The following is a 68,780-nucleotide window of genomic DNA, read 5'->3' as shown; positions in this document are numbered from 1 at the left end:
CGACCAGTAGAGACTCCATATATTACTACTGGGCAAGTATTAACAATTATATATTTTATATATTTCATTATATCCCCGGCAACCCTACTATTATGAGATAAAATTTTAAAAAAATGACTTCTTGACTGAAACTTTAAGTGTATGTCTTGAAAACATAAAATAGAATATAAATATTCTAGAAGTCTTCACATTCTAATTATTATGCAACTAAATATAAATTGATACAATTAATCCCCTAAAACCAACAAAAAAAAAATAATAATTTAAAGAAACCGGAAGAAAACTCTTTCAAGCTAAATATATAAGTTTATCATAACGAAATCGTGGCAATGTACCTCGAATTCAAATATAAATAAATCCTAAAAAAATAACCCTTAAGTAAAAAAAATAAGAAAAGTGGTATCCCCCAACAATAAAATTCTAAATAAAACACTTATAAATAAAATACTAGCATATTCAGATATAAAAATTAAAGCAAATCCACCAGCACTATATTCAACATTAAACCCAGAAACAAGTTCAGACTCCCCCTCAGCAAAATCAAAAGGAGTCCGATTAGTTTCAGCTAAGCAAGAACTCAATCAAGCTAACGCCAATGGTAAAGCAATAAAAATAAATCATAAATAATCCTGAAAAACATCAAATAAAAGTAAATTATAACCACCAATTAAAAAAATAAAAGATAGTAAAATTAATACTAATCTAACCTCATAAGAAATAGTTTGAGCAACGGCTCGAAGACCCCCAAGTAATGCATAATTAGAATTAGATGCCCACCCGGCAGACATTACTCTATATACTCCTATTCTCATACAACATAAAAAGAAAAATACCCCCAAATAAAAATTAAATAATAAGGTGTGATATGGAAAAACAACCCAAACAACCAAAGACAAAAATAAACTAAAAACTGGAGATATATAATATGGATAATAATTTCTCAAAGTAGGTAGTGTTTGCTCCTTAGTAAATAATTTAACTGCATCAGCAAAAGGCTGAAAAATACCACAAACCCCAACCCGATTAGGCCCCTTACGAATTTGAATATAACCTAAAACCCTACGCTCAAATAAAGTAAAAAAAGCAACTCTAATTAAAACACACACAACTAAAATAATAAAAGAAATAACCCCAATAAACAAATCTAATATCATCTACTATAAAAAGAAATTTATCTTCATTATTGAATTCTAAATTCAATGCACTTCTCTGCCATAATAGTAATTATTATTAATCAATATTATATATATAATACAAGTATTTGGTCCTTTCGTACTAAAACACTTTTAATATTAAGAGATAGAAACCAACCTGGCTCACGCCGGTTTGAACTCAGATCATATAAGAAATTAAAGGTCGAACAGACCATCAAATTTGAAATGCTACCCCCAAATGATATCTTAATCCAACATCGAGGTCGCAACCCCTCCTGTCGATATGATCTCTCAAGAAAGATTACGCTGTTATCCCTAAGGTAACTTATTCTTTAAATCACTAAAAATGGATCTAAATAACAAAAATTATTGAATATTAAATAAAAAAGAGCTAATTATTATCTTCCCATCACCCCAACAAAATACTATTTAATAATATATATAATTATATCACTAATCAAAACATCATTAAAATAATATAAAGATCTATAGGGTCTTATCGTCCCCTTAAAAAAATAAAGCCTTTTCACTTTAAAGTAAAATTATATATTAATTAACTAAAGACAGTCTATTCCTCGTCCAACCATTCATTCTAGTCCCCAATTAAAAGACTAATGATTATGCTACCTTCGCACGGTCAAAATACCGCGGCCATTAAACAAATGTCATTGGGCAGGTTATACTTCATATAAAAAATCATGAAAAGATGTTTTTGATAAACAGGCGAGAATAAATTTTGCCTAATTCCTTTAATTAATTAAATAAATATACTAATAGAATCATAATTTCAAAATAAAACCAATTAAAACATATAATTAAGTAAGCAAGTAAAACCAAACTAAATTTTTAATAAAATTTCAAATAAATTATAACAAAATTACAAAAATTAGCAATCTCCAAACCAATAAATATAATAGTTTAACATAAAGTTATAACCAATATATTAACCAGAAGCACATCCCCCTAGTCATAACTAAACATTAATATTGTAATACATAGTAGTATAAAAAATATTAAAATGTAAAGCTATATTAAATATAATTCCCTAATAACTAGATATAAGATAAGTCGAATAACATTTTATTACAAATAACAATTTTAACAGAAAAATATAACACTTTTACCTTAAAATTAGTCTACTAGCTCCTTACCCTTCGAGAAAATAGAATATTCAATTAAAATTTAATCCTCCCTGATACAAAAGGTACGATCATTAACATCTCCTATAATAAAAATTAATATTTCATATATTTAATAAATCCCAACACTGTACTAATAACCTATAACAAACTAATTTATATATACTAAATATATAACCAACCCCAATAAAATTACTTTTCATATAAAATCAACTTATAGACTAAATTCAAATAGTAATAAAATTTCTATCAAAATATGTCGAATTGCACGACTAACTACTCAATGTAAATGAATATTCTAACTAACAGAAATATTTTGATATTATTCAAACTAGGCACACCTTCCGGTACGCCTACTATGTTACGACTTATCTCACCTATATAAATGAGAGCGACGGGCGATGTGTGCATGCCCTAGAGCTAATAAACCAAAATGTTATTCTAAAACAAAATTACAATTAAATCCAATTTCAAATATAATTTCAATATATTATCCAAATCAACATAATGTAACCCATCTCCACCCACTAATAAGCTGCACCTTGACCTGAAATATATTTCAACAGAAAAAAAGAATATATATATTTAAATATTCAAATTACGGCGGTATACAAACTGATATTTTACAATAATAGGTCAAATAGAACGCGGAATATCGATTACGGGACAGGTTCCTCTAAATAGAATAAAGCACCGCCAAATTCTTTGAGTTTCAAGATCATAACTAATACTACTCAAACCAAATTTACAATGATAATAATAGGGTATCTAATCCTAGTTTAACATATCATCTTTATAGAATTAATAAAAATAAAGAACAAATTATATTAAAAATTTCACCTAATAAATAAAATATAAACAACCAAAAATCAATTATTACTACAATTAAGCCAACAACTCTCCACTTATGTCCCCACGTCTAACCGCGGCAGCTGGCACGAATTTAGCCGGACAAAATAAATATTAAAATTTAAAATCCTGTAATCTAATTTACATTAAAATTAAACAAAACCACACACTGCGAATTAAATTCAAATACACCACCTCAACCCATAAAAAATTGGGGGAAATTTTCCTCTCTTTAATAAATACATATGTAAAATTTAACTAGGGAATTATAAGCTAGAATAAAACTTTAACTCTAAAATATAAAGAGAGGTTCTTTATTATCATATAATATGTATTATATTAAATTAAATTATAATTAGGAATATCTCACGAAAATTTCCCCCCTATTTTTTTTTAACTCACTTTCCCATACTATATAGAACACAATTTTTTTTCCCTCAAAATTGTGTTCTATATAGATATATTAACTTCTTTTTTCTCTAGACTCAATAAGTATTAAAATGACATGTTAATTAAGTCAATTACTTTAAGTTAGACTACAAAGACTTAAAAAAAATTGGATAAAATTAAAAAGGATTCTGAAGTATTTTATATTATTTAATAAATGGGTTCTACTTATTGATCATAACAATAAAAGTCTAATAAATAGTATTATTAACCCACTATTATAACTTATATATAAATAAGATGTCTGAAAAAGGATTACCATGATAGGGTAAAGTATACATGAAATTTAACATGTTCTTATTAATTTATTTGTAACAAAAATGAATTTTTATAATTGAAAGAATTAAACTTTCTCCAATGGTATCAAACCCCATAGTGCATCATACACCAAAACATAATAAAAAGGTAAGCTAATTAAGCTAGAGGGCTCATACCCCACATATGAAGGTCTATAATTAATCCTTCCCTTTTTAATGCTCACAACCCCCAAGAAAATAATATTCCTATTGACCCTCACAATAGGAACCCTCCTTTCTATTTCTTCCACCTCATGATATGCAGCCTGAATAGGTTTAGAAATTAACTTAATATCTTTTATTCCGTTAATTTCTACACCAAATAATCAACGAAATACAGAAGCATCACTTAAATATTTCCTAATTCAAGCATTAGCATCATCAATAATCTTGGCCGCAGCATTAATTATAGTTAATGCTGTAAACTTCAATATACAAACCCAGCTTTTAACTATAGCTTTATTAATAAAAATAGGAGCTGCTCCATTTCACATTTGAATACCAGAAGTTATAGAAGGAATAACATGAATTAACTGCTTAGTAATAACAACTATTCAAAAAATTGCTCCATCAACATTACTTAGTTATGTAATTGACAATTTAAACATAATCTTAATTTTGACAATTAGAACATCAGCAATTATTGGAGCAATTGGAGGGTTAAATCAAACCTCGTTACGAAAAATTATAGCCTTTTCATCAATTAACCACATATCATGAATTATTCTAAGAATAACATCAGAAGATAGTACCTGGTTAACATATTTACTACTATATATTCTTATAACTACCTCTACCATCATGTTATTTTCAATAAACAAAACATACTACGTCCATCAACTGTTTATGTTAAAACTTCCACCCATTAAAAAAATATCCTTATTCATATCAATACTATCTCTTGGTGGACTACCCCCTTTACTAGGGTTTTTACCAAAATGGATAGTCATTATCCAAACAACCAACTTTAAGCAATTAATTATAATTATAATTATAATTAGTATATCGTTGTTAACCCTATATTATTACTTACGAACCTCACTTACATCAATTTTAATAAATTATAAAATTAACATATGAAATATTATTAACAACAAACCATTAAATTTAAAAGAACAAGTATTATCGGTAGTTACAATTTTTCTTTCAGTATGTGGATTACCTATAATTCAACCAATTTACATATCTCTATAAAATCTTCATAAGGTCTTAAGTTAATTTTAAACTAATGACCTTCAAAGTCATAAATAAAGGGTACTCTTTTAGGCCTTAATACACATATGTATCACCCTGAAATTGCAGTTCAAAATTATTATTCTTAACTATAAAGCCAAAATTTAATGAGAGAGTATTAAACTCATAAATAAATTTACAGTTTATCACCTATAACTTCAGTCATCTCATTCTTGCAACGATGATTATTTTCTACTAACCATAAAGATATTGGTACAATATATTTAATTTTCGGAGTATGATCAGGAATAGTTGGAACATCATTAAGTATCTTAATCCGTATAGAATTAGGCCAGCCAGGAAGTTTAATTGGAGATGATCAAATCTACAATGTGATTGTAACTGCACACGCATTTATTATAATTTTTTTCATAGTAATACCTATTATAATTGGGGGATTTGGAAACTGACTAGTACCTTTAATAATTGGAGCCCCAGATATAGCCTTCCCACGATTAAATAATATAAGATTTTGATTACTACCCCCATCATTAACTCTACTATTATCAGGAAGAATTGTAGAGAGTGGTGCAGGAACTGGTTGAACAGTGTATCCTCCACTATCTGCAGGAATTGCACATGCTGGAGCCTCTGTAGACTTATGAATTTTTTCATTACATTTAGCAGGAGTATCCTCTATTCTAGGGGCAGTAAATTTTATTACAACAGTAATTAATATACGAACTATAGGAATATCCATAGAACGAGTACCATTATTCGTATGATCAGTAGTAATCACTGCAGTTCTGCTATTATTATCACTACCAGTTCTAGCAGGAGCAATTACAATACTATTAACAGATCGAAATTTAAATACCTCATTTTTTGACCCATCTGGTGGTGGAGACCCAATCTTATATCAACACCTATTCTGATTCTTTGGACACCCAGAAGTGTATATTCTAATTCTACCGGGATTTGGAATAATTTCACATATTGTAACTCAAGAAAGAGGTAAAAAAGAAACATTTGGAGTTCTTGGAATAATTTATGCAATAATAGCAATTGGGTTCCTAGGATTTATTGTATGAGCACACCATATATTTACTGTGGGAATAGATGTTGATACCCGAGCATATTTTACTGCAGCTACAATAATTATCGCTGTACCAACAGGAATTAAGGTATTTAGATGAATTGCAACACTACATGGAACACAAATTAATTACTCTCCATCAATATTATGAGCATTAGGATTTATTTTCTTATTTACAATAGGGGGATTAACAGGAGTAGTATTAGCAAATTCATCACTAGACATTGTGCTACACGACACATACTATGTTGTAGCACATTTTCATTATGTATTATCTATAGGAGCAGTATTTGCTATTATAGCAGGACTAGTACATTGATTTCCATTATTTACAGGAGTAATAATAAATCCAGATTGATTAAAAATTCAATTTATCTCAATATTTATTGGAGTCAACTTAACATTCTTCCCACAACATTTTTTAGGATTAAGAGGAATACCACGACGATATTCGGATTATCCAGATGCATATACAATATGAAATATTGTTTCAAGATTAGGGTCAATCCTATCATTTACAGCAGTAATTATTATAATTTTTATTACCTGAGAAGGTATGACAAGCGCCCGACCAACATTATTTAATCTACAACAAGCATCATCAATTGAATGATATCAAATGTCACCTCCCTCTGAACATACATATTCAGAACTTCCAACACTACTTACTAACAACTAATTTTTAAGGTGGCAGAGAAGTGCATTGAATTTAAGCTTCAAATATAAGGGGTATCCCTTACTTAAAAGTGGCAACCTGAAATCAAGTAGGATTACAAGATAGATCCTCCCCATTAATAGAACAAATAATATTTTTCCATGACCACACAATATTAATTTTAATTATAATTACAGTATTAGTAGGGTACTTAATAGCATCATTATTTAATAACAAATTGACAAACCGAATACTTTTAGAAGGACAAACATTAGAAACAATATGAACAATTATACCAGCAATTACCCTAGTTTTTATTGCCCTACCCTCTCTACGTTTATTATATCTATTAGATGAAATCAATCAACCTTCATTAACTCTTAAAACTATTGGGCATCAATGATACTGAAGTTATGAATATTCCGATTTTATAAAGGCAGAATTTGACTCATATATATCCCCAACAAATGAAATATCTATAGACTCATTTCGATTGTTAGATGTAGATAATCGAACAGTATTACCAATTAACATAGATATCCGAGTACTAACTACATCTGCAGATGTATTACACTCATGAGCCATACCATCTATAGGGATTAAAATAGACGCCACCCCAGGACGACTTAACCAGGCAGGAGTAAATATTAGTCGAATTGGCTTATTTTTCGGGCAGTGTTCAGAAATTTGTGGTTCTAACCATAGATTCATACCAATTATTGTTGAAACTACAACTCACAAATCTTTTATTAATTGATTAATAAAAATTATACAAGAATCATTAGATGACTGAAAAGTAAGTAATGGTCTCTTAAACCACAAAATAGTAATATAACAACTACTTCTAATGAAAAAGTTAGTTAACATATAACATAGGAATGTCAAACCTAAATTATCTTTATAGATACTTTTTTATTCCACAAATATACCCATTAAATTGAATTATCCTATTTATAATATTTATATCAATTTATTTTCTATTTATAATCATCAATTATTATAATTATAGTAAATTATTAAATAGTAACAACTTTAAAATAGAAAATAAACCAAAAATTAAATACTGAAAATTATAACAAGATTATTCTCATCATTTGACCCAACATCATCAATTATAAATATATCATTAAATTGAATAAGAACATTCCTGGGATTATTAATAATCCCAGCCCCATTTTGATTAATACAATCACGAACCTCTATATTATATAACATAATAATAATAAAGTTACATGAAGAATTTAAAACATTTTTAGGAATAATTAGTCACCAGGGAAGAACCCTAATATTTATTAGTATATTTTCAATAATCTTATTTAATAATTCAATAGGATTACTACCCTATGTATTTACTAGATCAAGTCATTTAGTATTTACCCTAACCCTGGCCCTACCAATATGATTATCATTTATATTATTTGGGTGAATCAATAACACAAAACACATATTAGCACACCTAGTACCGGAAGGTGTACCAGCACTATTAATACCAATTATAGTAGGTATTGAAATAATTAGAAATCTAATCCGTCCAATAACCCTATCAGTACGACTAGCAGCAAACATAATAGTAGGACATTTAATAATATCAATAATTGGAAATACAGGAACAATATTAGAAATTATTGGACTTTCAATATTAATTTTAGCACAAATTATATTAATTATTATAGAAACAGCCGTAGCATTTATCCAATCTTATGTATTTGCCTTATTAATTGCTATTTATTCTAGAGAATCAAAATAACCAATTAACCAATGTCAGCAAACCAAAATCACCCATATCACCTAGTAGATCAGAGCCCATGACCCGCAACAGGAGCTATTAGAGCAATAATATTAACAACAGGGATAATTAGATGATTTCACCAACAAAATATAATTCTATTATCAATAGGAATAACAGCTATACTTCTTACAATAATTCAATGATGACGAGATATTTCACGAGAAGGAACATATCAAGGATTACATACAAATCAAGTTATAATAGGACTACGATGGGGTATAATTCTATTTATTATTTCAGAAGTATTATTTTTTGTATCCTTCTTTTGAGCATTTTTCCATAGAAGACTATCCCCAACAATTGAGCTAGGGATATTATGACCACCAAGGGGAATTACTCCATTTAACCCAATACAAGTACCTTTATTAAATACAGCAATTTTACTAGCCTCAGGAGTAACAGTAACATGAGCCCATCATGGGCTATTAGAAAAAAACCACTCACATACAACGCAAGCCCTTATATTAACATTAATATTAGGAATATATTTTACTATTCTTCAGGCATATGAATATTACGAATCCCCCTTTACTATCGCTGATGCAGTATATGGGTCCACATTCTTTATAGCAACAGGATTTCATGGATTACATGTTATTATTGGATCAACATTCCTAGGGGTATGCTTAGCTCGACACATCTTATGTCATTTTTCACCAACACATCACTTCGGATTTGAAGCAGCAGCCTGATATTGACATTTCGTAGATGTAGTCTGATTATTCCTTTATATTTCAATTTACTGATGAGGTAGATAATTTACTTAGTATATTTAAAGTACACTTAACTTCCAATTAAATAGATTATAATAAAATAAAGTAAATAATTAACATAATCATAAGTACCTCATTATTAATTATAATAATTACCTCAATTGTAATAATATTATCCACATTACTATCAAAAAAAATAATTACAGACCGAGAAAAAAGATCACCGTTTGAGTGTGGATTTGACCCAAAATCCTCAGCGCGAATTCCATTCTCTATAAAATTCTTTCTAATTGCAGTAATTTTTCTAATTTTTGATGTAGAAATTGTATTACTATTGCCAATAACAGTTATTATTACTAATTCAAAACTAATATATGAATATGTGTTAGACTCCTATTCCTATTAATCTTACTTTTAGGTTTATATCATGAATGAACCCAAGGATCGCTAGAGTGAGCATGCTAGAGTAATAGTTAATAATAATATTTGAGTTGCATTCAAAAGGTATTGAATAATTCAATTTACTTTACTGAGCAAGAAGCAAAAGCAATCAGCTTCGACCTGAATAAATTGGTATATATTACCCTTGCTTATTTAACTGAAGCCAAAAAGAGGCGGCATATTAATGTTAATAATAAAATTAGGGTTATCTCCTCGGTTAAGGGGTATCTTATTAAGTGGGGGCTGCTAACTTCCATCTTTAGTGGTGAAACTCCATTAATACTCTCACACTATTTCTTTAGTATAAAATTACATTATCTTTTCATGATAAAGCTGAACTTTAAATAAGTTCAAGAAGTGTCTACAGAATTATTTTATTCTTCCTAATAACTTCAATATTATGCTTTATTATAAGCTATATAAACACATATAAATTATTAATAAAATTACTATTAAAAATGAAAATATAAAATAAATATTAAAATAATTAGAATGTATTAATTGGATATTTAAAGAACCACTCCTTATATACTTATAGACTCCCTGTCCACCCATAAGTTCACTTCACCCACAGTCAACAGCCTTAATATATAGACCGCCAGTAGTAAATGAACTACCAATTAATCCGCCAGAGGATAAATAGGGTAAAAATTAAGATTTCAAAATTGCAAAGATTCCTTGTTACCAGGCCCGAAACCAACATTTTATTTCCAGGGGGCTCGTTCCTTATCAGCAGCCGCCCTCTAAAGGCGAAAAAATGGGGCAGAAACCCTGATGATGAATTTCTCAGTATATTACAACTTAATATAGCTATGAGATGTTTAATCCAGCTAAGGAAGTAAAATTAATTACCACTATATATGTACTTTTTAAATTAGAAATTTGTAGGATTTTGGGAGGGCTTCAGGACCCCTCCCCCCTAACGTGACTACGTGCCTGCTTGTTACACAGAGAATTCAATATGTGTGATTCATAAACTGTTAATGGTGCACTTTTGGGCACTTTTACACCTGCTTCTCCTGTGATACACCACAAATACATTTCAAAGAAACTAAAACTTCGTGTTTAACAATTAAGCGTGCATTTATACGCTCCCCAAAATTATTGATAACCCTCTCGCAGATGTCTGTCCCGATGCCTCCAATCACCAGTATGATTTCCGCCTTCAGTTCCAAAAGGATTCGTGGTTTGTTGGCGTACACCTATGATTTCGCAAACCACTCATAAGAAGAAATCACAGGTTCCATATCGTAACCACAACAAACGAGTCAAGACAATTGAGGCTACATTAATCGGCATGAAAACAGATACCAACACTGGTAAGAACAGGTCTGCCAACCTCGAAACAAAACAATAGCACTCGATTCAAATTCGGCGTCTTATACGGAACACCCTATATAATTGAACAAAATTAACCTAAAGTTGTTATAAAACGGCAACTAAGAGTAGTTCCTAATTATTAACTATAAGTGCCAGATACGTGGAATCGAATGTCTTTTGACATTTCTCTCTTTACAGCAGCTATGCGGTTTCCCTCCTCGATTGTCTCCAATTCTTGACCATATAAGTCACCACAGTAACGTCATCCTTATGTATAACTGACTTATTACTTACGTACAGAGACTGCCGTAAGATCCCAAACTCGATTACATTTTTTTTTACATAGTGACGTCACAAATATAAACGGGATTCCACAGACATTACAATAGAAACACGCACATCTTCTGTCGCAACCGAGGAAGTCATTTGGGAACTTATCTGCACACAATACTCATTGAAGGAACTTCTGTCCATTTCTTGAATAATAACCAAGCAAAGAGGTATGCACGAAAAGACTAATTCATAGACGCAAGTTTCCTTTTTCAGTCTAGCTTTGGATTCTTGGAAACAACGAGGATATGGCTCAAGGTCTGCTGCATTGTCTGCATATATCAATCCCTATGTGACCGCGATTTTCTTGTTAACGTTTGTTGCCTTTATAATTTCTGCTACTTGGTGTTGATCTGCTTTCACTGCTGCCATCTTGCGGCAAAACTGAAAAAACCTGTAAATTCTCGCGGATTGAAAAGAGGAACATTTGGTATTCGCAATAGATTTACATATATAAGACAGTAATTATCGTACTATATCCTGGATGTTTACGCATATTTCTACTTATGTATGCTGCACACACATCCAAAATCCTGGATCGTAAAATATGTTTCGCTCTTATGAATAAATTCATTTAACTCTTCCTGAAGAATTCCCCTTCCTTTAGCTTACAAACAAATTAACAGAGATCATAATCGGCTGATACTGAATGCTAAGGATAGTTTTAAATGTGTGCATATTTGTAATATCAAATTACGCAGTAGGGATATGCGAATATTGTTGTGGTAATTCAGATATAAATAAATTAAATAAATATAATAAATTTTCATGATAGAAATATATTATAAACCAGAAAGAAAGTAAGAACATATTCTAAGCTATAATGCTATCCAGTATATGAGTTAGTTTTTGTAATGTTTAAGTAGGGTAACCATAATATTTTGACTCAAAAACGGGACATCCCCAGGGAGGTCAGTTTACCCCCCCGCCCCTCCTGAAAAATCGGTTAGGCCTAATTATAAAATTATCGTTATTATTAACGTATTATTATTATTATTTTTAAACTATGGATTACACAAATGATACATCATAAACAATAAATGAAATATATGATCTTCTGTTGTCAAATGGTATTAACACAAACTGAAAAGAAAAATGTAGAGTTGTGTGTCTGATATGTGGGGGTAAGGTTTTCGGGGAGATTCATAAACGGTTGTTGGAAGAATAAAGCGACTTTCAAGAAGATTGGTTCTTCTGCTAAATACTTCAGCGTAGGACTAACATCAAAGGTTGATCAGAAAGAACGAGAAACGGTATGTTAGCCATACCGAGATTATAATAATTAAGACGCATGAACTTTAAATAATTGTTGCGATTCCGTAAAGAAACTGCATGCTTAGTCACTGCTCTACAAATAACGGAACACACACACACACAAAATACAACATAGCATGAAATGTCTCTTTTTTAGCATGAAATGTCTCTTAAATATATACTTGGTTTTCAACACAACTCCTAGACTTTTATAAAACGGGACAAATAGTGGCTTTTAATAATATGAAAAGGGACTGTCCCGGCCAAAACGGGACGTACTGTGGTCAGCCTAAGTCCATTTTACGCAGAAGGATAGGAGGAAGAGAAATAGAAAAGTAGAGAGAAGCAAAGGAAGAAAGAAAGGTAGAGAAATAGAAAGAGAGAGAGGGTGGGAACAAAGAAAGAACGAGGCAAGGAAAAAGACGGAAAGTGGAAGAGGAGAAGCAGAGGAGGAATGAAAGCTAGACAGTTGGAAAGAGAGAGTGTGAGATAGAGAGAGAGAGAGAGAGAGAGAGAGAGAGAGAGAGAGAAATGACTTAGTAGCCAGCCATGACTAACGAAGCTGAGCTCTCACCGAAAATATTTAATTCATACTTGACCTCTCGCCTCAAAATTGTCTGACAATGCCACTGGACCTGCCGTGTGAATCGAAGTTTGAGAAACCAGTTCTTGTTTCACTCCAACCGAAGGAACTACGCCACATTCAAGAGCACGCCCTTGCGACGAGTCTCGTCTAGGCTTAACAGAATGACGCAACCGACATCGGCAATGTCAACATGTTTTTTAAACAATAAAATGTACTTTAATATGTAATTTTTCACTATAATTATTAACTATTATACAATTTAAGTATCCGAATTCCCTCTGTGCGCCAATTATAACTTTTAATTCATGACAAAGCAATACAAAACGTTAAAAATTCTTTCCAAAGGAGAGTTTACTCGTGATGGCATAGCAAGATGAAATTGCATCAGACGAATTGATATATTTCGTGTGGAAATTAGGAAGGTGGTTGAGTTGTTGTTGGAGCTTTGTTGGGATTGTTGGTGCTTAACAGTTTGGTGCATGCACGAATGGCTCCATTGTCACTTTCGTTTAGGTTCAATTGTTCGTTTCCGTGCCAAGTGGTTAATAGTTTTAGGATAATGATGAGCAGAAGTGATTTTTCAGTTCCTGTTAAAACGTGAAATGTGGCCTATGAAATCCATTGTTTTTCTTCATTGTTGGCGTTAGCCCTGTGTCAAAATGTGAAGTTTCTCAGTGAAGCAACGAAATCTTAGCGATGGCGCTTCGATCTTCGTTACCCAGATAATGGAAATGAAGAAAATGGACACAACTCATGGTAAGTGTTTTTTCGTAAATTCTGATTCAGATGGTATTCTAACACACTTGCTATTTGCGCCACAAATTACTACAGTGATATTATGGCGACGTTCAATCGTTCATAACAGCCTGAAAATATAGCTCGATCAGGATTCGAACCCAGTTCTCTGGCATTGCACGCAATTGCTCTACCACAGATGGTGCTGTTCGGCAGGGACTTGGTTTCGAGTCGTAGTAGACCTTGATTTTTCAGATAAATTCTACGAAAGTGTCCATATAGCTGAATGAATAAATTAGTTATAGTTTGCCTACCGTGCTTATCACATAGAACTCCACCTCCCCTCCCTCTTCCCGAACGAGAGAAATCAAATTTTGAAATGTTTTATCGCTTGGTTCCTATAGTCCGTACAGGCAAATTAAATTGTATTGTCTACATTGCCAAGACTCCCATGGTACTTAATATCGTGATAACGATTTCGGTGGCGTCGAGTGGTTGACTAACAATCTAACCACTAAAGGTTTAAGCTTCGAGTCACAGCCTGGACATGACCTTGACGAGTGCACATTCGTCAGTATCATCCAATCGTCATCAACCCACGTTAGCCTCAGACGATAAAAGCAAAGTACGTACAATAAGAATGAAAATTCAAAAACTTGGAATGTTGAATAACTTTATGGCAAGTGGCATGCAGTGGAATTTCGTTAGAGGACAGACCTTAAAAGGGAAAATTATGACTTTTAGTAGTCTTTGCATTATTTTACGTACGTATGATGTTCTTTTCTTTGGGGGGGGGGGGGTTATGCCAAAGCCAAGGGAGGATATAACACCATCAACCCCACTGTTGGGCAAGCCATTAATTATTACATTAACACACGGAAAGGTTAGTGTAACAACGAAAGAGGAAGTAGATTTAAACACGAATATGAGAAAGAAAATAACTTTAAAATCTCCAGTAAGTGTTTTCGGATAAACTGAACACCATTTATTGAATGTAACTATGTAACGAATGATGATGATGATCATCATAAATTATATGAATGAACAAAAATCAGGCATGCTGTTTCTGGCACGTCCTTCGACTTGGTATAGCTATAAGAGACCTAGGTTAATATTCACTTCCACTTAGCATTTGAGCACCATAGAGAGAGAAATTGACAATAACTTTGAGGAAGATTCGAACCACGGATGTCAGAAACATCGTGTTCAAGAATGTGCGGGACCATCCTTCCACAACCACTTGTCTCTTCAGTGACTTCACTGTTTTACATGTTAAATAAATTCAATTAGGAAAGAGGACCTACCCGATGGCTCAGTGGTAACATCGTTGCCTTGTAATCAAGGGCTCCCGGGTTCGTTAGCCGGTGGAGGCACATAGTGGTTCGGATCCCACTTTAAACTGTAGGTCAAGTCCCGATTAGCCTATCTATGCAAAAAGTTAGTAAACGGTTTATTTGTTGCTAGTATGTGTTACGGATTATGTCGGTCACAGGCGGGATTTCATCATTTTTATTGGGAGAGGCAGGCACCTAGCCAAGGGGAGGGCTCGGCGGGCTGAAGCCCACCCGAAATTCTACAAATATATAATTTAAATAGTATATAGTGGTAAATATTTTTACTTCCTTAGCAGGATTAAACAACTTGTATAATAAGTTGTAATATACTTAGAAATTCATCTTCAGGGTTTCTCCCCCCCTTTTCATCTTTAGATGGCGACTGCTCATAAGGGACGAGTCCCCCTCTCCATAAACAAAATTCTGGCTATGGGCCTGGGGAGAAAGCAAGTATATGTACTTTAACACGGTTGATTTGATTTTGGTGTTTTAAGTCCACTTTATGCACAGTAAGGCTACTGGACCACTATGTGCCTCCACTGCGTATCGAACCCGGGATCCATTGATTACAAGGCGACGACGCTACCACTGCACCATTGTGGAGGCTCACTTTCACACTAGAACTACTTTCTTAAGAAAAAACTTTGAAGCGGGGAAGGAGTTTGGTGGGTATTATATTATACCCCCTTCTTTTCGACCTAGCTTTTCTAAAAATAAAACATGAGAGACATGAAAATATATGAATGACAAATAAGGCCCATGATTTCATGTAACTAATGTTTTATCTAATCTTAATAATCATCATCCATTGTCAAGCAACTTTGTCTTATTGCGAAATGCTGCAGTTCGCAAATAGTACTCGCGCCCGGGAATAAATATGCAGAATTTTATCTGTAATAACCCATTTATTAAGGGCAAGTAGAGAAAACAACCCCATTGCCAATACTTAGGATCTCGATTAGGTCATTTTTTCAGTATCTGAACTTTTCAGTACTAGCATCATATTTTTTTTTTTACTTCAATGTGCACTAATTACAATAACGTTGCAAGGATTTTAATTTTTGTTACATAGCATTTTTACAAATTCCTCCAGCTACTGTCGCATGGAGGTTGAACGAAAAGTACAGGGTTCAAAAACGATATACAGTGGTTGACATCTATATTTCATTAAGTTATTCATAGCAGAAAGATACCCATGTAATCTTATGATCGCAATGAAATCTATTATTCTCTTCTTTGTTAAACCTAGATATTTTATATTCTACACCGATATTACAAATGAAATAATATTTTTGGAACAAATCTTCAGATTATTCAATAGAAATTTACAAGTTATAGTCCTTACTTTTACCTTTAAAAGCCATTGGGAAACAAATTTTAAAATCAAACAAAATGATAATATCTTTCTTTAAAATATAATCTGAAGGTTGTGTCATCTATTACTTTTAATAGATAATGAAATTCATTATTTTGAAAATATATAAAATTTATATTAATTTCAGTTCTGTGTTTTCTGATAACATGTTTTGAATTGGATCAAGGGATGAAATACAGGGATAGACTCATGTGAGAGTAAATATAGATTTATTAATGCAAAAACAGCAGCCTATACAGTAGAAAATGCAAATGAAACACTGTAGCCTTTCTGGATCTCATCATTGGTATTCATGCCCATCATCAATATGAGATGCTTGATACGATATATATGAGAAATTAACAACATGAAGAATCATCATTGAAGTCAATATGGTGTCATCATCAAAATCCTATTCGGTCCTGAAAACAAAATAAAATACGTATTTAAGAGACACGAACCTGTACTTCGAAAAATTATACTAAGGAATAGCGAGATAATACACTTTTGCATTATGCAAACTTATGCATATTGATATAATTCCAGTAAATAATTTGTCATAAGTGACTTTGATAGTTTAACATTGTTGAGGCAGTCTGTCATTTTCGTAAACAATAGTTGTTTGATACCAGCATAGAACCCTTATGCTACCCTACCAATGCAAACAATTAGTAGTTTTATTTTATTTTAATAAGTACACCAATCAAATACTGGAGTGGTGCCTTGTTACAAAGAACCATCTTCTGCTTGTTCTCTCGATAATCACTGTTTTATCTAACTTAATACTAAGATGCGAATCATATTAGAGTTTTGGACCGAATATGAGACAATTCATTACAATTATATTTAATAATATTTACCTTAATCATCATCAATTCTTCTCTTTGTTAATGGAACGGAAGAAAGTCGTAATGTTAAAAATTGTAGTAATTATAGAACGTCGACTTTATGTGCAGATTGTTCATAATTTTTTTGAATAGTTTTAGGAAGATTGAAAGATATTTACCTGCAAGTATTTAACGTCCGTAGGGGTAGTAGTTGCCATAGCTGTAAGCATAGGGACTGGCGTAAGAACCGGCAACTGGGTAGTGGGCAGATGAGCCGTAGTACCCGCCGTAGTACTGAGCAGATGCGGCAGCCAAGATGGCGAAAACCAAGAGAATCTGAAAAATAACACATATCAAATGCATTGCGGTAGATAGAAGAGAGATGGATTAGTTTTTAGTATTTTCTATAAAATCTAAATTGAAAAACTTGAGATATTTCTGCCAAAGAGCATTAGATTCACAACAGCTAGGTCATGAGTTGAAATCATCTCACACTTTCGTACCTAGCAAACTACTCTATTGAAAGTTGACCTATCTTAAGTTAGAATCAGTAACCACGGCCTGGTGTTGAACACATGGCCTTTCAATACAAGGCAGCACTTGTTGTTCGAATGACGATAGCTATATATTTCAGGATTGTTTTCTTAAATTAAATCAACCAATCTGCGAGTTTACCTCAATCTTAGGCAATGCAGCTAGGTTTCTTGTGTTAGAGCCTGATTTGTAAATGAAAGTGACTGAATGTGAAACAACAGAGATCGTTTAGTCTTGAGTAGTTGTGCTAACTACTTATGAACAACATGTTCTCTTTGAATTTCTGATCTTCTGGTAAAGTTCATGCTAACAATATTCAATCCAAGAAAAGTGTTTACAATAAATTAACCTTACGGTAAATCCAGAATACAGCATTTTTCTGCAGCACTTCTTGGTACTTCATTGTGTTTCTAGAATTTTGTTTAGGCCTACTTCAGTGACAGTAACAGAACTTAAGAAAGCTTGATGATTTGGCTTGAAACCCAACTCTAATCCAAGTTTTGCAGCAGTTAGGCACTGAAACAGCAATGTTCAATGGTAGAAGATCTCTCTATTCCTGACTTAGAGATACATCTACAGTTGCTGTCCATGAAACAGATTAAGCAGACAGTCTTGGCTAGCTAGAATCACTAATAGAATCATACTTACCAGCTTGAACATGATGGTTTCTAGATGTGATCAAGTCGTCCAACAGCAGTAGACAGATAACAAGATCCAAATTCTACCCTCTTTTATACTCAAAATTGAAAAAAATGCGACCTTGATGATGTACCTGGGTGTGTCAAAAAATTGCCCTTTTCAACTGCTAATGCCTAGGGCGGTTGCCACGTGACTCGTGCACATGTGACGTCAGAGTGCTTGTTGCTAACCGCTCGCCTGCGACTCCTATGCCGGATTCCAAAATGGCGGCAGATCATTCACAAAATATTGAAATATAAATGCTCTTGTCTTATCCTCAACTAAAAACCTTGTTAAATGCAAACAAAATACTATTTTACTTGTTCTTTGAGAACACCTAAAGATATCTTCACACAATAACAGCAGTCCAACTCCAATGGTTATCTTACTACCAGATTAGATGTCAACTATGAATATATTTAGCAAAATTAGTGATAAAATGTCATATATACTAGTCATAACTATTTCTGCTTCATATAATTTGAAATGTTCATAATCCTCAAGACTGATTATTCATATTTCACATGCAAGGATTAACACAATTTTTAAATTCCTCTTCTATAAAGAAATTATTGTAAATATAATCTTACAACTCACAGTATTATCCCGAACATTTATTACATCTATTATGAACATGAAGTTTAATTAGTTAATTCAATCCGATTTTCAACCACATTATAAGAATCAATACTTGAATAGTTCTGGGATAAAATACAAAATGTCAACCTCAAATATATTGTTTATTGACCTCATACCTTTAATCTTCGTGTCGATTTAACAAATCTTAGGTGTGAGTATCTAAAATCATGTACATATTCAAAGATGAATTTGTGGTAGTGTGTTCTTGACTGCATGATAAATTTAGATTCAAAATTAATTCAGATTTCTTTGTCATATGTATTAATGTTGTCCATTGTTAGTTAATATCTTTATAAAACACTGGAATAAACTTACTTAGACTGGAAAGATTATCTTATCATTATGTATTACTATTTATAAATAACTTCATGAATTTCTCCTCAAAATATTAACGGCATTTATAAATTTGGAACTGAACAAATAACTTTTCTTCCTTCAAATATGGTAGTCTACTCTGACTGAAATAGGTAAGTTCGTTCTGATTAGTAGTTTGTCTGATTGTAGGACAATGATATATATTGGATGACAGACAAACCACCTATTTGTCGCATTTCTGAGGATATTCACAACTCTTCTTTCTCACTTCAGCAAATGTTTTGCCAATTTTCTAACAAGTTTAAATTTGTTGCATGTTTATCACATTTCTCTAAAGACAGTAACGTCTTTAATGCATATTCTTATCTACAGTGAATATATACTTGTATATATATATAGTATGTCATATTATTCGGAAAATTAGGTTTGTTTTTCACTAGTTCCTCTATATGTGGATTGCATTTACCGATGCCTATATACCCGTAATACCTACCTGCTACCGTGAACATATTTTCTAATAAATATGTATACAAAGGAAATGTAATCTATGGCGAGATTCTTCTAAATGCTGCAGGAGAAATTTTAAACATTTTTTCCTTAGAATTTAGAATACACCATGAGCGTGGTTCTTTGAGCTCAGGGTGGACGATATATTTTTCTGGTGGGATCCTTGACTTCCTTTTAAACTTCTCTCTCTCTCTTTTACTTTTTTCTGTCTTCCGTTGTGTTCTTTCTCTATTCTTTCTTTATCTCCTTATATCTCTCTTTTCCTGTCAATCATTTTCTCTCTTTCCTCTTCCTATTTCTTTTTAAATATTTATTTCTCTTTCTTTTACACCTTTCTCTCTTTTCTATCTTTTCCTTCTACTCTATCTTTTTCTCTCCTTTTCTCTCCCTTTTGGGAGATGACGCCCCTGTTTTATTATCAAACGTTTTTAGCTTTTTGAGAAGAGCTGGTCTCTTCCACTTTCCATGAGGAAGTTTTTTAGTGTTCTTACCTTTTTGAATGTGTTGTGTTTGTCCTGTGCAGGTCCCTTTACAATCTTGCACTTTTAATTTTTACCAAGTGGCTTTTTACACCCCTTTTTAACCTTTCTTAGGTAAGAATTATAGATAAGGGGCTATTTCCCCGTATAGACTGAAGGGTGCAAAATCGCCGAACGTTCCGCGACACACCCAAAAATTATATATATATATATATTATTTTAAATCTGCTATAAATATTTTCGTGTGGGTTGTTGGGAACTCAGTCAGATTATTTTAAAGTAGGCTCTTGTCCACCTTGTGGCATATCTTATATCTTATATTGCAAACAATACGAAATATATATATTTTTTACATTTTTAACACAATCAATTTTTAACAAACAATCTTTAGATAAAGAAAAAGTCTGAATTTTCCTATCGTAAAATGCATTTGGCTTTGTTATGTGACTATGACACATCTTCAATGGTTCAACGGTAAATGGTCTTGCATTGAATCCCCGTTGGAGCAAATTTCACAGTGGCGCGGCTGTCGTTTTAAACTGTAGTTTAAGTTTTAGTCCTAAAACCAAGCAAATTTTTTCCCTGTTCATAACCGTGGATTCAAAATGTTGAAATTGTTCATATAAAATAAAAAATGTTAAGAATTCTACAAAAAAAAAACAGATTGAACTTCATGTTTTAATAATAACATCAATTCTATTTTTATGGCAAATGTTATAATGGTTAAATGCATTGGCGTAGCAACATATCGCGAGGCCTTGGGCGAGATTAGAAAGCGAGGCCCCCATCAGTTTTTAAATTTGAAATCTCAATTTGAATCGATACAAAAACTTCAGGGATACGTCAGCAAATTATCATTTTTCAATAATAATACATTACTGAAGAAAATTACATTTAACAATTCACTCACACTAAAAATATCTTTCTTTGTTTTCCGGGAGCTGAAATATGAAGCTGTAGGAAGGAAGCTTATATTATCTATCCATTGCCTTCTTGAGTTGCAAACAACGTAAGCATTTAAATGCCTCGCACTTGCTTCATGGCAGTTAGAGGTGCTCTATTGTTAACACATTAAATTCGGGAGTGCAAGCTCGAGATAAAGAAGAAAGGACAAGATAAATTGCTTTTTATTCTAGAAAGGAATAAAATGGGAAAATGTGTCCACGCAAGTTATGGTGAATTTTTGCGTTTGCATTTCACATGAGAAATATGACAATAATTTTTACTTTTTCCGGACCCCCTTAGGTTTAGAGCACGCCCGCCTGTATGTTACGCCTGATTAGACGTATTATAACGTTTAACTAGAATTTAAAGCCAGATAAAACAGAATGTTTGAATTTTATTGCCTACAAAAATTAGCCTTTTCCATCTTTCTTCCTCTCACTTCTATTTAATATAATTTTTGTATCAAGCCCATGAGACGCCCCATTCAGGCTGGAGGCCCCGAGCGGTCGCCCACTTAGCCCACCCCTTGCTACGCCACTGATAAAATATATATTTTAATTTACTACAAGGATTTGAATCAAATAAATATATTTCTAACATGTTTTAAAGTATGAAATGAAGATAAATGGGTATGCAAAGTCTATACTGAAATAGTTCACTGATAAAATTATTTGCTAAGAGCATGCATCGGATTTAGAATAGAAACTATCATAAGAATAAGAGAAAAATTGCAGACAAGTTAGAAGTGTCAGAAAACGTGAAATTTCGAAATATAACATGCTGTTGATTAGAGACGTTATCTATCCTTCAACAGAACGCTTGGATGACACTGATGACGTCACTTGTTGAAGAGCGAATCTAGTGGCCGCTGGTGCATGTGCCCCTGTGGCCTAATGGATAAGGCATCGGTCTCCTAAACCGGGGATTGTGGGTTCGAGTCCCACCAGGGGTAAATTTTTTGTCACTGTAATTAGGACCCTTTGGGCTTTATATAACCACATGCACACGAGTATGTTTTAATGCTGCTGGCCGTTAGAATGCAACACAATGAAAGGCAAAAGTTTCATACCATATTTATTAGAACTCCGACGGTACAAGGGTACTCTTCGCAACATCTTATTTGTCCGCCCTGAAAAAATTCAAAGTCCGGAATTCGTAAATTTGGCAGCATAGCGCTTCACAGCCAACTAAAAGTAGCCAACTTTGCAACAGTTCTTCTTCCTAAATGGAAAAGCTCTTGTGATTTTTTTTTCATTCTTTCACATTCCATGAAGTTAGAAATCCTAAACCAGTAATACAATACACAATTAGACAAAAAAAATCGTAAGTAGAAATACGAATGTTGAAAATCTTTCACGATTCTTCGCTCTGGATTTGAAAATAGGGAAATTTATGTGCATTTTGAAACACTGAACAGGTTCTCATCCACCTGGAGAGAATTACCGTCACATTTGAATGCAAAAGGCAAATTTCTCACTTTTTTAGACGAAATTTGTAGTAAAGATACCTTGCAAAATACCGAACGATTCTGCAAAGTGTATACTTTCCTTGGTCCGTAGCGGAAAATGTTTCAAAACTCCGGCACAAGGTTGCTTCAACTGAGACTAACGTGTTTTACAGAGTGTTTTGTTAGTAATCTCCTGGCGTAGTTGGTTGGTTAAATAGCTGCTACCTTTTCTTTTTTACTTTTTTCGTCAATATCAAAACATCGTAGGTTCAAATCCCACTCTCTCCAGATTATTTTTTTCCTATTTATTTACCGAGTACGAAGTGTTGTAATAATGTAATATAAGATTACATGAAATTACTGTAAATATTTATGCGATGAGTACTCAGTGGCGGCGTTTGGGTTCCAAACTGAGGGGCCAAGGTTCCAAAACTGGATGGGGGGCAATGACAGTTTACTTTCCCTTGGTAGATAAGGTTTAGCATAGTGCGGGGGCAACTGCCCCTACACGCTACCCTAATCGTCGCCACTGTGCATGCCTCAAGCAATGCTTCTACTAATGTTCTTAATTTTTCAGTGATTGGCAGGATTTTAGGCAAAACTTATCATTTCATTCAGCAGAAATTTGAATAATAGAAATAATAACAATAATGATTATTAATTAATAATAATAATTAAAATTTCATAATAAGTAACTAATTGATTCCAAACGTATTATTATTATTATTATTTTTTTTATTATTATTATTATTGCTGTCCTTATATCCTTAAGGAGACTTTTCTACTCTATCCATCAGAAGTGTGAATATGCAGCACAACTGTTTTTCTTTTTACGTTTCATGCAGTGTGTACTGAAATGTACAGCCATTATATTTTGCTATTAATAGTAAGAGAGAGAAATTTTAGTCATATAGATTATGTTGTTTGACCATTCACATAACACTTAATTTTTGGAATTTTGAAAACTGTGGAAATCAGTTATTCTTTGGATTAAATGGTAAAACGTAACCTGGTGCCTGTAATGTAACCTCAATTTTTCGATCTAACGCAGGTTTTATTTGGTTATTCTGTTCGAATACTAACTAACTGGACTTCATTTCTGTTATTAACAATAAAACTAAGAAACGTTCTGCTAATTTCTAACTTACAATAAACGATGTCAATTCGGGTGGGGGGGGGTGTTCTAGAGACCAGTTCAATACCACTTTCCGACGCTCATATTGTTCCTATACTTACGAAACATCATTATATACAACCACTATGCACTATACAAGCATGTGCTTTATAGGACCACGTATAGGTTAAATGTACCTAGGTATGTACTATATCAACCGCTGGGTGAAGGGTAGTGAATGTAATGCGCTACCAAGCTGGATATCCTAGGTTTGAACTCTTATAAAAGGGGATTTAAACTCTTATCGAACAAGGAATTAAAGTTGAAATGGAAATTTTGGGACAATCACAAGGGAATATTCAGTCTGATCCAGGAACTGCACTGGAAAGAGGACAGCAGAAGTGAAAATGAAGGGTAGGCTGCGATTCTGAGAATTAAATCCGTTTCGCTCAAATTTCAGAATTCAGAATTCAGAATGTTCGAAAATTCTAGCTAGATCATTTCAGAATTGTCTCTCTGTTGTATTTTTGTGAAACTGCCAATATATTTTTTAAAATATGTTACAAATTTTATTTTCTGAACTCCCATTAATCCAACATGCCAGAAGTTTCGGGAGTGGTTTGAACCCTAAAAGAAAACCTCTAAATACGGCCATGCTGGGAGGAACCAGGCAACGTCGAAGTCTACTGTGTTTCAAAGGCAAAAGATTCCGTTGCGGTAGCACTGGCAGAGACGATTCCACGAAAAATCAGGCGAGGCCAGGTCGGCTCGGTAGATCCAGCTATGGTAGCTGTGGTTAGCACAGCGCGCTACGACGCCAGGTGTTCCGGGTTCGAGTCCCGGGTAAGGCATGGGAATTTGTGTTTGTCCAAATGAGAAAACTGTAAAAATTGATAAGTGTAAATGTTGAGAAAGTGTGAATGAGGGGGGTTACCACCGCGTAGGGTATTCAGCAAACAAACACGCTGACATGCTCACATTATTTTAAGTACTCCGTTCAAGAGATGAAGACATAGACATTTCTGTAGATGTGTAGTGTAGTGTGAAGTGGAGAGTTGTAGGTGTGAGAACGAACGGCAGCGGCTTGCGTAAATTTTCCTTGCTGAGGGATAATATCGTCTCATATCTCCATTTTATAACACAGACAAGTCAGGTTCATATTTCGAAAATGACTTGAAGATCAATGCCATTTGTCACCACGAAAATAGGTTTTCATAGTTTTTAGTTCGTTAATATGCACTTGTAAGTTTGTCCATTGTTTTATCTTCATACATATATTATATTTCAGAGGTTAAATATACCTTTCCTCTTTCTCTTTCTACAGTCTGTGAAAAAGGTTAAAGTTTCTTGGCAACGGGATCTCGTTCAACTGCGTCCTTTTTCGTTTTCCACACCCTACTTTCACAAAAAGGGAAAAAAATACCGTCGTAACTAAATGAAAATGATTAGAGGACTAAAAGTGGTAAACGTTGTAAGTGCCAAAAGCGAGAGCCAAAATCGCATCGTTCCGCACATCAGCCCGTAAGATCGTTCACACTAGTGACCCCTTTACACGCCCTTTGAACTACTTAGAGGGCTACCACATTATAAAGCATGGCACATTGCACAGTTTAATTTGAAAAACGGTGTTTGAATTATTTTGGCACTTACAGCGTTTACCAATTTTGGTCTTCATTACTTGTTCAAAACACGGTATTTACACACCATTTACAAAATGTGGCAAAACTCCAATAAAAATGTTAATCATTCTTTCCTATCATAAGGAATGAGGAGATCCGACAGGCGGGAAGGAGGGGGGGGGGTCTAAGCTTCAGGACAGGATAGATCAGACACATATGAGATGGTTCGGACACGTGAAGAGGATGGATGCAGAAAGACTACCAGTAAGAGCTTACAATGCACAAGGAGTGGGAATAAGGCCAAGGGGGGAGACCAAGATATCGGTGAAAAGAGCAGATAGCGTATAATGTTAGGAGAAGAGGAGAAGAAGAGGAGTAGTGGAAGACCAGAAGAAAATGGAGAGGCTTGACTTCTATGCCGACCCAGAAAGAGGTAGGAGACGGTGAAGGCTGGTGATGACTATCTTCTTCTTTGCGTTATAATTTGATTTATTGTTCATTCATTCCGGTTTTAGAAACATGGGATTCAAGAATTTCAAAAAAGAGCAGGAATAAACAGAGGACAATCTTTGCTTCAGCACAAATACAATTACATTCCCTAAAAACACATACCCCTAACCCTATAGCGCTACAGTCCAATATTGGGCCAAGGCTTACCTACCGACTGCTGGCCTCCCTCCCACGCGGGCCACCAAGGGGGCGTGGAGATTTGCAGCCAGACTAGAGGGACGGGTGGTCGGCCTGACCAACCTCCAGCCGTTGTAGGACTTCGCGACCGGATTGAGCTCACTCACTCGTAGCTCCCCATTTTTAGCACGATGGTGGGTTGCCACCGGCCCTATACACAGGCCGAAAATTCTCGGAGACTGAACCCGGGATCGAACCCACGCCGTCCCGCAATCGTAAAAACACATACAATGGAGCAGAATAAAAAACCAAAATAATGATGGAAAATTTGCCTGCTGTGAATATTTGGGGCTGATTTCACTACGTAAACATTTAAGCGAAGTTTTTAAGCTTGGTTGAGCAATGACACGGTATGCTAGAGACGCATGTAAGAGTCGTGCTCGCTTTTCGCTTAATTACTATAATTAATTTCTTTGTTTCAAATACAGTAATGTGTGTCAACCATCTCTATTTTTTAGTTTAATCAACGTTTGAATTGCATGCTTCCCCGATGGCTTGGTGGTAACGTCATCGCCTTGTAATCAGGGAATATCTTGTTTGATACCCGGTGGAGGCACATAGTGGTTTGAAATGCAGATCCAGTCCTGATTAGCCTGTCTGTTGAAAAGTTGGATTCAAGTACTTGCCGCTGTATCGGTAAGACGTGAGCGAAGAACAATTATTTAGCTAGTGCCTTGTAAGATAAAAAATGGACCTACAGATTGGAAAGGTTACGTTGGAGGAAATACAAACTAACAGAGAGATAATTATAACTAGGTGCAGGATTTTTATGTAATATCAAAGGGCAAAATATGTACATAAATATGTATTATTAAAGAATAATAATAATAATAACCCACAGCGCTACAGCACCTTGAAGGGCCTTGGCTTACCTACCGACTGCTGGTCTCCCTCCCACACTGTTCCGCCGTCACCTGTTATAGCGTGGAGGTCTCAGACCAGTGTTGGGGTGACGGGTGATCAACCCGACGAACCCCCAGCCGTTATTGTAGGTCTTCTTGACCAGGTTACGCTCACTCACTCGGAGCTTCCCAATTTCCTCACGATGGTGGGTTGCCACCGGCCCTATACGTAGGCCGAATAAATTCCGACCAGAGATTATTTGAACATATTCAACATAATTTTAAGTTGTTCAAATTAAAATTGTATCAAATTTATAAACTCAAAAAAGCGCAGCAACGTGTACATGTTTAAGAAACCAATTTTGTCAACTATTAATTACTTTTCACATCGCTATTTTATTGCAGAATATATAATAAATATGTAAGAGAGCTCTTTGAACTTTCGAAACAAATTGTAAAAAAAAAGCGTCTACAGAAGAACAATCGAATGAAATTACATAGTAGCTACTTTTTATACTTTTTGTGCAAGGGAACGTATTGTGTAGCTTTCTTCTTGTTCACCGATGCAAGTTTCTGTGCTTTGCCTAAACCTAAAAGCGAAACGAAAATATGTAACCAGAAGAGTGGGGCATGCATCTTTAGATCAATAACAGTTCCCTTTTTATTTTTCCTTCAGCATGTCTTTCGACCGGAAGCACTATGCATCTCATCTCATGGACTAGAAAATATGACATCACATCACATGAGCTACAAATTTTATTTATCATGTTTCAGAGATCAAAAATATAGGAAAAAGGATCAAGATAAGAATAAATCACCGAAATATGTTGTTTCATGTAAAGTAAATAACAAATATGTAAAATATGTAATATCCTGGTAAATATGTAAAAGTATATAGCATAAAACTTAAGCAAAATAATGTCAGTTATATAATTCGTTGACATTTTCCTGTTCAAAATATGTATCTAGAAAGGAATAGAATATGTAATTACTAGGAAACGGAACTTTATGTAAATAAATGTTTTTCCTGCGATAAGATAGAGACCCTCGTTTTTGCCAAAATTCTGATCATAGCCTTATATGTCAACACAGCAAATTTTATTTTACATAAAAACACATATTTTCCAGTTTTCAGTATGTAAATACATATTTTGCGAATTTTCATTTTAAATACATAAAATCGCTCATTGACTTTAGCTACCTCGAAATCGTCGAAGGAAAAATGTTCATTCTCCGCACCTCTTTCATATCGAGAGTGGTAGGTTTGTTTTGTCTTTGAACACGCTCGCTGGCAGACTTCTGGCGCCTCGCCTACGATCCTATTGGGGGAAAGTATTACCCCCACTGGATCTAACGCACAAGCACTACTGTCTAAATGTACAGATATTTTTGTGAAAAACCAAGGTTTTCAAACTTTGTACCAAATTGCACGTGTTTTGGAAGGTGAAGTAGAGGAAGCTTTGGAAAACTTGAGCGTTAGTGGCATTTCGTGCTTCAAATATGCAAGAATTGTTTCTTGTGACGTGGAGCGATCTTTCTCACAATATAAGATGCTTTTTAGATATAATCGTCACAGATTTACAATGGAGAATTTGGAAAAACTATGGTGATGCACTGCAACTTTTCTAAAAAATAGCTCACTAAGAGGTAAGCATTTAGAAACTGATTTCAGGTGTTAAAAATGCATGTAATATTTTCTTTTTGTTACCAAATGGTTTTTTATTTTTGTCACATATTTTCCTGCTTTTATCACATATTTTCAACATTTATGACACATAAAAAATAAATATTTCTGAGTTTTTTAGCACATAAAGTTCCGTTCCCTAGTAATTACGTACAAATTCGGGCTCTAATGCGCATAAGAATCATATAATTATCAGTGAATGAGATTTCTGTCCTTTTCGTATGTAGAATTAGGATGTATTCCAAATGGAAATTTACGTGATTATCACGTAGTCAAATTCCATCTCACTAGTAAAATATAATAAACGAATATACATGAATGCAAGTTCACCACAGGACATTTTTAAAGAAGTAATTTCAGTGACGATAGACACGTCCAAAGTTCCAGCCAGTCTCTATTAACCCATAGGTAATATTGCTGTTATGAAAACAATAGATTTTAAAGCAGTAATGTGTGTCTTTCTGTTGGAGTGAACCGGCTCACTTTCATTTCTCCAATTTTAAAATCAAAATTACTGCAGCATGCTTCTGGAAATTTTACAAGAATGTGGTTGTTTATTTCTGTTCCCAGTTTGCGGATGACGTCACTCGCAAGAGAGAAGAATGTCACGCTCTCCTAGCGGTTCCAGGCTGCGTGCCCCTGTGGCCTAATGGATAAGGCATCGGTCTCCTAAACCGGGGATTGTGGGTTCGAGTCCCACCAGGGGTAGAATTAACTTTTTCTCTTCCAATGCGTTTACTTTCGCGATTCATAACTCATCAAGATTATTTCAAAACGCTAATCCATTCCAAGAAATATACTGCAATGATAATTAGATACAAGATTTTGCTGTAATTGTGTATGTTTACAATTTTAGACACAATAGAATTTACATATATCTGATACATTTTTCATCCCCGGTCTCTTACACCTTAAAGCATTCCTTCCAGTGCATCTTGTAGTAGAAAGTTCTTTTCTTGAGCCAGTGTCAGCCAATTTCCTTTTTCTTCGTCACTTCCGGTATCGCTCATATTTCTACTCCTTCCAGCACCTCGTCAGTCCACTTAAATTCTCCACAATAAATAAAGAACTTCCTTTTTTCCCTGTTAATGCAATCCTCTCCCTATAATTATAAAGAAATTTCCAATCTCTCGTGTTATGGAAGCATTAAGTGCCCATTGTTGAACATTTTCCTCAAAACGTTAGTGCCTATTAAATCTGCATACGTGTGCAATTTTTAGTACTTTGAAACCATATTATTTATTTACAGGAGATGGATAAGAGCATTTGCGAGGGAAAAAGTTCACTTTACCCCTGGTGGGATTCGAACCCACAATCCCCGGTTTAGGAGACCGATGCCTTATCCATTAGGCCACAGGGGCACACAACACCTTGCTGCTAAGCATGCATGATATTGCTCTCTCCCTGTGGACGATCATCCGTCTACAGAAATGAACATCCGTATTGGAAATTGTCCAGAAGCTTGTTTCAATAAGCTAATTTTAATGTAACAATCCTGAAAATATCCGAATAGAACATAGCAGAATAATAGGCGCAAGTGCCCCCATGAGATATCTGAGAAAATACTATGAACTTCGAGTGATGATATTTTATTACAAACAATATTTTTTTCTGTGACTTGCACACTGTCAGTTATAGCAATTACTGCTATGTCGAACAAAATAAGGAAAGAACGTTTTCACCACAGTCATTAGAACCATCTGTACGCATGTAACTATGGGTGTGCAGGACGAAACGTTTTGAAGGGAAATTTTTATAATTCTGTTTGTTCGGGATTGAAGAATTCGCCATTTCTGGACCAGTTTCAGGACGGGAAACTTTCAAAATTTACGGACGCAGTGAAAATCTTGATTTCTCCCTTCTTAAGTGATTGTTTTGGCACTTCTGGAATAAAACCCATTCATTTCAATATTTTTTTTTTACAACAAAACAAAACAAAACAAGAATAACCATTTTCCAATACTATCCATTGGATTTTCTCGACTGTTCAGGATCACAAAAAGTGCCATGATGGTGAGCAGATCTGTTTGATATATACGCATCGTTAAATGGTACAAAACGATATATCTACTGTTCATCACCATATCCATATGTTTAAGGAATGGAAGCAAGGGGAATCCAGTAGTAGACTCAAGTCGCAATTTGTCAACAGTGTCAAGATATTTTCACTCAATTTCACTTGACCGGATCAAGAAAATGTGGGGCGTTACCCCCACACCCCTTATACGCCTTCATGGCGTGGTGCTAAGCACAGGGGAGCAATTTACCTTTTTTTACCTTTTATAAAAATATTAACATTTGGCTCGACAGCCCTTGAAGGCCCTAGGCCGATCTCCCGACTGCCTAGCGGTGTGGAGATCTTCAACCAGTAATGGGGTGACGTTGCCACAGGTCCTATACACAGGCCGAGAACCCAGAGACTGAACCCAGGCGGACTCGAATCCATGCCGTCCCGCATTGTAAAATAATAATAATAATTTAAAAAAATAATAACAATAAATAAATATTATTAATAATAAATATTATTATTAAACACTACTAATAAAAATAATAATATTAGGTAAAATGCAAGTTCTATGGCGGAGGGGTCAAGATATGAAATCTTACTTTGCCCCCCTGAGAAAAAATCCTGCGGGCGCCCTTGAGCAGAATATAAAGAGCGAATTCTCAATGTGGGATAGGATCCTTGGACTATATTTTGTGCATCCGAGGCGTGGAGACAAAAAAAATTACCTTAGTGGCATATTTTGTCCAATTTCGACACTATTTCTCAAACGCAAGAATTTGAGTTCTATCGTAGAAGTCGAACAACATAACTTTATGACTAAAATTTTTCCTAACTTTTAAATCTTTTTCGTGAACGACATATGTGCACGTAAAAGTTAATACCAAGATAGGATTACTGTGCATTTCAGTACACCAACTACATGAAACATAAAAAATTAATGAAAACATTTGTACTGGATATTCACTCACCTGGTGAATCTAGAACAAAAGTATATATCCAAGGGTAAAATAATGATAATAGTAATAAATTGGCTTATAATAGTTATTATTGTATAATAATAATAATCACAACCATGATAAGTATTATTATTGTTGTTATGACTTCCACTATTCAATTTTTATGGATGCGCAAATATTTCTGGTGGCGCCCTGCTTTACACAAATAATATAACTATCTTTGAGGCCAAATGACACGGGATGCCAGTTCTCCAAGGTATATAGTGTGGTATTTAAGAAATTTCCAGTGCTGGTGGGGGGGGGGGGATTCTACTGACTGTCTAGGGACAGCATAAGATAATGACTTTATGCCATATAACATTCCCCCATAGATAAAATTTATCAAGCAGGGGGGGGGGACACAAGTAACCAGAGGGGAAAAATCTCAGAGCATCTAGCCTCATCGCCGCTGTCTTCCAGTTTTCCACAATTCTTAACTAGTTCTCACGATACTGAATCAAGACCAACATTTTGTAACTCTCACCGGAGATCGAACGCGGCACCTCGCTCCAACCAGCGATGAATCATCCATGTGGTAGGCCGGAGAAATTGTAACACCTTTCCCGAAAATTTCAGTAACCTGGCAGAGCATTCGGACAATAGCTAAGCAAGTTGGCAGCCAGAATCACTTTGGCTTTCTTTCGTTCACTAACATAGAACGTATTTTTCTTTTGTTTTTTTCGTAGTAATAAGGACTGATTCAGTCCTCTTTATAATTACAAGTCAAAATAATGAACGAATTTAAATTATCACCCGTTTCTATAACTGTTAAATTAAGAAATATGATGGATCAGGAGGATACGCTTCAAACTTGTGTGAAGGTGTCAACTGCTTAGGGGAACGAGAACCACATAAAGTTTCATTATTAAAATGATAGTTAATTAAACCACTTCATTTTATTTAATTAGGATATCAGAAGTAAGGGGCAATTTTAAAATATTAGAATTGTTTTATTGGTGTTATAATTTGTTGCTTATGACATTGCCCCCTCGTAAAGTTTTATGACGCCCCGGGAGGAAAGTAGCTGGATTCAACGCTGGCTCCAACCAAAAAGCTCAAACTCTTAACCAATCTTCTTCTACGCCGTAACCATTTATGAACGATATATTTCTAAAAGTCTGAAAAAATTAATTCTTGAATTTGTTGAAGTGATTCGTGATAGAGCCTGTGATTAACCTACGATTTTTTTTTGTACTAACTTATGAAGCTTTTGTCACAACCCATACATAGAAATAAGTTTTAAGAATAAAACAATTATCTATTTCGAATTGTTTAAGCACCCCGCATTAAAGGGAAAAAAAGAAATTGCTACCCCTGGTGGGACTCGAACCCACAATCCCCGGTTTAGGAGACCGATGCCTTATCCATTAGGCCACAGGGGCACATGTGATACGATTGTGATTAACTTGGCATATTTGACGTCACATTGCGTGACTTCCACTGGAAAACTAGATTCGTACAATTACGTAATCACTTCATTCCTGAATTGGATAATTAGGTATAAATTAATCTTAACCATCGAAGTGATATTTTTCATAAACAAAAAAATGCTTAAAAAACAATTGGATTGTCGCTTAGATTTGTTGAAACAAAGGTTCAAATAACATAGATCCAAAATAGAAGAAAATATATTTATTTAAGATCCGAAGACTGAAACATACAGCGAAGATTACAGATGAGATTCTGCATCCAATATGGATTGAGAGGACGATGTTACGTGTCCTATGCATCTTCAAATCACGAGACTAGATGAATCGTGCTATATAAAGAGAGTAGATGATCATCGAGAGTCCATTTGCGGTCACAGGTCGATTACCAAGTGTGCCTTATCTGCAAAAGAAATATTAAATGAATAACTTGCTTGTAGTTTTAAAATTATTATGACGCATTTGATGCGGCATTTAAGTACGTACTACAAGACTACATTTTTTCATAAGACGACCGGACGAAAAGGGTGGGAATATTTTGATTTTTGCGAATTAAATGCAAATAAATACAAACATATATAAATTTACTTTGAGAATTTTGACTTACATGAAGGAAAATGAAAACTTGAATTGCAAATGGAAAACAGAAATTCGACGTAAAGCGAACCAAATGTTAAATTAAAGACGTCGGTATTAATATGTTGTTGTAAAAGAAGAGTGACTACTATATGTGAGACTGTATGATACTGACATTTGGAAGTTATGTTTATTATAGAGAACTCAAGGAAGTTCCATAATTTCTTGTACTTTTCAAAGTATTACTGTGTATTCAATATGTTTTAAAGTTTAATCAAATCACAACGAACGCAAAAACATATGAAAAAGTTATATTAGTTACTAATTTTAGTTAGTAATTTTGCAAGTCCTTACGTCAATCGCAACGACGGGATGAATTGATGAAATAGGCAAGGCCTTACCCAGGATTCGAACCTGACTTCTGTATTCGTACGCTAAGCTAACCACTCCACATCGAGGACTGTGTGTATTCATGACGACAAAGGTACCCAAACTTTTTCGTTTCACGGGGCCCAAGTCAAAATGTAGCCCTATCTAACACTTGCAAAACTCAGTTAGTGTGGTTCGTTTTCTTGCCTTAAGTTAAAAAAATTAACACCTATTTCAAATTCAGAAACATTTTATGAGTAAAATGATAATAAAAAGCAAAAAATTTCAAAAATCATATAATTGATTGAATTTGTCACCTTTAGACTAACAAGTAAGTGTCATTTCAGTGAAAATATTAGAACATTTCGCGGCGCTTCTGTAAGCACACACTATGGGAACCACTGTATTACGATATTTCAATCCTTAGATAACATTCTGCACAAACCTGCTTTAGATTTTAGCGTCCATATGCGTAATAATGGCCACTGTGGGCGTATGGGGTGGCATAGGCAGCAGCTCCGTGGTATGAACTGCCGTAGTACCCGGAGTATGGGTAGTAGTACTGAGCAGAGGCAGCAGCCAAGATGGCGAGAACCAAAAAGATCTATGAAAATAAAGAATGCAATTATGTGAGGAAATCATTATTAATTCAACGTCTAGATTGGAACATTTACAATGTTTGGAACAAAGATAAGATAATCATTTTTTTATGTATAATAACTATACTCAAGTGTTTCGAAATTAAATTTCGCTGTTTCGAGTGATGAAAATTTACTGTACAAGATATTAAAATTTAAATTAAACCAAAATGTACATAAATCCTTGGTTGCGTCTTCTTTTTTAATCCCTCGTCAAATGTTCCGTACAAAAAGTATAGATACAAGATAGACCTACATGAAAATTTGGTAAAATTTCGCACTGACTCCAAAAAGAGAAGTAGACCCCTCCCCTTACGAAATCAATAGATACGCCACTGATTCTAATGTTCGATTCAACATGGAACTATTTTAGAGCAGTGTAAATATTAATGCACAAAAATGATCACTACGCGTACCTCGTACATGAAATTAAGGATAATAATTAATATTGCTTGATATACTGTTAGTCTTGCCCGATACAGCGGTGGGTATCGTGTCGTTCTGTAATCTGTGGATCACAGTTCAACTCCACGGTACACTGTATGCCGTAGTTCAGGTCCTCAATAGCCTAATTGTGCATAAAGTGAGTTTAAATAGATGATTTTCGACCTGTGTTGTTTCAAATGTTAAGAAATTCTTCTAGTTTATTCCAAATATTTATCTTCACATTTTTAAAGGGACCAACATTGATGAAATTATGCTTTTAAAGATGTAAAACTGTTGAAGTAGCCGTTGGCAACAATATCTAAACAAAATTAAATACATCTTCACTGTTTTTTAGTTTCTAGTCTTGCTTACCCTCCAGATGGAGCCATTTGATGCTGTGACAGATAGAGGGAAAATACAAGCATATTCTTATGTGGAAACAATAAAACTGGGGATTTAAAACGCGTTTGTTTGTGTAACTGTAAAGTGGCAATGGCATCCTGACATACGTACTGGTGGTTTAAAGCTAGAAAGTTCGAAACCCACCCATGATTGTATTTCTTAAAGTAAAGGCCGTGGATTTAGAACTGTCCGAAACGATCCCAATGAGTCTCAGGACAAATTTTCAAGAACCACGCCGAAATATCGACACCTAAAACATAAAATATCTTATAAAATTATCCCAGAGTTGTCAGAAGTCAAGAAATTTTGTCTTGATTACCAGCTCTGTTTGGACTTTACACTAAAACTACTACAAACATTATTACTACGAAGCAAGCAATATACACAGGAATAATGGGTCCATTTTGCAAATTAGAACTTTTCGAAAACGAAAGATTTCGAAACGAAGTCCAAAGGAAAACCAAACCTCAAGACTGAAAACTTGAAAGTATCTAACTTTGTGAAGGATCAACACTTACCAGCTTGAACATGGTTGTATCGGAACGTCAGACAGCAGCAGACAGATAATTTTGGACCTAGATTTGCCTCCTTTTATACTAAAAATATCCGTCCCGTGCATAAAATCATATGACCTTCAGGATTCACTTGGGTGTGTCCGCAAAAGCTGTTGCTTGTTGGGAGAAATAGTTGAGGAACCACGTGACGTAAACCCGACATGCAATTCCTGTTGCCACGCTACTTCCGATCTTGGTTGCTTGCAAAATAGAACACGGCGTGTGGCTTGAAATTTATTACTTGGCATGGTGTATGTGTATTTACATGAGTGCTTCGGTCGCGGAGAACCGTCTGCGACACCCCAAAAACCCAAGCACGGGTGCAGAATGAACTGCCAAGATATCACTACATAATATACACAGGATGATATTGTTTTCGCACAAAATAAAGAAACATTAAAATTGAGGGACTCTGTGCAGTAAGAAAGGAAGGCAACTTATGTTGTTTATGCACGAACAGCAATAAAATCTCTTACATGTTTTCAACATTTGGTTCTACAAACGACTGCAGTAAAATCAGTACAAAATATATTAATGCCATCCAATAAATGTAACACGTGAAAACATTTCCCAACGTTTGATGCTCAAAACTTGTTTTAGTGAATTGACTTATTGCAGAGAGTAATTCTCAAGTAGAAGAATGACAACATTGAAAATATGTTTAAAAAAAGTTATATAAATAAAATACTGAACAAATGTGCTGTATAAAGATGCATTTACATTTGGCTTTCACACATATACACATGGACGTTGTTCAGACATCAAGGAAGACCTAAACTAAGTGAAAGTAATAGTTCGTAATAGTTAATGCAAATTAAATTATTAATTAATACTATTCATGGTTTTCACTTATTACTTTTGTCTACTACTTGATTCGAGCAGATAAAGAATACATAATGTTTAATACAAAAATTGGTCACGGAAGAGATAAATAAGAACAAAAGAATCCTTGATCACATCCATATTGCAAGCTGGTAAATGGCATTAGAATTATCATATTGAAGTCATATAAGAGAAATCTACAATGCTATAAAGTGCAAATTATATCATCCATGCAATCGGTTCATAAGTATATTGAAGTTAACACGCAAGCTTGCGCTCACTCTAGTGAAGTACCATTATATACAACTGTAAAGATAGGTCTCAGATACACCGAAGACTAAGATATGAATTCATGAATTCAACACATACAATTTTTTTAATAGTTTGATGTATATTTACTTTGACAATATTAAGTAAGTTACAACACATGACTCCGAAGTATTTCTTTCCAAGACCATAAAACTTCTACGTACATTTGCAATTTTACCAAACTTTATCAATAAATCTTATCCCGAATTGACAACTTCAAAAATATATATTATTAAAGCATAGCCTTCCCCCATCTTTTGATAACATGGTAAGCACTATCCAATTATCTTCATTCTTATGATCCAAATACCTCACCTGCGTAAGATATTGTAAACATTATATTTTGCCTAATCATCGAAGTTCTCTTATATTGATTCAGTATGTTAGATGATTAATACAATCCAATTTGGACACTACATGCGTGCAACCAGAATATGTAATTTAGAATTAATCATAGCACTTGTTCAATTATGCCAAACAGGTTTTAGCTACGAACAATTCAAGCAGTGCTACGCGTTATTTTCTTGCCTGGAATTACGGGGTTTGTTCGTTCTTATCGTCACAGTGCCACTACACGAAGGCCACGCATACATATCACTCTCAACACGATGTAGGATACCAAAGCAGTTCATGTGAGGAAACAGGCAATAACAGTAATCAAGAGAGAGAGATCGTGAGTTGTAGGGTTGTAAGACGTGCAATTTTTATTCGGGCAGTTTATTGAATTTAAGATCTGTGCGAATTCTGCATCGCAGCGTTTGATAAAGTGGTTGGCATTTAGCCTGCACGCTTACCTTCGCGAAGACTATAAATTTGTTTAAGAAGCGAGATGGTTGAAGTCTGTACATGACGCTGATCAGTGTTGCAAGTACTATGTAACAGAAATATAACCAAATAAGAGGCAAGTTAACTGCCTGTAAATGAGGGTGAAACACTAATTTATATGTAGGATCCTTTAAGGGTGTTCACAAACAGGCACGTATCTAGGGGGGGGGGGTCCGAACCAAGTGTCTCAAAATAATAATAATAATTTTTAAACTAAAATACTTATATTAAATTAATTAAAACAGTATTAATTGCAATATTCAAATTAATTAATATTATATTTTTATTACATGATTAGGTAAAAGAACGGCATAAGAATAGTAATGTAACAGCACGTATTCATTGTCTAGTTTACGTCGGCAAAATTAAAAAAAAAAAGCTCTCGCAAGGAACAAGGAAATTAATGTCAAATAGATAAAGAATCGAACATTTATTGAACATAAAAAAAAGGATGTTAGATACAGATGACGAAAAGTAAAGTTCCTGGTAATATTTTATGCATGTTATTATAAATAGTAATAAATCTTGCATAAATCTTCTTTGGCACTGTCTTTCAAAGTCGTATGATACCAATATAATATTTGCCTTCCAATAAGTTTGGCAGGAGTAAATAAGAACCCACGTTTAAACAAGTATATTTTCATTATTATTATGAGTTATTTTATCATTTCATTATTTTTGTACTTAAAAAGTATTTCTAGGTGGGGGTCCGAACCCCCTGGACCCCTCTAAATACGTCCTTGTAAACAAATTATTATCAGGTGGACTCATCTTCTTTTTCTCTTTCCCTTTCTATCTTTTCCCCGCTTTCTTTTTCTCATTATTTGTTTCTCACGGTTTCTCCCTCTTTCTTTCTTGTATGGTCTCCAAATTTTTCATCCTCCTCTGTTTTCCTGTCTATTATACACCCCTTCTCTATCTATGCTTTTCCTTTCTTCAGTGGCGTGTTCTCCATGTTTCCGCATTTACCGCCGATAAACCAACTATTCTCATCTATTTTTTACATATTTAGCTTAAACTTGCTTATTACACAAGCTTTAAACCAGAATAAAAGTCAACTATTTAAACAATTTAAAAACTGGTTTACGTACGCCACTGATCGTTGTTTAAACGCAAACAAACGTATTACATTATATAATACATTTATCTGTGGTATATGAGAGTCCAGGGGAGCAGAAGCGAGTGGCTGTTTAAAAGCACGGGCCAGCGTGCGGTCACTTCACCGCTAGAAACAGTGTTGCCGGCAGATTGATTGATTGATTTGGGTTATTTTACTTCTTTTCTGCCACTTTTGGCCAATCGCGAAGATGAAGATGAGTGATGATGCGATGAAATTGACTCACAAAGAACACCCCTACCGAGGCCGGGATTCGAATCCGAGACCCCCTGACGCGTTACCGGGAGAAAATGCATGTTCCTTTCTGTTTCTGCGCCGCGCCAGGCAGATGTAGTGTTTCCTTGATGAAGGAAATCGAGGTCCAATTTTCTGTGAAAAAGGAAATTTTATGAGAAATATCGAAATCGCCGGAAAATTTGAAGTTGTGGAACTCCTTTTTTTGTTTTACTTGCATGCCTACTACATTGGTGTTTTCTTTCTATTAGTATGTCTTAATTTACAGGTAGATATTGGTGTTTAATAAATATATACAAATAATAAGAATTGTTGCAGTAAAGCCGGTCAAATTTTCAGGATACGCCGCTGCCTTTCTTCCTTTCTTTCAATATTACTCTCATTCAGGGACGTCGTTAAAGGAGCCCAGGGGGCATTGACCAACCGAAACTTTCCATGCACATCGCAATCGGTTTCATCTGTTTATTTTGTACTTGCTGGAATATAGACTAAGATAAATATAAATGTAACAATAATAATTTAATAGAAAAACACTACTATCATGTATTAGTGAAAACCCAAGCTGATTCCGATGACCTCCATCAGTTGCAGTTTGTGGCCTTTCACTCCATTCTCTCACATAGCTGAGATTTCTTCAGCTGGGGTTTTCTTTAAGATCATGATAAACTCAAGATCGCACAGTACTGATGTCTACGCATTCATCCCCATAAAATGCCTTCAGTCTCAGATGAATGTCAATTTGTAGCACATTTTCTGCAGTTAGAAACTCGATCACTGCACGCTACTTCAGGCGCTTCACCAACATTGCATGGTTACATGCTGCCATTTTCCTCGCAATAGTTCAGCACCCCCTGGCGATAGAAGTTTGAAACCTTCAATGGAGAAGCGGGAAAGTCTTATAAGTGCAATGTATGGTTGCTCCAACTCCAAAATGCGTTTACAAGGTAACAAAGAAAATAAAAACATAGGAAGCTTTACTTTTCAGCACGCCCTAGTATATATACTTTATTGTAGATCCATTTTAGGACTGTAATGTTGTTGATTGACATTCCAAAATACAATTTGCAGAATTGTAACACAAAATGTTAATAAGAAATGAAATTAGGCATGCCATATTTAATGCAAAATATTGAATTTTTCACGAGTTTTGTATCTCTTAAACCAATTGAATCTCAAACTCAAAATTTTTACTGAAGTTGCTTATCTTGGATTACTGTATTGTGTACAAATTTCAGATTTTTAAACAACTGCCCACCAGAGATATTTAACCCTGAACTTGGAATTTTTTAACAAAAAGTACATGTTTATGACCCTGTAGAAAAAACAAGTATTAAAGTCTCAAGCTTCAAATAATTTTGACATACTCAATTGGTACACAGGTACTTGCACAAAAAAATTCAAGTGTCAAACAAACTGCCTTCCCCCAAAAACAAATGTCCGAAAATGTCATTTTGAAAGATTAAAATACACAATTTTGACCTTAAAATTTATTATGAAGGAATATTATTTAGAAAATTACACAGAAATATAATTGTAGCCTATAAAGTGCATAACATTACAGAATTTGTCTCATTGTCGTTGGACTTACCAGAGCTGAGAAAAAAAGTTGCCGCTGATGCTTACGAATGGAAAAAATGACGCGCGTCATGAAAAAAAAAATGCCCGCCATCTTCAAATCGGTGATAGTAAAAATAAAATAACAGTGGTTCTGAACTGTCAAGATATGAGGCTCACACCACACAAAAAATAAACTTTTTTAAAAATGGTGAAGCAATCATGTTATATGACTTCATATGGATTGACAGAAATGTAACCAAATAAGAGGCAAGTTAACTGCCTGTAAATGAGGGTGAAAATGGTTATTTTTAATCTTAATGGGTAGAATACATATAACATCTAGCCTATTTTTATAATTGACAATTAATACTATTATTGAAAATTTTTAGCAAAGGGAAGCAAAACCTGCATCTTGGAAGCTCCTTGAATAGAGCGCTCATTCATCATCCCGATGTTGTTTAAAGCGTCCGTGTTCTGCAAGAATGCTCGTTCATTGTGATACCTACACAATATATGCATTAGTACGTCACTTCCGGTTTAGAATGTGAGGAAAGCCGGCAGACGTAAGTGCACAAACATTAAGCTGGGGGATTATCGTATATGAAGGATGAAATCGTGTGAATTAAAATATGTAATTCGACTATGATTACTACATTGAGAAAGAGAAAATCTTAGATTTTTTTTTTAATAAAGGTCTAGTTTGGTTTCGCGCTTAAACCTTTCGCGCTAATACCTTTACGTTTATTCTTTTCGCGATTGTTCCTTCGCGTTTCTTCAGTTTAGCTCCATACTAACATACAGATCCAAGTTCAATGTGTACTACAGCTATTTTTTACTTCACTTTCGAATGTTTGTAACATTGTTAAGATTAAAAGTGCTAAAGCAAATAACGAAAAATATCATATCTCCGTCATGTTCACGCTGCCCTATACAGGTGGTATTAAAGTGGTAGTTTTTTTTTATATCGGAGCATATTTTTGCTTTTCTAGCTAGTAGGTGAGATTTTGTTACAAAACAACTAATTTAAAATGTTACCCTAAGTACATGACAACGATGCTACCATCTGTTATCGAGAAGTTAACACAAAATTGCCTTCATGCAAACTAATGACTGTGCATTATGGGGATTTGCATTTACAACTTTGATTTTTCACTGAGTTCTTTTGCTTTTATTTGAAAAAAAAATTGATGTTCTCAAATTTTCGGAGGGGGCTGTAGCCCCATCAGTCCTCTCCTCGGCGCACACCAGTGAGACGAATAGAAAATTAGGTGAGCCCACTACTCTTTTGATTTTCTTCTATCATTCTGAAATGTATGAGGTCCGACAAAACGTAAAACATAAATAAACTATCGTTATGCAAGAGCGAAATCCAGCCTCGTCCTAGATTGATTTGCGAGATGAGCCTGTAAGTTAAGCACTGCCTTTTGAAGAAGCCGACTCTACATGCTTTCTTCATTAAGCAATTAGGTGAAACGGTTATAGACAAATTGCGTATATGTTCCTGAGATATGTGTGTATTGTATATGTTATGTCCCAAAGCGTTTCTCCACTCCAACTCGTGCCAACCTCCTTGGCGGAGTGGTTTGTAATCGCACTATGACACCAGGGGTTCCAGGTTCGAATCCTTAATGGATGTTCTTTGTGAGTGTCCCTTCATCAATTCCATCATATCATTACTCATCTTAATCTTCGCGACTAGCTAAAAGTGGCAGAAAAGAGAAGTAAAATAAACCAAATCAATCAACACTACTCGTTTCATAACGACAACCATGTTTCTCCTTGTCCTACAGAGGGTTGACAAGTGAAAGACACGCCCAAGTAAGAAATATATAGAAAAAAAGAAATCGGAGAGAAATTCGAGAAGAAATAAAGATAGAAGCGAGACCAAGGAAAGACAGAGTTCTGAGTAAGAAAACTTTTAGATTAAAAACAACGGGAGACAAGTGACGCGGTTTCACACCGGTACAGAGAGAGAGAGAGAGAGAGAGAGAGAGAGAGAGAGAGAGAGAGAGAGAGAGAGAGAGAGAAAGAGAGAGAGAGAGAAAGAAGATAAAGAGTGTGCGAGAGAAAGAGAAGTATAGAAGCGAGAACGAGAAAGACAGGAAGAGAGATGAACGGAAGACACAGAGAGAGAGAAGAAGGACAGTTTGAAAAAAGAAGTGGAAAGATACAGAACAGAGAGAAATGAAGGTATAGAGTGAGCGAGAGGGAAAGACATAGACAAAACCAGAGAGAGAGAGACAGAGAGAACAAGGAGGAGACAATCACATAAATGAAGGCCGAATCACACGGAACTGGTTTCCAGTAGGAATGCCCTATTTAAGGCTGGGCTGGCTACCTGGCTGGAAATGATGGTTTCCAGGCTGGCTGAACATGAACGAATCCTGTGAATCTCATGTATTGAATATATACATACCGGAGTTCATTAGAAAGCACATTGATTACCATATTTTCTTTCGAGCTAATCTAGCCCATACATTTATTTTTATTCTTTTAATTCTTAATAACAGCATTAGGTATTCTCCTACAATGTTCTTCAAATTGCTCGTCCATCTTTTCAGCTTGCCTGAAATATCTTGTGGGAGCAGAAGTATACGGTAACAAGTACCGTGCGAGACGAAAACTAGCAGGTGAGCCAGTTACCACACAACTAGTACAAGTCCAACTGGAAAATCCAGCAGGAGATCTAGCCTCGTGCCTTGTTGCATCATGCCTACACCGGGAATCCCACCCAGGATCCTTTGCTTACAAGGCGACAGTGTTGCTACTACGCCATCGATTGTAATAAACATTTTGCAGGCATCCGTTACCTCAAATTACGAATACTTTAATTACAGCCCTCAAAACAGAAAAAAGGGAGGTGATATTTCAAGGTCAACATTCATAACATCAGCAGAAGACCCCGTACACGAAGATCTAGACTCAGCGTTTGTTTCGTCAACCGTTAACAGAAGATAGCGTAGGTGGAAATTGCACACGTAGGTGCTAATTACAGACAAATTAATTAACACCTCCCACGGTGTCCCTTCCAGCACGGACTCTGAGAATTCCAGGAGGCAAGTTTTAACTTTCCGCATCTTGCATTCGGACGTTCGTGCTCTTGCCGATCGGATTTTCCTCTTTTTACTTCCCTTGGCCTTGAGAAATTTTCCAGCGCGTTTCAAGGTCAATGATGGAAACTGTGCCAACAAGTGTCGATCTGCACATCCATCCATGTACGTGAAGCGACGCGGAATTGTCACGTGGTGCGGACACACCTGAATTACCATCTTCTTAGTCCCCGCCTAGCATCTAGAGAGGCGTCTTGGCACAGATTGCAAGATTACTTTATATATAGCTCAGTGGGTATCATGATTGCCTTGTAATCAATGGTTCTATTCACAGTATTTGATTTTGGAATAAACTTTTATTTGTTCTCTGTAAAGATCGAATCCAAATGTAAACAAATATACGTGGTTTGAGAGAAATCCTATTGTTATTAACAGTGGCAGCTAATACATAGCAAATGATCTATTCCTCAGAAGTCACTTGATTTTGTTTATATTAACTTCGTTATTACCGTAAATGGAGAATAGAGTTTGTGCTTAATTTCGCCTACGGCAAAAGTTAGTTACTCTTTGAAAGCTGAGAGGAATTTAGCAGGTAGAATATATATACAAGTTAGATTGAAATGAATGTATTGAATTTTCTAGTGTATTTATTTATTTATTTATTAACCAATCGCCTATAACAGAGCGAATGCTCCAATTACAATAGGCATTACAATTTACTATATACAATATAATTTACATAAATATATAATACAAGATACAAACACACAGTAATTATTACACAAAACATTAGATAAATATGAATACAAAAAGTTATACAAATACAAAAGTTACACAAATACAAAAAATTACATACATATACATATTACAAATTTTGAACAGAGGAGAAAACTAAAGAACAGAAGAAACAAAACATAAACAAGTAACAAGCTATAAAAGCTTGAGAAGAATAAAGAAATTATACGAATACCACTATTTAAATAGGAAACAGGAATAATCAATACAAAGCAAAAGTTCAAATTTGAATTCGTTTATATGTATACAAAATTTAGAAAGCTATAAATTGTATTTGAGACTATAAATAAATCACTCTAGAATTAGATCTGTTTTATTTGTATATTATATCTAATATGTTGTTTAAACTATATAGATAGTTTTTAATATTAAAAGCAAAATCCAAATCAATTCCATTCGGGACAATATTATTATGTTTACTTAATAATCTAATGATTGGAGAATTTTGATGGAATTTTGTGTTTGATTTATTGCAGTAAAATGGTTGTCTTACTCTTAATACCTTATAATTGACGCTAAAGTTTATCAACTGTATAAGATTTTCACACTCAAGTATACCATTGACAAGTTTGTATAGGAATATATGGTCAGCCGTTTCGCGTCTTCGTTGAAGTGTATCACATGAGAATTCATTTAGTAATTTAACATAGGAGATGCGATCTGCATATGAAGAGCTCTTGTATTTTTTGTAGCGTGTCATTCTATAGAATGAAGGGATCTGAACCAGTTAATCGATGGAGTGATGTAAACTACTCATCATTCATCCTCTTGATGAGACCACTCGTCATTCCCATGACGAGTTATCGCTTGGCATGCGAAAGGTACAAATTACACAAAGGAATTAAACTACTGAAAAGACAATGGTAACTCGTTGGATTTTGTGAACCGTTGAACCTGTATCATGGCTGGGTGTAGGATAATTACCTGTCTAACTGAAGTCTCTGAGCTGAATGAAAATAGCGAAGTCCTCTGTAAGCTTCTCTCTTATGCTGACCAAAGCGTGCTTCCACTATCGACCTCCTGCCTTGCTGACCACCTCTCTCTACCAACTCAATTCCCAAAGTCCAGTCACTTCCCAGCTTGTCTCACCTCTATATTCCCTGGCCATCGAGCTCTTCCTCGATGCCGAATCGCCGAATCGTGTTTATTATAATTGCTACCATGCAAACCGCTGACACCAAACCCAGAAGTATTACCTGTTTCCTGAATGCTCAGGAGGTTTGCATGGCACAACACAATGCATTGTAAACATGCCTAAGAGGCTTGAGACAGCTGAGAAAAACAAGTGAATGCCCTGGTCAACATGAAGCGTTCAGAGAGACTTAATAAAATAAACATACAATCTTAGGGATTGTTACGGTAGTAAATATGTCGTAAAAATTTATTCTGAATTTTTTCAATTTTATTGATAATATAATAATAGTAGCTATAATAATAATAATAGTTATAATAATAATAGTTATAATAATCATAATAATAATAATTTAACGATATACAGTGCTTAATATCTATTCTGCGAAAATGCAATAATACAATAATACAACATTCTAGCAAATACAGCATTATAATTATCATTAGAATATATTATAAATCCATCAATTTAGTCAGCGTTTACATCGACTGATATATTGAAGGGAAAACTCTGGGTGCGTCAGCACTTAGGATATTTTCACCCATCATATTATGCTGGGACAAGCTCCTTATCATAACTAAAATGAACACTTGTGTCTGAGGAATAAAATCTATTTACCCAAGTTAAAAAGCTGAGGCTGTAAAAGGACACTCAGCACAAGGACAAAACCCCGAACTACACACAGCCCTACAGAGAATTATACTGACTCTAGGTCCAGACGCCATTGCATCGTTGGCCTCCAGAAATACGGTTTACCGAGGTGGAAGTGAGGTTGACATTTGGATGCTTAAAGGAAAGTCAGAAAACCTTTGATTAGTTATGGTACCAAAACGGGACGAGATCAAGAACGAGACAGACTTTAACACACACGAGACAAGACAATAGTCAGCCAAATCTCGTCTAGTCTCGATACCACCTCTAACTATTAAGTAATTCGATTTACGTATGCATATGTGCCAGGTGGGACGCACAAATCATGACCAACAGAACGAGAATTCACTCGTGTTTCGCAAAGAGATGTTTCCTTGCTTAAACGCATCAAGGACGTCTCTTGTAGCGTCTCGAATGCCAGACATTTCTCTTTTTAATATTCTTATAAATAACTGGCTTTCCCCAGGTGGCGAGGGTGACGAGTGTCGAGCATCACGCATCTTCGGGAGATAAGCAAGAAACAAGTCATGTCGCCAGGAAACGAATTGAACCAGCGGTGTACGTGAGGAGAATGTTGTATGTAGCCTGTCTGTATGCACTGCAATGGCACCTCTCTCGTTGCAATGTGTGATCTGAAGGCAGCTGGCTGTGTTTGATAATCTTGATGCAGAATCTTGTTGCTATATTTTGTACTTCACTCCGAGATGCGTGTCGTTTCTAGAGAGGAGAACGGTGGGCTCTTGCCTTTCTAAAGTTTGAGTTTTTTTGTTTTTTAAGTCCACCTTACGCACAGTAGACTAATCGGGATTGGACTTACAGTTTAAAGTGCGATCCGAACCCGGGACCTATCTAAAGAGATAAGAAAGAGAGAGAAAAAGAGGGGATGTTAGAGAAAGAGCCATTGAGACAGGAAGAATGAGTGATAGAAAATGAACTGCAGAAAAAAGAACGACGAGAGAAAGGGAGAGAAAGAAAACAGAAAAGAGTAAGGCGGTATGGAAAGGGAGAAAGAGGTAAATAGGAAAATAGAGAGAGAGAGAGAGAGAAAGGGAAGGAAAGTAGAGAGAGAGAGAGAGACTGGAAGATAGACAAAGAAGAAGGAACGAGAGAAAGAAATAGGAAAGAGAGGGAGTGAAAGGAGAGAAAGATAATAAGATAGAGAGAGAGAGAGAGAGAGAGAAGGAAAAAGAAATAAATAGGAAGAGTGAAAGAAGGAGGAATTGAAAGAGGACTTGATTCAATAGAAAAGAAAGAATTGAAGAAAGGGGAAGAGAGAGAGAGAGAGAGAGAGAGAGAGAGAGAGAGAGAGAGAGAGAGAGAGAGAGAGAGAGAGAGAGAGAGAGAGGTGTATAGGAAGGTGAAAGATAGGGAAAATAATTAATCAGAATCATATTGTAACGACAGTGTACTTACTTACTCTGTGAGAGATGTCATTACATCATGAAGTTTGTCACGTTACTAGATGAGTAAAATTTAGTAAAAAAAAGCTATAACTTTGTGACAGTTATCATGATCACAAAATAGGAATCCCCCCCAATTTGTAGACCAATTGATTGATTGATTTGATTTATTTTACTGCGCTATTCTGCCACTAATCGCAGAGATGAGGGTGATGACATGAAATTGATGATAGGACACCCCCAAAGAATACCCATGCCCAATTCTGGATTCGAACCCAGGACCCTTATCGTTGTAGCGCTAACCACTCCGTCACGGACGTCTTCTTGTGGACCAATTGGCACGCTGTAATTTCTGTGATGAGGTTTGATAATCACAAGAAGTGAAAACAAACATTCATTAACTTCATATTTCATTCATGCTTGTTGCAACGTGATTGTAACCGGAGGCGCAACCAGGATTTTTTGTCGGGGGGGCAAGTACCAGGATAAAAGTACCAATAATAATAATAATAATAATAATAATAATAATGATAACAAAAACATTAATAATTGCATTGATATATATATATATATATATATATATATATATATTATAATGTTAAAATAATATATTATAAAGATAATAATAACAAAAACATTAAGAATGGCATTATTATTATTATTATTATTATTATTATTATTTCTACTACTAGTAGTGGTAGTATCAAAGGCGTTATTATCCTCTTAAATTACGCAAAAGGGGGTAGAAGTCGGTGCTAGAGCATTTCCTTGGAACAAACTTTCATGTACAACATATGTTTCAGACATATGCAACATGCTAACAGTAAATTTTAGACGTATTCTAATTCAATAAATATATACACAACGCATATTATTTAAATACATTACAGAAAACAATCACTTTGCGAGCGAAGCGAGCAAGAACATTCTTAGATCCAAGTTTTGCAATTGAAAGCAATATTGATTTAATAGTGTGCTACGGCATTCACTCTTTCACAACTTTTTTTTTAATTTATACTCCCACCGCCCCCTAGCTACGGCTCTGAACTTGACAAGACTGAGAAAAGCAAGCATTGCGAGCGAATCGAGCAAGACAATTTTACGAAATGTATTTTTATTTGCATAAAATTTGAAATCAAAGGGGGCAATTGCTTCTTTCACCCCCCTGCGGCTGCCCTTGGCCATCAATGTTTGCCCCCTTGCCCCCCTAGAATTGACTTCCGTCGAAGGTTTGGGGGGGGGGGAGGCAAAGCCCCCCTTGGTTGCGTCACAGATTGCAACCTTACTCTGTCGCCCAAAGCAATCGCCAGCACTCATAAGAAACAAGAAAGGATATTATGACGGCACGAGAATGAAAAACATCAAGAGGCTCCAGAAATGGAGCTGATCTCATTTTCTTCGAGACAAGAAGACACGGAACAGCTTTTAATTCCAACTCATCTCTTAAAGACCAAAGGCCATATCCGTGACCGCAAGCTATGGAAGACATTGAAAATGTTCTGAAGGCCTGCAGATATTTAGACCAACAAATTTTCCTTCCAGATCTTATGGGCTACTGGAAAAGACCTTGAACGGTGGTGAATATGTTCCGTACAAATCTACGTTGGCTATTGGCAAAGCCTTGTGGTGGGTTTTATGGAAAGACTATAGGCGTAGATACGAAATGAAGAGGGTTGGTATAGCTTGCACTGTTGCCAAGTTGATGCTCTCAAATGGATTTGTTCGGAGTTTTACGACAATGTTCTCGCTTTGCATGTATGTACATACACTTGCGTGCAAAGAAATAGACCCACCTCACACTTTTGACATAAAATGTTTTTTAGAAAAAATAATAAGAGAATAAGACAATAAAAGAAGTATGAAGTATGTTGTTTGAAAGATCATTTAACAACGCTTAAAGTGAAGCTAAATTTATTAACATTGCATTATTCTGATAAGTGAAAATATTCAAAATGTAATGCTTTGAAGAAAAAAAAACACCATTTCAGAATGATAGAAAACTGAGTTTTCAAGAACTTAAACAATAACATATGGTAACAATTGTTAATTTCTAATAACGTGTATGGCCTCCCCTTGATCTAATAACAGCCCGCATACGATTAGGCATAGACTGAATCAAATTTAATATTCTTTCCTGTAGGATATTACGCCACTCGTCTTCTACCGCGATACAAAAATGGCTTCAATATTTGTTGGAAAGGCCAGTAATGAATATTTCCCTTTTCAGGTGCTACGACGCCAGAGGCCCCGATTTCGAATCCAAGCCTAGGCCTGGGTCCATTGAATGTCCATTCATCAAGTTCATTAAATCATCACTTATTCTCATCGTCGCTATTAACCAAGAGTGGGAGAAAAGCGACGTAAAATAATGAATTCAATCAACCAATCAAATAGGCAAGAGTTTCTTAAAGAAAACAATAGTGCCAGGTAAGAGAGAATATGGAAAAAACCGCGTCAAGTAAAGCTTTCAAAGTTTCTTTATGGTAAATTTAAAGTCCGCCATCAGTAGAAATTGATCGATTTCGCTCAAGTGCATTACCAGACTGATGTACCTGTGAAAGTTTCAGCTCAACATTTCTAATTTTTACGGTAGCAAATTGATTGAAACATTGAGAACTTGCCCCATTTGGACCACCAAATTGTAGCCAATTAACGCCAAACATTTGCGAGTTTCGGTTCTTAATTTCCCAATATGCACAGTGTATAGCTTAGACAGAGTTCTGAATATGTCAAAAATGAGAAAAAGATGAACATAGGACATTTTGAACGCCATGGTATTTTGCACCTAGAGCTTGATGCATGAAACAATATCCAGGGCTCGTATTTCATCATGCGAACTCTAGCAATGAAGAATATACGAACAGACCGCAAATGGACACACCACTGCCTAAATTCAATAGTTACACTTACATAACATTAGCTGAGAAGAAACAAATATGTGCAGGACAACAAAAAACATTAACAAGAACTTCGCCCTGAAGGCAAAAAAGCGCAAGAATAAAACAGCTGTAACAATGAAGATTTTTTGTCTAAGAATCAATCCTTACTTTCATCATCGGAACATCAACGGTGAACAATGAAACCCACTAGACCTTGCTGCCATAAAAGGTACCTCCAAGACAAGTATAAGATGTGCAAAAGTAGAACAAGCCTCTTTGGAAAAACGTTCAGCAAAGCTTATGCAATTCTTATCTTTGGTCCAGAATGCTTTTCCCCAATAGGGCCGTCGTTAAGTTAAGAGACGCATACATTACAGGCAAGATAGCCCGGAAGAATAACGTTTTGAATGAGAATGAGGGTAATATGAGCTCCAAGGAAGAGGCATTGGCAACCTTGACCAATATCCACACCAACAGCTGAACACTTTTCCTATTCACATTTTTCTGCGTCTTTCGTTTTTTTCTGTATGCACCAGCTCACCTGGACAGAACTGCAAAGTGCATATATAAAGGTTTTGCTGGTCGGTTGGCGGACATAGCATACCTCTCGTTCAGCTGTGACAGAAGGTGCTTCTATCCGCCAACGATCATCATGTTTAAGCTTGTGAGTATGCTTTGGCTGTTGTTGTGTCTTGCGTATTCTTCCAGAGTCACCTTGTGTTGTCCAAACAAGAACTCGCATGTTTAGCTCGAAAATTGCTAGAAAAAAACTTGAGTTAATCGTCTAAAATCACAACAGACACGATAGCGTAATGGGTAACGCAGTCGCCTTGAAGAGATATCTGATGGGGCCACAGAATACCACTTTAAACTGTATGTTCAGTTCCATGACAATCGTTCTACATAAGTATGCATAGTGGACATTCTCCATTGAACAGTGCTTTCAACTTTGTTTATTCTAACATTGCATTTCGAGATGATATGGTTTGGTTTTCAAGTGAACACTTTTTTTTGCCGATGGTGGGACTGGCGTACGCAGGGGGGATCTGATGGGACTACAACTCCTCCTGAAATCTTGATAAAAATATAACTTTTCAAATGAACCCAGTAAAGAACTCGTGGAAAAGAAAAGTTGACTGAAAAATTCCCCTTAAAATGACTCGCGAATGTCATTTTTGTCTTTGAACAACTTCTAAAACGAAGGTTTACAGTAATAATTACGAAATATGTTATTGTGCATTCTGCCCTGTTCCAGCCAGAACGCAGTTATGTAATATCTACCTTTGCAATTCCAGCTCACTCCGAAATAAAATCCCGCGCACGCCAGTGGGTGGTGGGGCTCGAACCTACAACGCACCTGTGATTTTGCTACAAATCCGGTATATAACCAACTACTCCATGACACTTTAGGTGCATATTTTTATTTTAATAATCGTGTGTTTTTGTGTTAATTGATTAATTTTAGGGCTTCACAGGAGGGGACAACATCTAATAAAAGCATCATTTGACGCACTAAAAATGCATCATTAGCTATGTATGAATTTTTAAGTGTTACTGCAGTCAACATAAGTAGTCCTACTTGTCATCAATTGACACGTCCGTTCTCCTTACTTTCAGTTGCTGCTGGTTCTCTCTCTGCTGGCCATCCTGTGTGCCGCATCAGCCCAGTACCTTGGATACTATGGTCTTGGAGGCTATGGACATGCCCTCGGCTATGGCTACTCTAGCCCATACTATGGAGGCTACTTCTATGGGCGACGATAGTAGGCAAGTCTCACCTCTTACGTTAGCCTAAATGTCCGCACATACATCGCCATCCCCTATAACTCGCTATTTTTTCATAAGGATCTTGTTTATGGTCATTGGGGCACTGCATTCACAATTTCATCCATGTAAAACGTCTTTGCACCTCAGATATTTTTAAGAAAGTGAACAAATATTTCTGACTCTTAACACGAGCCAAGTTTTATTTATTTTTTTATTGCGATTATTTTTACGTCACCTTCCTTCCTTATATATACATAAAAGAAAATGCAAGTTTATTCACTAAATTGCTATAACCATGCGTGTAACTGCTGTTTCCTTGAAACGTCTGATTCAATCTATTTTAATGTTGTTAAGATGAATTAAACGAAATACTCGAATACCTAATTGAATTGAAATTTAATTAATTTTATTGCATTTATGCCTTTGTTGTACCATGAGTTCATACAACTAGTTTATATTTATGCACTTACTGCTAATGGCATTAACACATACTAATGTTATCGTTGTTAATTTCTTGTTCAAGATATGAAAAGAAGTTCTCTCAAACAAATTAAAAATGACCAACATAATACGTTACTCAAAATGCTGTCTATGCTACATTCCATGAAAGGAAACCTTATTTAAAACACTTGGACGAACTATTTATATCTTAATAATTAAAAATAACTTCGTTTTATTTGGAAGTAAGTGCTTAAAATATATTATGCATTTTAACGAGTGGATTAATGTATTATAAATAATAACCTATTTATACAATCACATTCATTTTAGTGCATATGCAATATCTGATGCATTTAGAAGTTTTCTTGAGACTACAACTTTTAGCACTATCTTGCGTTAATTAATGTGTTTACTTTTCTCTGTGTACCTCTTGAGTTAATGCGACGATGAGGATGGACCGATGAAATGTATGATGGAACAAATGATTGGCACCTTTAAAGAGGTATATCGTTCTTACACACACACACACACACACACACCCTCCATCTCAACGACATGTAATCACCCCTCCCCAAACAGAATAGTTATCAGTTTACTAAACATTGCTGTTTACTATTGTAAACAATTTAGTAACATTCTACGTTCGTGTCTAAGGGTTGCTGGGCGATCCCCAGTGGGGCCACATGTTGATTCGGATCCCAATTTAAATTGTAGGCCCAGTCCCTATTGGCCTGTCTGAGCATGAAAGTAAACTTAAGCAAGCTTTGACATTGTCTTCTTTCGTTTCTGGAGTGTTATTGCTAGTAAACCATAATTGTGATGCGTGCTTGAAATGTAAGTTTATGGACACTGCAATTAGTTAAAACTCTCAGAAAAGCGACTGTAAATGACAAACAAATAACAAAACGTGTGGTCTCCCCTATATAAAAATATAAGTACACCACTATTTGTAATTAATGAAACGAAAATCACATAATTTTAGCTCCTCAATACGTATAAGATACGGAATTGGTAAGCATTTCTATACTAGGGCCGCATGGGTTCTGTTGTTTTTATAATTTTGGGTGTTTTACATGCATTTGAACTTGCTGATGCTGAAACTGGCATTAGTTTTCTCACATCACGCAAGAATTTTTTACTATTCACGATTTTTATATGTGGGTTGTGGTATGCACGTTTCAGTGCAATTGAAGTGATTGTCGCTAGATGTCACTGGTACGTTTCAAAATTATTCAACAAGTAATAAAGACGAACAAGCTTTAAATAGAGAGAAGTTTTGTTTTATTTAAATTAATTAATATGTTTCTTGCCTAAATGCTGAAAATAATACTATGTAAAACATTGATATATCATTTGAAATTAATTTTATATGTAACTCTCAAAAGTCCTAATTTGCATGGTGTGGCCATGGGATCTCGTGGTTGTCTGAATAGCCCAGATATGCTTTGCTACATCTGCGGTGAATTTGTTCCCCGGGTACAGAGACAGGAAATTGCAGATTTTATAAGAAGAGCATATTACGCGTACTTTAAAATGAAACTAGGAGATCAAGATAAATCGTGGGTCCCACACAAGGTATGTAGATTATGTGTGGAATCTTTACGAAACTGGAGCACAGGAAAGCGGCCATCTATGCCATTTGCAATACCCATGGTGTGGAGAGAGTCTCAGGAATCACAGCAATGATTGTTACTTCTGTTCCTGTGAAATTGTAGGTCGAAATATTAGAAACAAGAAGAGGATAGTGTATCCCAATATTCCCTCTGCAATGAGACCTTTGTTGCACGGTCCAGACTACCCTGTACCGACACCTCCATCAAGTCTTGAGTGTGTAAGTGATCCTGGTTCACTAAGTGATTCAGTGGAAGGAAGTGAAATGGAAGATGACATTTATGACCCCCTCACGGATCTCGTGACCCTATACCGTTCACTCAAAGCGAACTCAATGATTTTGTTAGAGACCTAAATTTATCTAAAGAATCAGCTGAGCTTCTTGGTTCCAGACTTAACGAAAATAACTTGCTGGCTCGTGGATCAACATTTTCCTGGTACAGACACCGAGAAAAAGAGTTTGTGCCTTATTTCTCGAAACAAGATTCTCTCGTGTTTTGTTGTTGTGTCCGGTTTGCTGACTAAGTTGAATTTTCCTTGTCTTTGAACTGATTGGAGGCTATTCATTGACTCGAATAAAACAAATTTAAAATTTGTTCTGTTACATAATGGAATATGTAATATTGCTCATTCTGTGTCACTAAAAGAAAACTACAGCAATATGCAACTTGTTCTTAATAAAATTAAATATGAGGACCATGGTTGGTTGGTGTGTGATGATCTTAAAGTTTTGAGCATTTTACTTGGACTACAATGTGGATTTATGAAAATGCCATGTTACATCTGTGAGTGGGATAGTAGGGCACGATATTACCACTGGGAAAGAAAACAATGGCCAATACGGAAAACGTTGAACCCGGGTTCAAAGAACATCGTACAACAACATTAGTCAGTCCTGAGAAAGTTGTACTTCCTCCTCTTCATATCAAATTAGGGCTGATTAAACAATTTGTGAAGGAACTTAACAAGGAAGGACAATGTTTCCAGTTCATATGCAACAAATTTCCATCCCTGTCGTACGGCAAAGCGAAAGAAGGTGTTTTTGTTGGACCAGACATTAGGAAATTAATGAATGATAAAGACTTCGAGGAAACAATGACTGTAGCTGAAAGAGATGCTTGGATATAATTTAAAAGTGTACTGTTGAACTTCTTGGGGAACCACAGAAGTCCTGATTACAGAGAAGTTGTTGAGAATATGTTACTTAAATTTCAAGAGCTGGGTTGCAACATGAATCTCAAATTACATTTTTTGCATTCACACTTTGATAACTTTCCACAAAATCTCGGTGAATTAAGTGAGGAACAATGGGAACGGTTCCATCAGGATATGAGGGATATGGAGAAAAGGTATGAAGGACATTGGAGTGTAGCATGGTGGCTGACTACTGTTGGGCATTGTACAGAGAAACGTCAGAAGAAAATCACAAGAAAGTTAGGAAAGCTTACAGAAGAAAGCGTGCTAAACAGAACTGAAAACATGTATTGTGTAATGATTTTCTTGTGTGTATATTATATACTGCTATATGTCGTTTTCTATATTATATGGGTCCTTTGTCCCTGTCTATATTCATTTTAAAATAAACATGTTGATGCGTTTAGTGTGATAAGCTACTTATTCTGATTGAAGAAAAGAAAAATTATAATAAAACATTATGCAATATTGTACAAAGCCCAAATTTTGAAATTTGATTTGTAAGAAAACCTTGCGTGATAGAGAAAAACGAATTTCATATTCGTGATCAGCATGGCACAAATAATAAAGTTCACCTATTAAACAAAAAACAACATTAAATTGAATTTAATTTGCGGCCCTGTGTAGCCAATTGATATTATTTGAATAAAGGATGACTGCGATAGTAAAGAAACAAGAAAAATTAGATATTCAAATTTCCAATGGCAAGTGAAATATACAATTTTATTTTATGTATTCAATATTTTCAATTTCCTGAAGTTCATAGCTTTTTTTCTTCTCTTTATAACATTGTTCTCATCATAGTTTTCCCTTTGTTTCCAGGTGACTTCAAACATGAATACCATCCAGGCTGCTGAACATATCACGTGACAGCTTGTCTTCCTCCTATGTACATTGGCTTCTCTGTAAAAATGTTATGTTACCAAAAAATGAGGCTACAAATAAATTTTCTTTTCTAATAAAAGTTGAGTACTTTTATTTCGTCATATTTCCTCAAGACATTTGAATTGTTTTTACGGCAGAAAGCATGGTTCTAGTCAGTTGATTTTGTTTTGTAAATGAGAATAAATCCAAAATATAAAAAATGACTGCGAAGAAAGGAAACAAAAAGAAAGACAGCAATACTAAGATATTGCATGTAGAAGCCGTTAAAAATTTTAGACGTATTAGCATCTCCAAAAAAAATCAAGCAGAGACTGTGGTTCAAGTGCAGAGAAAAGTTGGGAGAAAAGGAGAGAAAGAGGAAAAAAGAAAGAAAGACAGAGAGAGAGAGAGAGAGAGAGAGAGAGAGAGATCAAAATATAAGAAAACGAGACAGAAAAAGAAAGGGAGAGATAGACCAAAAGATCGAGTGAGTAATGGAGAAAAAAACAAAAGATAGAGAGAGAGAGAAATATAGAAAGAATGAAAGAGAGAGGGAGAGAGAGAGAAAAACAAACAAAGAAAGAGAGAAAGAGCAACTTTCAAATATAAATTAAAGCACAATTGGTAATTTTCTTAACTTTAAAGGTTCAAATCAAAAAGCATTCAGTTGTGTTCAATTATTATATCAGTACTTGCACCAGTTCCTTGCATTATATGTAATTTTTAGGCGTTTTAGGTACAGTGGATTCTCGATAATTATACGATGTTCCGCATAACCCAGGAAAAAGAAAAAAAAGCGAAAAGAAACGAGTTTTCTTCTGATAAGTGCTCATATGAGTAGTTTTGTGAACGGAAACAATGCAACGTCGTGAAGTAGAAGACGCTTGACCATTTCTTTAAAGTGTAAGTTCAATATTGATATTTCTCTAACATCATTGTTACTACTGTACTGGGCAAGTAAGTACAACATTCATAATAAAACTGTATATCTCATTATTCACATACTGTAGTTTTTTGCAGTTCGAGATAGTCTCGGCCCAGTCCATCTCGAATTATTGGGACTCCACCCCCTTCGGCAATCGAACCTTCGTCTGCTACCAACAAGTCTTACCTGGAAGAGAAAAATGACATTGTCAATTCACATAGCATTAACATTTGCACTCATGCAATAATATCAAAGGAAATTAGCAAAAAGTATTTTAAAGATAACACATATGACATAAATACTGAGAAATTTTAGTGGATGACATAGACTTCGGAAATATTCCATTTTATTGTGTTTTATTTTGCTAAAATTGTTATGCTTAAATGGTATTTTTTTTTTTTAACAAATGCGAGTATTGGGATTTAACAACCTGCTTTAAACATTTATTACCAACTCATAATAAATTAAAATGTATTGTTTACTTAAGAGAAAATTGGTTTATCTTTATTACAAATATTCGTGCCCCTAATAACAATGTTCAGATTCAACTTTTTTCTGGGATCTAATAACGAGAAGTAGTAACAAATTAAAAAACAACGTTAATAATGACGTAGCAGATACAAATTAGAGGAAACTATTGTCAAGGTCTTTGCATGCTCTGTTAACAGAGAAAAAAGAATGACAACAAAAAGAAAAATACTCTAAACAACCATAAAAAGTTGCCAGACGGAGAGGTGCAACCGTTTCGCTTTAATAAATCCTCTTCCTCCCACACCACTGCCACCTAGTGACCACAGAAGGAACTGATTTCGCAGCGAAGAAGACGTTTGGTTTGTTTTGGCTCGTTACGTAACTTGGAGGAAGCGATTAGAAGCGGACATTCCTGTGCGTGCTGTGTGCATGTGCGTGAAAGAACGCTTATTGTTATTATTCCCTTTTGGGCAGAGTGTAAGGGGGCGTGGCAATCGCTCCAGGAAAATCCGTCAAGATGGCAGAACGAGCGTCTGTGATCTTCGGGGCTACAAGAAATTGCGAGAAACAAAAGGGGGGTTTGGGAGGGGGAGGGGGAGCTTAGGGTCTTCTTCGTTCTGTCCTTCCTCCTGAGCAAGGCCATATTTTTTTTATTGGATTTAGGTGGTATAAAATAGACATCTGCCTTGCTTATGCATAGTTCTTCTGCTGCAGATCAGAAGATATCATCAACATGTACAAACTGGTAAGTTTGCTTACTGGATTTAAGTTACAGATTTGTATTTCTAATCTTTACACTATTTAAACTTGCTTCAGCATTCTGCTAATAATATTTATCTTCCCTTTCTTCGTAATTAATATATGTACAGGGTGTACCAAAATTCACTTTCGGATATTGATATAATTATTGTGAAAGAAAATGCGGTAACCAATGCTTAAAGAGTGAATTAGGACAAGAATACATGTAATACCTCACAACGTGGTTTCTAACTGCAACAGACGGACGAACCTCTATCGGAAAATCTGACTCCTAAGAACAGTATTGGGATTGACCAACCTCTATCGCAAAACACAAGATTTATTACTACACAGGCTAGGTGAAAAATTAGAAAAAGTTTGGCTTGTATCCCTCCATCGTCTTCACAGATATCATCATTCATCCCAATTCATCGTAGGATCTTTATCTTTTCCAGCACATATCTGTAACAGAGAGGTCTGAGTGAGTGCCAGTCTCTTTTGGATTAAGAAAATGTAGGAAAAGCAATCTATCGATTAATCGATAATGTGTCAGAATGTGGTATCATCATATCCTTTAATAAAATCATCAGCTAACATTAGAAAACTTGTGCTCTTAATAGAAATAAATTATTACGTTTCCAGTACTAAAAAAAACCTTCATGAGTCATGACTATAGACTCTACAGAATACCATTTTAAGGAACTCTAGCATTTAAGAAGTAGAACATTCATATTCCCTATTTTTTTTAAAGGCGTACATGATGATGATAAAATACACTCTAAGCAGCGTAACACAGACCATTCTTTTGGAATTTCAATTATAAAATTTATTGGCAGTGACTAGATTATTTTAATTAAGGCCTCGAGATGTCACTATTTGTTAAATTTTCTTATTAATACATATGTCTCTATTTTCAACACTTTCATTACATTTAAATTGTGCTTAAATTGTGCATTCAAATAGAAGATGGATGCATTGTGTTAATTCCAGGAAGATACAGAAATAAAAAAGTAGATTGCAGTGCTATTTTATAAGTACTTTCACTTATATAATAATATCATGTACTAATATCTGTAAGGATTCTTCAGTTGCATACGTTTATTGTTAAGGTGGGAAGTCATGCAACAACTCACGACCTAACAAACATGATAGGAACAACAAATTAAAGCTATAATGAACCATAACTGATGTAATGAGCGTTTCATTATGCTCAGCTTTGTACTGAGACATGCTTGGCTTAATCTTTGAGATGAGCATATCACTGGCTCACGTTACCATTGCCATGTTGAACAGGAGGAATATTCATAGTAGTTTGCATTCTACTTTTAGAAATTGGTGTACTTGTATACAGAGTGAACCAAAAGTAGGTGGACAGTAGTGGAATAGGGTTTGTGTTAGGGTTATACTATAACAATGGTGTTCATTATAACTATGGTGTTTGTGTCTGCAAATGCTGAAGCCCTTAGAAGAAAATGGGTTGAAACATTTGGTACTCAAGCCCTAAGAGACAAAACATTTACCATAAATGTTATTATTCACTGTCCACCTACTTTTGGTATTTTCTACATGAAAACTGAAGATTTCCAAATACTCATCAATTAATTCATACCTGATGATGTAAGAAAGTATTTCCTATTTACGAAACACTTTAGCTTAATCTTATATTTTGTCAACTTAAAGATGTGAATATCCTACTTAAAGGAATTGCCTGAATCTTAATGGATATGAGTTTTTATGGCAATAAGGATCGCGTTAGACCGCAGGCTTTGCTCGACACCTTACTAACATTTTCTATTTTGTTATGCGCGATATTTCCATAGTACGTAGTTAACACGCGTTCATAAAATCATGTCAATTTGACAAAAGTATATATCTTCCAACATACAGATCAGAATCGGTTTGATTTGGGAACTCACGTACTATATATCCCTGTGAAGAGTAGGCACTTCATCCTGCTGAAGGATGAGAGACTACTGAAGATCTGCAACTGTGGCAAATGTCTCGATATCGCATACAATTTTTACGCCATTCTCGAATAGACTGTCGTGAAGCTAGGCTTTCTGTGCTTTGTAGTATTGTCTTGCTGAATCTGTGTAGCATATTTGGTGTCAATCTACACTGGATCCATTTTTATGTGGAAGACATTTCATGAAAAAACACACATGGAACACACACAAAAAGTGAATCAGTACAAACTTGGACGGTCACTTAGTATTTCGCATAAACATTGTATTCCATGTAACTATTTCAAACTGGTAAAAGACATATAGACACCCTATATACAATATATTTTTTTTTTTTTAAAAAAAACTCGTACTTGTGTACAACAATGTAAATGTAAAAAATGTTCATGAATGGATAACGTTATTTTTGCCAAAACCCAATAAGTGTTTAAATCCTGTCAATGTGTAAAATAATTGATGCCACTGTACTGTATTTTATGCGTAGTATGAGTTCTTCATTTTTTAATTTTTTTAAAATTTTTTTACAGATTCTTCTTGTGTTGGCCATCTTGGCTCTCACTGCCCTTACCAGCGCACAGCTGATCTACCCATACTATGGAGGCTATTACAGCTATTACTCTGGCTACCCATATGCCTACAGCGGTCTTGTCTACGGCAAACGCTGAAAGGTAATTATTATTATTATATTGTTTCTGACTAGTCCGCTCTGATAGTCACCTAGAGAAGTGTGCAAAATGAACGCAAAATAATTATAAAATATACTATGCACTTGATCAGAGATCATTGTTGTTGAGGTCGCAAATTCAACTCCCACTGCCCGAATTGGGCTCTATCCCGCTGTTTTTTTTAACTCATAATTACCTCATAATCCTTTAACAGAGTCCTGCAAGGCGATACTGACCCCACCTTTCATTTATTGTATTACTTTCTTCAAAACTCAAAATTCCAGTTTCCTTTATGGAAGACTTCATAAGTATTCTCTTATTTGTGAAGTTGAATTTCTTATTTTAATTCTATTGCGTAACGAACGATAAATGGTCGGTTTAAAATTCTTCCTGATATGATATCCTACAACATAAGTAGCTATATTTCTAGTTCATAATAATAATAATAACTCATGGCGCGACAGCCCTCGAAAGGACTTGGCCTATCTCCCTACTGTCAGTCTTCCCGCCACAATCTTACATAGAGGTGTGGAGATCTGCAACTAGTAATGGGGTGACGTTAGGTCAGCACGTCGAACCCTCAGCCGTTACAGGAGATTTCTCAGACCGGGTTACGCTGCTCACTCGCAGCTCCCCAATTTCCTCACGATGGTGGGTTACACAATCCGAAAATCCAGAGACTTAACCCAGACGGACTCGAACCCATGCCATCCCGTAGTAGGAGCCCAAATCACAGCGCCCTAGACGGAGGAGGACAACTGGTTCTTAATATTTGTATGAAATTATGATCACGCTAGCAGATTATTACTCGTAATTTAGTAAATTCTGGGTGAAAATCAGTAACATGTCAGACAATTTAATGTTTGGTAATTTCATCTAACTCATTGATAGGTCTTACATTTTGAATTCGTAATGTTAATGTTGTTGAATCGGTACAAACAAGTGTTCCTCAATAGCCGAGCCGCAGCCCGGAACAGGACCATGGCATAAATTATACCTGACTATGAGAGGTTATCCTGAAATTTGTCGTTTCATTGGTTGATTGATTGATTTTGCTTCCATTTTCTACCATTTTTCCGGCTCGTTTCATTACATCCAGTGGTTGATAACAAATTTTATACTTATCAACAAGCCACACTTAATCTAACCACATATTACTCTTCATGATTACAAAGTAAAGTAAAGTGCTCCCCTGTCATAGCGTATAAGGGGTGGGGGGGTAACGCCCCATACTTTCTTGATCCGGTCATGAGTGGGGGTGATGTGATCAGCATCACGCCCCTGACCGCCCCTTTACCCCCCAGGGTTTCCCCCAGGTACCCATAGTATTCGACGCTGGGTGGGCGCCGGGGCCGCTTACATCGTTAGAAAAGTTCCCGGATTTGAACCGGCCGGGGATCGAACCCGGGACCTTTAGCATGGTAGTCAGACGCGTTACCGACTGAACCACCACGGCCACTTCATGATTACACAATAGTTAATTTATTAATATTAATTCATCGTTCTGTTAGTTCTATAAAGCAAATTTTTCAACTTCAGACTCTAGGCTCGAAAATGCAATAATTTTATCCTGCAAGTATGCAACCGTGAGATATACGTTCATTCTGTATTTGTGTTTTGTATTTCTTTTCACCACAACGTTTCTCTTCCCCTTTAGGCTGATCACAACGATAATGATGAATGATAATGAAACGAAACTGATGAAGGGATTTCCGCAAAGGAAAGTCAATGTCTTGGACGGAGAATCGAACATGGGATTGTGGTGGCAAGACCGTGAGACAACCACTCAACGTACTCGGCCACTTGTGTGTTGGTTTGTGTGTCTGTTCAGTATCAATTCACATTTTTCTTATGCGTTTTTTTCTTTTCTTTTCAGGTGACGTCACGAGGCTTCTTCTTCGGGTCGAATTGGCATTCTTACTTTCCTTTTTTGTTCTTTTCTCAGCTTCAGAACCCTTTTGCAAATACACATCATGAATATTGTATTTTGTTTATAAAAAATAAAGCAGTTTCATTAAACAATGTCTTTTATTCAACATATTACTGTTTGAGGCATGTGAATAAAGTTCACATGAGAGGTGTGTGTGTGTGTGTGTGTGTGTGTGTGTGTGTGTGTGTGTGCGCGCAGCAAAGTTAGTTATCTATACAAGAGCCTTTGTCCTACAAAATATACACGTTTATAAATGAAGACTAAAATTGGTAAACGCTGAAGTGCCACAATAATTCAAACACCGTTTTCCACGTGAAACTGTGAAATGTGCCATGCTTTATAATGTGGTAAACGTGAAATGTGGCTGGGAGCCCTCTAAGTAGTTCAAAGGGTGTGGAAAGAGGTCACTAGTGTGAACGTTCTTACGGGCTGATGTGCTGAACGATGCGATTTCCCGACACTTTCGCTTTTGGCACTTACAACGTTTACCACTTTTAGTCCTCAAATATTTCTAATACGTACATTCGTGATGAACGCATTAACTGTTTTCAAGATAATTTATCAAGACAACAGCAAATGCATTTCTTGATGATTATTCTGACTGTTCTAGAGGAGAAATGTAAAGGTGGATTTTGTAGAGGTGGACTTGTCCTGGATATTGAAGGAACACTATCTCATTACGTCATATAAAGGTCCATCACATTCTGAATATTAAAAACCATTACAATTTTAACAGTGTATGCATTTAATTTCATACATGTAAGTTAAATTACGTTTTGAAATTATCGTTGTAAAAACGCATTTCATAAAAAAGAACCTCTCTACAATTGAAGGAGGTTAACAAAAGAAGGGCTTTTCTCACTTACACTTAAGTTTGAAGCTGATGCAATCTATAAAGTACCTGGTACATAGTACCCTCCTACAAGGTTGTGAGATATGCCCAACGACTTCCATTCTGTTATAATCTGCGAGTCAGGAAGAATTGATTTCTAAGATGTTGGTTTTCCGGAAGAAAAAAAAGGGGGGGATATACAGTGACACGAACCCAATGTGTGAAATGAATTGATCTTTATATTGTCATTAAATTAACTATAACAAACAATTAAAACAATAAAAAAAACTCAAAAAAATTCATGGTTGTACTATTTTTCTATACACAATTCATCGTTAAACGTCGACTAGAGAAATGACGTTGCAAGACCGACAATTTCCACTACCATTCAACCTCCGTAAAAAAAGACAGTGCAAGGTAAGTTTATTTCAATTATTCACTTTTGTAAGATATGGTACTTATGATAACTGCAATATATAAATTATTGTAAATTAACAGATAGACTGTAAAATTTTAACGGGAGCGTATCCAAAATATCACTGTAACTTCTAACAGTGTTACATCAGATATGGGGAACTAATCGCACATAGAATTTGAAATTTAGATCATTATATGATAAATCTTTTCTGAGCAAGGTCCTATTCATGGCGACCTATACATGGAGAACAAGAGCAATGAGATTACTTACTCCTTGTCATGCTTCTCGCGGAAATAGATAAATAGCTACGTTAGCCAGTTAGAAACTATCTGATTATGCTCATTTTAAGCAAGATTCAATTGGCATTAAACTTAATTGTGTATCGAGGAACACAACTGCAATTTGTTGCAAATCAGTTCAGATATATTAGTTATTTGCTCATTTTACAAATTGCAGGTAATTTGTCAGTTTCGTATGTATGAAACCACGTTTTATTATTAATATGGCCTTAGAAATAATGCAACGATTATTACAGTATGCTACAGTTTTCCCTTAGTGCATATCGTAATCAAGGGGTGTCGTGTTCGAGCCCGAGTTGTTGAGATCCGATTTTAAACTGTAGGTCCAGTACCAATTAGCCTCTCTGTACATAAAATGGGCTTAAAACAAACTTCAATAAGCTGTTAGTCCCAATTAGCCTATCTGAGCATAAAATATACTTCAAGCAAGCAATCAAGTCACGACTTGATTCACTTGATTCACATTGTCTTTCACTTCACCTCGTGAAGCGAATTGTATTGTTTCTTGTGCAGATAGTTTTTCTGGGTATGAACGCGTGGACGACTTGATTGGAATTACATTACTGTACCGAGACTGAGTCTGTCGTTTAGACTATAGAAATCGAGAAAAAAAACGAGACGAGACGAGAGGAGACTGCGTTAAGCCTGGTACCATCCCTTCCAAATGCTATTTCAGTCTTTACAAGCCGTGAAAAATGAATCAGAATGAAACATTGCTTGATTTGCAACAAGGTCTGTCCGAGTCATAAATATTTCCAGTGATTAAATTTTTTTAAAAAAATAACGCGCTTGTGCAAATGACAGACTGTCAGATGCCCTGTCTATTCACTTCAAAAGCGAGTGGGTGGCAAACGTATAATGAACCCAGGCACTCGATGCAGTATCGATTTATCGATTGTCTCGCTTTTTGACATCAGCTAAACGAGAGCTCTGATAGAAAGTCGACCTTAATTCTTGTCACAAGAGACGTGGTTCGGGTTAATTAGCCAGCTAAAGTGAACTTTGGCCTGAAATAGTCATAGCATGATTAGACTACATTAAGTTATTATTACGTACACATTTCGCAAATATGAGCCCGATACCGTCATTAATGTTACTGTATTACTATCACATCATGGTCATATTTCACCATTTTTGCCTCCCCAAATTCATCGGGAAAGAAATATGCTTTCCACGAATAGAGTGCACGAAAAATATACAGGGTGAGTCTATAACTTATAGTTGAAAGTTTCTCATTGGATAATTAATTGCAAAACATATCAACGTCAATTAATCAAAAAGAATGACAGAATTTTTCATCTTGAAGGTGCATTGGTAAATTCAGCGCCAAAATGACCATAAATTAGGAGTTGCTGTAAACATTTAGTAGGTGTTGATGAAATTTTGCAGTGGTGTTACAGGGGGCGTGTTGGGGTTGTGTGGATAAAACACTGAGAAGAATCGAATGTTAAGCTAGTATTTAGAATGCAAATGTAAATACCGCTAAGAGGGTACTCGAAGAGTATCTGAAACGTATCAATGTCAGTTATCAACAGGGGTGTAAATAACACCCCAGCTAGTCCCTCGGTGCGCGGGTGCGCACGGGCTTCAGGGGCGCAGTAAGAATGATAAATTAAGGAAGACCGATAGTTCACAAAAGTTCTCCTTTCGGCGTTAAAATATATTTTCAACAAAACATATTATATTTTTATGCCCCTACAACTGCAGATAGAAAATGTTAATTACTAGAAAAGTACAAACCGAATTACCAGATTAGGACAAAGCTTTCATGAACTGAACAGTTCAAGTCATTGATTACGTTGCCGAAGGGTAGACGACAGATAAGAAAATGCAATTTTCTCCCGTGCTTTAGATATTCTAGTAAATAATGTACGTAAACAATAGATTTCAGAGTATGAAACAAATCAAAGAAAGCTTCACCTTTTTAGTTTATAAGCCTCACGGCCCAAACGGAACACACCGACAGACAGTCAGTGGAATCCGCTACTAATTTCTGGGAGAATTATGAAGAAAATGTATCTTGCACGGTAGCTACAGAAATTGTTTGTTTTCGGAATGTAGTGTCAACTGAAATCAAAAGAAGAAACATGTCGAACCTCAGCGAAGTTGCAGAATTTCACTTGAGAGAAAACAAAATTATGACTAGTTGAGTAGCATTTCTGACGTATGAACCGCTTATACGTTGTATTTGACCTTACGTCTTCATAAGCTGACGGGTGGTTTTCCAAGATAAAATTTATTAAGAATTACTTGAGAAACACAATGACAAGAGTGAGATTGAGTGAACTGGCGCTGCTAAGCATCGAAAGCGATCTGACTCTAGAACTGAACTTGACCAAATTAGCATAAGAATTTGCTTCCATGAAAAAACTCAGAGGACTCATATAATGGGCATTTAACAATATCAGTGCATTTTCATATACGAATAATTATATGAGTAATATGTGTTTTATTTTCTACAGTTTGTCTTGTCTTAACTTTTCGTACCAGTTTCTACATTGATTAAAATTACATGTACTTACATATATGTATATACCTAATGTAAATGTAGCCATGAATTAATATTTTAGAGAGGAAAGCTTCTTTTGTAACGAGTAGGGGCGCACAACTGAGAGTTGCGTGGGGGGGGGGGGAGCAGAGTGTGTTAGTAACGCTACTGGTTGTCAATTATATCTTCCAGGTTTTATGAGCCAATAAATTATCATTAAAGTATGTAATACAATGTTCGTAGCACGCCATGTATTTTAAAATCTTGGAAGTAACGCCATGGCTTTGAGAATTTGGCGATCCCTGCCATAGAATTTCCTTCGTCTTCACACAAGGGTGGACGAAATATTTACAGTGGGCTCTGCCTGAGTACTCTTTCTCTTTCATCAGAGGAGATTCTAATTCTCTCTTTTTCACTCTCTCCCTCCCTCCCCCCTCTCTCTCTCGTTCTAGTTGTTATTGTCTTCTAGTTTTTACTCTCTTTCATCCCTTTATCACTTTCTTTTCCTGTTTTCTTCCTCTTTCTACTTCTATTTACACTCTCTTTCTTCCCCTGTTTTACTTTTTCCATCTCTCTTTCTCTCTTTGTTGTTCTTTGTCCCTTTCTTTTGTTCTTCTGTCTGTCTTTTCTCCGTTTCGAATGCGGAAAAGGGGAACAAGTTTCTCGTTGTTAAGCGCATCACACGTGCATGACGTTCCTCGTCCCTGTTCCTACCGTCAAGAAGAAGTTCTTCTAACCCGGATGCGTATAGGGCACAGCCGTCTAACGCATGGTCACTTGCTGCAACGGCTGGACCCTCCGATGTGTAGATATTTGTGCCGTGCGATTCGCGAAACAACTAAAGAAGCAGTGTTGCTAATGGAGCAGATAGAAAAATCGCTGCAGTGCGCCGATGCACAGCTGTTACGTACAACAATAAAATTAGAGAATTCAGGTCTATCTAACGTTGAGTTTTAAACGTCATGCATTATACCAGGACTAGGATTAATATGTACTAACAAGTGGCTTTGTATGTAGCTACATAC

At 35.4% G+C, this 68,780-nt stretch overlaps 4 long non-coding RNA genes, 4 other non-coding genes and 1 pseudogene across 8 annotated transcripts; 5 read left to right on the top strand and 4 right to left on the bottom strand.

The window, feature by feature from the left end:
• Positions 1-8,567: 8,567 nt before the first annotated feature.
• Positions 8,568-9,344, top strand: LOC145989075 (cytochrome c oxidase subunit 3 pseudogene; annotated as a pseudogene).
• A 7,534-nt stretch (positions 9,345-16,878) lies between these two features.
• On the bottom strand, positions 16,879-18,803 carry LOC145989401 (uncharacterized). The gene is made up of 3 exons (XR_014441838.1): positions 18,675-18,803; positions 17,672-17,828; positions 16,879-17,087 (listed from the first exon to the last, which is right to left on the bottom strand). It is a non-coding gene; the product is annotated as an uncharacterized LOC145989401 (long non-coding RNA).
• Positions 18,804-22,468: 3,665 nt separating this feature from the next.
• TRNAR-CCU (transfer RNA arginine (anticodon CCU)) lies at positions 22,469-22,541 on the top strand. The gene has a single exon. It is a non-coding gene; the product is annotated as a tRNA-Arg (tRNA).
• Positions 22,542-29,617: 7,076 nt separating this feature from the next.
• Positions 29,618-29,690, top strand: TRNAR-CCU (transfer RNA arginine (anticodon CCU)). The gene has a single exon. It is a non-coding gene; the product is annotated as a tRNA-Arg (tRNA).
• A 580-nt stretch (positions 29,691-30,270) lies between these two features.
• On the bottom strand, positions 30,271-30,343 carry TRNAR-CCU (transfer RNA arginine (anticodon CCU)). The gene has a single exon. It is a non-coding gene; the product is annotated as a tRNA-Arg (tRNA).
• A 2,951-nt stretch (positions 30,344-33,294) lies between these two features.
• TRNAR-CCU (transfer RNA arginine (anticodon CCU)) lies at positions 33,295-33,367 on the bottom strand. Its single transcript has one exon. It is a non-coding gene; the product is annotated as a tRNA-Arg (tRNA).
• Positions 33,368-33,602: 235 nt separating this feature from the next.
• On the bottom strand, positions 33,603-36,492 carry LOC145988771 (uncharacterized). The gene is made up of 3 exons (XR_014441783.1): positions 36,342-36,492; positions 34,803-34,961; positions 33,603-33,815 (listed from the first exon to the last, which is right to left on the bottom strand). It is a non-coding gene; the product is annotated as an uncharacterized LOC145988771 (long non-coding RNA).
• A 15,208-nt stretch (positions 36,493-51,700) lies between these two features.
• Positions 51,701-57,125, top strand: LOC145989402 (uncharacterized). The gene is made up of 3 exons (XR_014441839.1): positions 51,701-51,812; positions 52,766-52,915; positions 56,984-57,125. It is a non-coding gene; the product is annotated as an uncharacterized LOC145989402 (long non-coding RNA).
• Positions 57,126-59,007: 1,882 nt separating this feature from the next.
• Positions 59,008-63,810, top strand: LOC145988770 (uncharacterized). The gene is made up of 3 exons (XR_014441782.1): positions 59,008-59,166; positions 61,651-61,791; positions 63,665-63,810. It is a non-coding gene; the product is annotated as an uncharacterized LOC145988770 (long non-coding RNA).
• The last annotated feature ends 4,970 nt before the right edge of the window (positions 63,811-68,780 follow it).

The sequence above is a fragment of the Lepisma saccharinum genome, chromosome 6 (genome assembly GCF_977018435.1).
Source record: "Lepisma saccharinum chromosome 6, izLepSacc3.1, whole genome shotgun sequence".
In the NCBI taxonomy this organism is placed as follows: domain Eukaryota; kingdom Metazoa; phylum Arthropoda; class Insecta; order Zygentoma; family Lepismatidae; genus Lepisma; species Lepisma saccharinum.
The sequence above is the reverse complement of the archived record's forward strand: the minus strand, read 5'-3'. Positions and strand labels throughout refer to the sequence as shown.